This window comes from Elaeis guineensis, chromosome 2 (assembly GCF_000442705.2).
Source record: "Elaeis guineensis isolate ETL-2024a chromosome 2, EG11, whole genome shotgun sequence".
Taxonomy (NCBI): domain Eukaryota; kingdom Viridiplantae; phylum Streptophyta; class Magnoliopsida; order Arecales; family Arecaceae; genus Elaeis; species Elaeis guineensis.
This window is the reverse complement of record NC_025994.2, coordinates 127099471-127171007: the sequence shown is the minus strand read 5'-3', so window position 1 is coordinate 127171007 and position 71537 is coordinate 127099471. Positions and strand designations below refer to the sequence as shown.

Below are 71537 nucleotides of genomic sequence, written 5' to 3'. Positions count from 1 at the left end.
CCCTCCTCACTCTCCTAACTTCTAATTTGATGCCTTCATTTTTTGTATTTTTCAGAGCCCACTGTACAAGTTTATATCTGAGTTTAAGGTAAGTCAAAATTTCTGCTAATGTGTTAAAGTAACTTGTAGGGTTCTTGTTGTGATTCAAAATATTTTTAGGTTCAACGTTGTTTCAACTTTACAGATAAGCTTGTCTGGACTTGCTCGGGATCAGGTTTCAGGACAATATGCTGCTAGTACTTATGCACCAAGATCCTATGTTGGTCCTAACCTGTCCAGGTAATATCTTACCAGACAAAAGTGCTCTGATTCTAATTTACATAATGGAGATGCTAAAAATATTTATATTTCTATTGTAGGTATCAGCCTCTTAATGATAATTCTAATGTCACAGCCAATAACATTGAGCAAAGTACAGACAGTTGCAGCAAATGCAAACATCAAAATGATATTGAAAATCCAAATTTGACAGATAAAAAATCTTCCCCTCAGGGACAGACAGGCTTGCTAGATTTTTCTGTGGCGCCTTGTCCTCACAGTCATCATATGGGTAGGAATAACACATCACGTGATGTTGCCACTAGTGAAATAGGTGGAACAGAAATCTCAAATGGTCAGTCTGTTCAGTCTGGCTCTGTTGAATGTAGACCTGATGATCCCTCACAAAGTGTTAGAAGGTGTACCCAGCTAAAGGTTAACACTGTTAGTATAGGAAATTGTGGGAGTCATGACTTTACTCCAAGCATGTTAGACAAACAACTCTCTCGGTCCGATCTGGTTGTATCCAATGAAATGATTGATAATCCTCAGCTGGGTTCTTCTACTGAGAACACGGAGATCTCTCAGGGACTCATTGATTCATCGTCTCAAATGGAAAATAAAAGTACCGAACTTTTAGTTGTCTCTACATTGTATAAAGACTTCATTGGCAATGAAACTCAGAAAGAAAATACAGATGTTAGTTGGACTTCAACAACTAGCACTAAGAGTTGTTCATCAGATACAGTCAGAGAGAAGCCAGTGCTTGCTGAGGCAGTTCTTTATAATGATGCTGATACTGAAGTCTCTACTTTGGAAAGCATGCATAATTCATTGACTGCTGAAAAGGAAAAGGCTGGCCCTGTTATATCCTGTCAATCTACATGCAAGAGCAACCAGTTAGATTTATCCACTTATGGTGATCCAGAAGTGGATCTGACATTGCTTAATTTATCACTCGATAAAGTAGGGGAAAAGGGGACAGAAGATAAAAGTATCTCTGAGAATCATGACCTTAATTCATCAGGTGAAATTCCTGCATTCAATCCAAATGATGCCTTTTCATACAATACCCATATTTGTAATAAATCTGAACCAGCAGATTCTGAAGTCACTCAATCCACAATGAGTTCTACTGTTGGACCTTCTAAGGGTCAGGTGGAAGACAATACTGGTGTTGGTGGGAATAATATTTTGTTTGGTGATATATGTAGTTCAGAAGAAACTTCTGACCCTAATTTCTTCAAAGAGCTTATTGGAACAGAGAATTTCTGTAGATTTGGGGAAGTTAAAACACCAGCAGGTTCCAATGAAAATCAACCATCTTCTGGCATACGCCACTGGCAGATGGATCCATCAGCTATTGAGATTAAGGAAGATTCACTTGAGACAGTTCCTGCTGCTGCTAATCTAGAGAAGCATACGTATAATCCATATTTATGGACTCCAATGGAAATTGAGATTGCATCAGGAAATGCAGAATGCACAACTGTTGAACATAATTTGAAATTAAGGAGTGCATATGTGGATGTAGAGGTAGATGATTGCCACAATATTATTTCTGTTTCACATGGAATGATTATTACTTTAACTGCTTATAGCTCTCTTATATTTGCATAATGTGTGCATAAAAATGCATTAATATTGGCTTGCTGACTTAATTGTTTATGATTTCGGACAATTCCTATGTATTCTTGTGATTTTGATTGTTTCTGTACGTTACTCTGTACCAGAAGCAGAGTCTCATATCCAGTGTGCTATATTTTTGGAAAAATTACACATGGCTAAAACAAGGGAAAAAAGATGGTTAATAGTAGTCCTTCTTAGATTCATAAAAGAAATAGTAGTCCTCTTAGACTTATGCATGTGGCCATGCTCAAATGTGATAAAAAGAACATGGTAGGGAAAAATACAGAATAATTTCCACTATAATCTTGAGAAATTATATAAAAAGATTTCATGTAACATTGTTGGCTAGAAATTTAGGAAGGGTCAAGACAAAATTTGGTGATTGTTGTTATCTTCATGTTAACAGGATTATGCAGGGACAAAGGACTCAAGTGGAGAACCCCAAGTTACCAGTTACAACAGGCAATTTATGGGCACAGTTGACTATATATGGTTAGTAACGTGTCATCAGTTGCTGTCATACTTTTCTTATAATGTATTACATGTGTCAACACTCTCCACCGTCACCTTGTCTATTCCCCTGTAGTTTTTTCAAACTATCCATTTTTTTTTATAATTCAAATTGACTCTGGCTGCAGATAATCAGAAACAAAGTTTGTAAGCATTAGTAGGCTATCACTATGTTAATTTTCCATGGTATATATCTGTTTATATCGATGTAAATGATGTTAATGGCTAGAAATAAAGCAGTGATTTATATGCTAGTCATATGCTTCTATTTAAAATGTGACAATTTTCTCATGATGGAAATTGATATAGGTCATACTTGAATGGTTGGAGCTGAAAAGCTTTCTTGTACATGTTTCATGCACATTATGGTCAAACCTTAAAAATAAATTCAGTCAAAATCAGCAGCCTCTGACATCTTTTTGGCATTCCCTGTTTGTTTTTTTAATAGATTGCTTGTGCAAGCGAGTATCTGTATTACATTCAAACTGAAGATATGGTACTTCTGAAATCCGTCCAAGCATGGGGACAATAGTTGCTTTCAATTAAAATTCTTGAGGAGACATGCAGCTGTAGATTGAGGTGCAAGTGTTGGTGTTGATGTAATTCTTATTAGGAGGGTTTCTAAGGGCATAAAACAAAATATGTGTGATCACGGAGCACTTGCACATGGAAAGAGAGATGTTCAAGGTCCATGAATACCATCTATTACCACTAGGAAATGTATGCAGCTGTAGATTGAGGAGAAAGTTTGGCATTAATCTAATTCTTATTAGGAGGATATGTATTAGGCAACAAATAGAAAATATATATGATTACAAAGGACTCGCACACTGAAAACAAAATATGTGTGAATACTCTGTTACCACCCTTGAGATTCTTAGCAGTGGAGATTGTCTATAAAAATCATTCTTTTATTGAGGCTCAATTAGGGATTTCAACTTTGCTTTGTATTGTGCTATTTTTACAATATTTTATCATCTCACAGCTACCTGAATGAGAGCAGAGGTGTGGCTTTGCATCTGTCTACATTGATATTATGTGTGTCAACTTGTACTGGTTTCTCTTTAGCACATGCTCAGACTATTCACAATTACAACTCAGACTTGCTGAACATGAATGGATGGTTTGGATGAATCTGATTGATTAATTTCTCTCAGACCTGTTCAAACATATAGGGGGTCATTTTGCCATAGGTAGCTTCTATTTATTTATTTATCTATCTATCAAACAAATCATTTTTTTTTGGTCTTAGATTGATTTCAGTTGGTTAAAGGACATCTTTCATTGTTTAGATCTTAGCTCTTTCCACCGGGAAGCTGTTAAATTATTTGAGTTGAGTAAGTGCGAATTCTAGCATATATAAGCTTTGCAATTTCGTGTCTTTCCTCAATTTTGCTTTATCTTTTCATGCCATCACAATTTGAATTGCACCAGGCACTGGTTAATAAATATCTATCCAACATGAGAATTAAAGATATTATAATCATTTGACCAAGTTTTCAACAATAATCCACTTGGTCTTGGGGATTCAGGAAATTTTGCTAGGGTTCAATTTTCGTGCTTTCACATTTCTCATTGTGTGAAACTCTTAGTTGCTGACAACTTATCCTGACCAAGCCACATAAGATTTAATAGTATAGGTTTGTGCAGGGAGTGGGGCTGTTTTGGTACATGTATCCATTATCAAGGCCCTATGGTAATCATTTATTTATGTCATATTTATTATGACACAGAAGTTTGTACCGCGGCATATAATTCATCTAGTTCTTCTGATTATTGATAAAACCATATAATAGTTTTCATGTAGCAATGATAAAAGCAGCTTTAGTCACTTAACCCTAACTCATCTTGTTATAGTTGCTGTGGTGCTTTCAGAAATTGATGACAGTAACTCTTTGACAACTATTCTACCCTGTAAATTTCTTCTAGTATATGTCACAATGCAAGTATACTGAATTAGTGATATAGATTGCTCTTGATGAATATCCAGGTGCTCTGAAGATCTCCAGACCGTCAAAGTGCTTGATACAATCCCACAGCATGTTTTACAACAGACTCCTGGCTTCCCCACCAAGGTACAGATGGTTGATTATCCTAAGTTAAATTCTTGCATGTTGCCTCTGCTATCACATGCAGTTCAGTTCTCCAAGACATAGCCAGAAACTGCTTATAGACTTATAAATTTCTCGGCCGTGCTTTCTTTTTCTTGTTTTCCCCTGAAGATTATTATTTTACTTCCTGCTGCTACAGCTGACCAGTGTTTGTTAACTCTGCTCTGCAGAAATGGGGGAGTGACCATATTGCCTTGGCTTGCCAATTGGCATTTACAAAAGACTTAAAGACTAAATAGATTCTGCATGTGGTAATGCATATGATATTTATTTTGTCGTAGGGTTGTATGCTGTTGCCACGAATGGATAAGCTGGTATTTATATTGTTGTTTATTTTGTTTATCATATGCATCAAGTTACATGCAAGCAAGTGTATAACTCAGTCTCAAGAGAAGGCATAAGAGATTTTGTCCCTTTTTTCTTTAATGCTGCTAATTTTCTTTTAGGCAAGTGTAATTCTGTCTAAAGAGAAGACATAACAGGTTTCGTCCTTTTTTTTTTTTTTTAAAATGTCCCTAATTTTCTTTTCTTTGTTCTAAATAGTGTCTTTTTCATACAGCAGCATCAGCATTTATTTACGCCTTTGTTCTAAATAGTTGTTTTTCATTACCCATTTCAAACAGTGTCTTGCCAAGTGTTTAACTTGTTGCTACTTCAAAATCTTGTTGCGGCTTGGGGGATGTTTATTGTGTCAACCAGTGGAGAGAATCAATGTTGTAGTTGGAATCAAATAGGAGTTGAGCATTCATGTGTAGGGATGGCAATCGGGTCGGACCAGATCGGATTATAAACGAATCGAATTAGATATGGGTCAAATCAGAACATATCAAAACTAAATTCGATCCAATATGTTAAATTTTTAAATCTGAACTTGGCCTATTGAATAAACAGATTATCCGATCCGATCCGTTTAATCTATTTATTAAATAGTTAATTTGTTTAATCGATTCGATCTAATTCGTTTATCCTGTTTATCATTTAATCTATTTAGTAGATGAACAATTTATTTAATCGATCCGATCTAATCTGTCTAATTTATTTTTAAATAAGATAAATATCACAAACAGTCAGAAAAAACATTCAAGATAAAATATATCATTTCAAATTGAAAATATATTATTCTTAAAAAAGAACAAATGCTGCTATTGTTTAATAAATGATCACTTTAAATAATATAAAATATGAGGAGAAAATATGTTTAATAAAAAAAAAGATAGAACAGTAGCATATACAGAAGATTCAAATAGGATACAACATTAATTCTAAATCAAATTTTATCACCAATCATATGTTTAGAGTAAACAGGTAGTAGCAGTCTAAGAGTAGCTTTTATCAGAAAATCAGCAGTATCATCCATATCCACGTATTTATTGAACAAAACTTCAAAAAAAGCCCATCAAAAATTGCAAAAACATGAGACTTTTAAAAAACATCATATTTGCGAAAAAAAATGCAAATCCGAACGAAAATTGGAACAAGATGATCTCATCTGAAAGTAAAATAGAGAGAAAAATGCCCCTAAAGCTCTATACCTGGAGAAGGGAGAGGTGGTGAAGGAGGCCAAAAGTGCGGAGATGATACTGGCCAACACGGTCACGAACGATGAGGAGCTAGTAGTGGACAGCCATTTGCTGCTGGCGGTAGCGGTGGGAAAGACGGTGGGGGAACAGTTGGGATCCTCAGCCGAGAGGGGTGTCGAGAGCAAGATGGAAAATCCTAAAGCATCGAGAGAAGGAGGATCGAAGTGGCTTCCGCAGCGGAATCGGCAAAGACTCACCGTCCGAACCCCTAAAACCCTTAAAGAGTTAAAGGTCTCCAACTATCACGGGTTAAATGGGTTTATATTACAATCCGATCCAATTCATTTATTAAATGGGTTAAACAGATCAGCTGTCTGAAATCTAAATCCGATTTGATTATTAAACAGGTTAAACAGGTCAATCTGTTTACGGCTCGAATCTATTTAATGTAAATCCAAATCTGTTTAAAGCGGATCGAATGCGGGTCGGCTTAGTGGATTGGATCGATTTTTGCCGCTCCTATTCATGTGCGACTTTTGAATAGTTTTTGCTTATCATATTTCAGAAGTATAGACTTTTAAGCAAGGAACTGAAAATTAATTAATATCTGACTTAGGGGCTTGGAAATTATTTTTCCTTGTTTGACAATAGGCAATTGCTGCTGACTTTATGTGAAACGCTGATAATTGGAAAAATAGTTTGACGTCTCCTTCCAATATTGTAGGCTGAAGTTGGTGGAAACGATTTAGTACGTGCAACTGGTTCGTTGGGGAACAAAATAATTGAACGTGGACTAAGAAAGTTACTATGTGGTTTGCTCTTGTTGTGCTGTAGGTTATGCTGTCTCTTTGATTTCCATGTGAATACTTTTTCTTTTAGGTTGCTTTTGGTAGCTAACAATCTATCTAGATTGCTGGCAATTTAAAAGAATCCTATCGGATTGCTGTATTTGGTACATTCTTTAGATGGCAATCTGGATTGTCAAAGCAATCCAAATTACCTCCCAGAAGATAATCCAGATTATCAAAGTGAAGGGTGGTTATCCAGATGATCAAATTTTGATAATTTGACAATAAAATATTTGGACGAAACTGTCCTCATCAAGAAATAAATTAAACTCTTCTTTCTTTGCATGGAACGAAGCATGCTGCCGCCACTACCCACACTACCTCCTCCGGTGCCTTCGACGCACGCTTGCCACTGTAGATTGCCGTCAGCACCCCGATCGTGCACTCCCACCCCCTCCCCCAATCCTCTCCACCGCCCTGGCCAAAGCTGGCACCGCCAATGCGTGCCCTTGCACCTCCGCCACCCCCTTCGCCACCATGCACAGTAGCTCTAGCATCGCCAGCACTCGCTCCACAGTCGCCCTCGATGGCCCAAATGCCTTCACCGTCGTCGCTGTCGCCCTGGTCTCCACTGTCGATTCGCTTCTATTAGCAGCAGCACTAGAAGCACCTTTGTGGCTGATCGAACTGAAGCTGGATCATGCAATGACTCCACCATGTCGGCCATCACCACTAGGGGGCAAAAGACATTGGATTGGGAGGGGTTAGGGGCGAGGGAGCGCTCAAGGAGGCAGAGGGTGAGGAGACGGGCGCTGAAGGCAAAGTGGATCTCGATGGCGTGGAAGGCCTCGCCGAGGTCATCCACGGAGTCGGATCGGAGGCCGGAGGTGGTGGGATCGGAGGATAAGGATGCGGAGGGTGGCAGAGGGGGCGAAGGTGAGGGGAGGAAGGTGGTGGTGGAGGGGGCAGGGGCAGTGGGGTTGAGGGCGGCTTGGGTGCAGTTGCAAAAAATCCCACAAAAGATAGAGAGAAAAAGAAGAGCAAAGAAGAACAATGGGGAGAGATGATGCATTTTTAATATATAGATTTTTAATAAATTTAATTTAATAATATTTTAAAATTTTAATATTATATTATTAGAAATCTGATTGTCATATCAAATATGTCAATCAAGATTTTCAGTAAGTTTACTTTAATATTACCTGCGTGTATCAAATATAATAATTAATATTATTGATAATTTAATGATGATAATTTATTCTGTAGATAATTTAGATTATTTTTTAAGATTATTTAGTGATGCACCAAATGTAACCTTAAAGGCATAGCATGAAAGAATCTAATTAGAACTTTTGATTACCAAAGGATGCGGTCATTGAGGCAGATGAAGTTTTGCACTGTTAAACCGTGTAAAGTGAGGCACCAAGAAATAACAAAACATCTTCGATATGAGTATTTTTTTTTTTTTTTTTCCAGCTGCTACTGGAAACTTCCTATGTAAGAAAGTTCATGATCTTAAAGTAACCAAACAAGTATTCATGGAATACTGAGTAATTCTGGCACCACAAGTTCTGTCATAAAGTGCAGTCCGCATGAAGGGATCTCATATTAAAGCTGTTCCTAATGAAGGTAATGGAATGTCTATTTATTTGCAGAGATTGATCCAAACCCTAGTGCAACCACTTGCAACGGAGCTTGGTCCAAATAAGTGTATAAATGAGTTGTGCCAAGCCCAAATCTATCTTGGCTGGTTTTATAATTGAGCCAAGCTTGAATTAGCTTAATTAATTTTGAGCCAAGCTCGGGCCATTCACAAACAACTTATTTTTAAATTTAAGATCATCTATATATTTTATATTAATTTATAAAAATTTTAAAATCAATTATATAAATAATAAATAATTAAAAATAAATAGATTGTATGTAGATTGTTTATGTATTAGTATTTTGTGCTCGTTCGAATAAAGCCTAGTTCTGGTTTGGCTTATTGTATATCTAATTTAGTTCGTTTCTCAATGAAACTAAGTTGAAGGCAAGCCTCAAGGCGAAGTCAAGCATGTGAACGAATTGCTTGGTAGGTCGAACTCCCATATCCGAATTTTATCTCTACTGCTGGATAGAAGTCTAGATTCATTATCCATACTAGTTAAACATTTTCAACCCAACATGTCTATCGTCAGATTATGTGGAGACAAGTTTGATTGTACAAAATTCAAAAAAAAAAAAAAAAAAAATGATGAAAGTGAGAGAATGAGATGAAGGTGACTTGCAAGCAGAAGATAAATCTTAGACTTTTTTTTTCCAACCAGAGAAATGATATCCATCAAGTTTCGAAGACTGCGGTATATGAATTGAAAAATAGTAGCCAAACGGTCATAGGATTTTCAGAGCGGAGAAAATAAAATGTATCTTGAGTTTGTTTTCATCTTCCTGAATGCATGACACGCGAGCTTGCGCACTTGCTCTGCATGAAATGAATTTAAGTATTTATATTGGAAAAAATTCCACATAGCCCAACCTTGGCACCTTTTTAGAAAAAACAAACTGTACCATTGGCTTGCCATGTGAGTTCTATAGGATTAATCTTTTCACTGAAATGACTTTATTTATTTATTGTGGTGGCTGCTTTAGTGCTTTGCAAAGCGTGGGACACATGCAACCAGTCGCATCCGTCGCCACGATATTACGGCGTCTCCCAGGCAAGCCTGAAGAGGCTTTCCACAGCAGACCTGAAATTACGAATCATGAAGCCTGCCCCACCAATTTGCCCTCTCTTCTTCACACTGATTACAAGGAATTTGTTGGAAATGGTCATCTCCTTCTTTCTTTACACTTTTTTGAGAAAGTTGCCTTTTCTCTTCACTTTGTGAGGGTGGACGGTACGTGGGCTGTGGCCCTAAACTTGGCAACAAACTTGTCCATTCATCAAACCAACAAACTTCCAAAATCTCACACTTGGAACGTCCAGTGCCATAATCTGTAATGCAAATTTTACCCAGAATCATTACAAGTGTGGGATGTGGAATGAGCCAGCTCTGCACTATAGCCGGTCCGCCAATCACCGACGTCATTATCCCCCAGTTCTCCGCCAGGAAGAGTTCTTCCTCTTACGTGATTTTGCTTGGCTTCCCCGCTTCCGTGTCGGAGGAATCGGGATTAATTCGAATCCAACAATCTTCTTGTATATCTTTTTAGCAAATCGTTGCCTTTTTTTGGTAGAAATTAAAGAGAATCTTTATTTATGATGTACCGAAAGTTACGGAGCGAAAAAACAACCCAGGTTGCAAGTTTCACAAAAAAGCATCCCTGCTATGAGTATAAGCCCAGAAGAACAAAAGGAGACATACAAAACAGAGAGATACAAAACAGGTAATTGGCTAACATAGCCAGAAGAGGGCAGTAGTAAGCAAGCATGTACAAAGGTAAGATGCAAAAGATAAAGTAAGACAGCCAAAAGTAAACACGTACTTGAGGAAATAGCAGCCAGTAACATCAGTTTGCATGAGTAATGTGGATGAAATTGAGGTGCAGCACAGATATCCAAGTAAGTTTCTGAAGTAGGTAACAGCAATAGATGAGATCAAAGATGCAGCTCGCGGAAGAAATGAAGTATGATGAAATGTATATTGCAAATTTATCCTGAGTTGCAGCTGAAATGTATGTGTTGATGAAGACAACATATAGCAGTAATATCCTTGTGAGTGAAAGAAGCATGTAACAGGACTATTGAAGATGAAACCTCCAGAAGACCAATAAAGTGAGTAATATGTGCAGCAGGCAATGCTATGACAGAGAAAATTGGTCGACAAAGGCTGGAAAGAAATAAGTAGTAGAAGCAAGTAGAACTGAATAATTGAGGAAGACCATATATAGTGATTGTATGTTTGACTATTGTTGTATCCCTGTAAGCGTAGAGCCCACATATAGTTCAGCAAAACAAGATATGAAATGTTCAAAGAGCCAGCATAAACAGAGGTCCGAGTAGCAGTCGTCTCCAGAAGAGAGTATGGAATACTCATCATACACCCCAGCTGGAGCAGAGAGGAAGAAACCAATGACACAAGAGAGCATGTTAATGCTAGCCTGAGCTGTTTGGTTCCATGAGGAAACTGATAAACTTATGTCAGAGATGGAGAAACTAAGGACATGCCGTTAAAGAGAGCAGACATTGATGTAGCGTTAACAGTTGATATAACCAGCAGCAAGCAGCAAGAACACATATTAGCATAACAGATCCATGGCACATAAGACAATATTGACAAATGAACCAGATGAAGTAAACCATATGAAGATGAACTCCCCGCAAGAAACAAGAAAAGGACAAGTTAGCGTAATCATTTTTTCCTCTTTTGTTTTCCTTGTTGTTGTATTTTTTTTTCTTTTGTTTTTCATCCACTCCATGAATCTCAAATTTCTTTTTTTCTTGTGTTCTACGTTTTCTGTTTTCCTTGAAGCACTCCTTTCCAGATTTTCTTGAATCCACTGATGAACTTGTTGTTTGCCAATGTGAGAATCCATAATCTTAGCATCCTCGAAATAAAAAGAACTCATTGAGGACTTCAAAAGAGATCGCTTTGTATATAATAAATTTCAGGCTAGTAACATGTGTATGTTGCTGTGAGCGCGAACTAGGAAGGCTAAGCAGATGAGTGCAAAGTGCTGAATGGAGATACGGTGCAGAAGCATATAACGTGTGAAATAACCTCAGTGATGTAGAGAATGATAAGATGCCGACCATGCGACTGTCAACCAATTCCTGTAAGCACTGTAATTATAAAGCACAACAAGTAGGTGCAGAAACGCACTCCAGGAAGTATGACACATCAGCAACCATATGCAGCAGAAAGCAAGATTGCCAGCAGACAAGACTCAGCAGAATCCATGTGTAGGCCGAACATATTGCAATCCCAGTGGTAGAGCAATTACTAATGCCGAAGAAACTGTATCCCATACCCATTAGCTTGAAAAAATTGGTAACATCAGCAATTATTAACGACTGACACAGTATCCCACATAAAATCCCTAAGCATGCTAAGTCAGCCAAATAATCTGCCACCTGGTTACCTGCGCGATAAGTATGGGTGATAGTGAAAGATATAATGTCAATTTTTAGCCCCATAAATCTTTGATTAGAAGATCGTGCAGCCGATCATAGAAATGGAAACCAGTAAACTACTAAATTATTGTAGTAGAATCACCTTCAAGCCAAATAGGTGTGGTTCTATGCTCAAGCACAACGATCTGAACCTCCAAGCCGCCGTTAATTCAGCATAAGGAACAGAGATTAGAGATAAGAACTTACCACTAGCTTGAATAAAATTTAGCACCATGATTTCTTATGATATAAGCTATACAACAGCCTTGCCATGTTGCACAGAGGCATTAAAATTTATTTTGGGTGTGCTAATGGGTGGAAGTAGCCACGAAATCTGAAGTGGTGAAGCGAACACCTGAGGAAAAAAATAAGGGAGCACCATCCCAGTGCGTTGATGGCACGCCTAAAGGTATCTTATAGAGCGAAAGCTTAGTAGTAGAGAATATAGAAGTTCTATGAAATAGTTGAATCGAAGTGGTGAGTGTATGATTGAAAATTCTGTCACAACGAGTTTGCCACAGTAGCCATGCAATATATGCCAAAAGTACTTTCCATCCTTTTTGCACCGAGGAATTCGACAAATAGTCAATTCCAATAAAGAAAAGGAAAAGATAGACTTGGTAATACTGCATAACTATTGCCAGCACTCTTGGGCAAAAGTACAAGAAACAATGACATGATTAGTATCTTCAGTATAAGAAGAGCAGAAATCACAAATTTGTTGGTGCGATGGGATAACATTAAAACGAGCTAAGGCCTAAAGAGTTCTTTACATGGTAACCTGCCTTAGCCAGGCCGCCACCAAAAAGTCTAGACCCGAGGGGGAAGAGGTAACTTCCAAATCCAAGCACAAGTAAAATCAATTACAACACTCAGTTGGGAGGAAAAAAGGATTAGATAACTCCTTGGGTGAAACCTGTGGCAATTTTCTTGGGCCCCAAATAAGCTGATCGGGCGAAACAATGTTAACAAACGATCAACATTTCAGGTTCTACCTTCAGTAATAAGTTGATTAACGATTATATCAGCATAATACTTATTTATATTTAGATAAGCAGGTCATATAGTAATGGGAAGCATAGAAATCCATGGGTCCGTGTAAACATTGACCAATTCATCAGAACATATAAACCATTGAAATTTAAAATGTACCTCACGAGCAACATCATAATTTTTTGCCCACATAATGGAGCAATGTCTAGATTTATGATAATACAACTAAGAACCAAAAAATTGATATTTAGAATATACTAACTGAGCCCAAAGAGAGTAGTTAGAATTCAATATAATATGAGCAACTAACTTATATAAACTATAATATATACGTTCAACTAAAGATTGAAGCCTCAACCCTCCCTGATATTTAGATAGGCAAATATGATCCCTAGCTATTTGATGGAAGCCATGCCTATCAGAAGGATGACCCACAAAAAAGTCCAAAACTCTTTTTCGATTTTATAAGGGTGCGTTTGGTTACACTTTTTGATTTTTGATTTTTAAAAAATATTTTTTATTTTTTTTTATTTTTATTATTGAGTAAAAGCAAAAAAGTAAAAAGTATGTTTGATAACTACGTTGCTACCAAGCAAAAAGCAATATTTGGGGACGGCAGGTGAAGAGTTCGAGAGAGAGAAGGATTCAAGAAGGGAGGGAGAAGAGGGTGGGGAGGTGAAAAGCTCGACGAAGGAGAAGAGTTCGGGCTCTTTACTTTTTGATTTGACATTTTAGATGTGCGGAAGCAAAAAAAGTAAAAATTTAAATTTTAAAAAGTAAAAACAAATTGCTTGCATATAAAGTAATTATTTTAATTATTTTAATTTTTACTTTTTACTTTTCATGATGTTACCAAACATTGCTTTTTTATTTTTACTTTTTAAAAATCAAAAAATAAAAAAAAAAATTTTTAATGACTAACCAAATGCACCCTAAATAATAGTCAGAGGAACAGAAATAAAAATCAAAGTATGGAGAGGAATGGAGGACAACACAGCTTGCAATAAAATAGCTCAATCAGTCAAGGACAAAATTTTTTATTTCCACACTACTATTCTATTAGTAATCTTGCTAATCAAAGGTTGAAAGTCAGAGTTGGATAATTATTTGCCCACTAGTGGCAAACCTAAATACTGCCAAACAGAAAGTTTTTTCTTAATATGTAACAAATTAAGTATATTGGTTTTAACTCTAAGGGGAATAATAGGGCTGCAATTGAGATACGATTTGTCATAATTGACAAGCTAATCAGAGTGATAATAGTAAGCATCATTGAGAGCAACTAAACAAATTGCATCCCTAAGAGTTGCATGAGCAACCAATAAGCAATTATCCGTATAAATCAAATGAGAAAAGTTAGGACCCCTAGGAGGTGTATAAACTTTCAGCAAAATATTTTGAACAGCACAATGAAGTATTTTGGAGAAGACCTCAGAAGACAAAAGAAATAAATAAAGAGATAATGGGCAATCCTGTCTAAGGTCCCTGGAAACAGAAAATTAATGAGAAGGAAACCGTTTACTAGTAGAGCAAATTGAGGCGAAGTAACACAAAGTTCAATCCATTTGATAAATGTAGGATGAAATCTAAATTGGGTCAACACTAGAAGAAGGAATTGCTAGTGGACTCTATTATACACGTTCTCGATATTCAATTTTAACATCATCAAACACCTATTGTGAAGGGTCTAGGACACAGAATGCATGAGCTCTTGGGCTAACAATAAGGAAGAAGAAATGTACCTATCAGAAAGAAAAACACCCCTGCTCACAACAAATTAATGATGGCAAGACATCCTTTAAATGATTAACAAGAACCTTAGGTATGATTTTTTAAACAATATTACGAAGATTAATAGGACGAAAGTCATTGGGTGTTTGTGGACTCAATTTTTTGGGCAGCAAAATAATAAACGTACCGGTCCAAGATTGAGGGAGCTCATTAATTAAATTCAAAAAAAAGCAATAGTAGCATTCATTACCTCTTATCTGATTAAAGGCCAATAATATTAGAAAAAAAAATAGAGGGTAGTCGAGGCCAACCAAATTTCATCCTCTGAAACTTGGTGAATCAGCTTCTGATTTAGCATAGAGTCAATCTGGGGTTGAGACACAGGAGAATCAAGACGTGCAAATCGTTGCCTTTAAGCCACTTAGCCATACCTCCAAATTATTGATCGAAATTGGATGTGGCCTTTTCCTTTAGCAATAGGACTCATGATAGCTATTATGGATTGGGCAAAATTGCCGAATTTGTCTCTGCGTTAATTCTATTGGAACAATACCATTACAGAGTGCAAGGGCGATCCGACCGTCCATTTCCCTCTTGTTTCAATCTCTATCGTCATTTTTCCGACGGACACGATAATCCGGGAGACGAGCCTTCGCAAAAATAAATACGAACATTTCCACTCTATTTTCTTCACCGTTGCATTTTATAGTCAATAGTTCTCTGTCTAGGGAAAGAGGAGGGAAAGGCGGTGGTCCGATTCCGATCCATGGCGTTGTTGTCGCCTCGGTCAATCTCTCTCTTCGCCGGCGGCCGATCGAAAACCTTCTCCCCGACCGCTCGTTTCAGAGCTTCCTCGGACGTTCCCGTTCCCGATTTTCTCTCATCGGATTGGTATCACGTCTACTTCGCCCTTTCTTTCTTAAACCTGGATTCCATCCGGCATCCTTTCTTCGATTTCATCCCTTTCTTCCTTCTTTTTTTATATTTACAAGAAACCTGGATCTTTGGTTCTTGTTGATCGAATTTTGTCGGGACGGTCTATTTCCGGGCGCAGGTTCCTTGCTGGAAATTTTTGTAACAATTAAGGATTTTGTCGTGTTTATTTATTCTCTATTTTTTTATTCGAGATGCTTCTGATAATAGGAATAACGAAATATCTGCACCATGAATTTGTTTCTTGGAATTTATACACATTCAAGCACGGTTATTCTATGGTTTTCGGAATCTTTTGTTCGTAGAAAAATTCTTTTTTATTATATAATTTTTTGAATTATTTTGTCTCCTGATTGTTTCCTTTGGTACTTTCATTAAAAAAAAAAATCTATGTGGTGGCAAGTTATGTTGCAAGAAAACCTAAATTAGGGGGCATTTGGTAGCATGTAATCCTAACAGGATTACATATAATTTTACAACAGGTAATCAGATTATATTGTTTGTTTCGTTACTTTCACAGGTGACGCTGCATTACATGTAATGCAGCATTATCTCAAAAAGAGATAATCTGAATGCCTAGGAAGAGGTGGCTATGTGATTATATGTAATCTTACAATTTTACAATCTTGCAACAAGATAACTTCACGACCAAAATACCTCCATCAACATAAATCAAAATAAATTATGGGTAGTCCCGGTTGGTGAAAATAAAAAAGAAAATATAATGGGTGATGTCATGAAAAATGGTTGGTCTCAAAATTAAGTTATCCCGCTAGAAAATAGATAATGATCAATAAGCAAGGATTGAGGTACTTTGAAAAAATTAGCTTATATTCCATATAATCTAAATTGTATACTAAATACTGCAGTGTAGGATTTTCTGTAATTTTACAATAATATTGCTGCACATACCAAACACTGCAATATAGGATTTTCTGTAATTTTATCAGGTAATCACATTCCCTCTGCAATCACATTATCATAGCAACATTACCTATATAATGCACCAAACGCCACCTTAGTGTGATCAGATTTCATCTTTATCATGTTGAAGTTCAGGGTTGTTGGATGTTGCAAAAGTGATTAGGTTTCACCCGAGCCATGAGGGAAAAAATTCACGTTGTGGTTATCTTTGTATCCCTGTTAATTCTATTACATTATGCCCATGAGTTATTGAGGCTGGGATAAGTGGATTCAGATTCTTGGTTGCTTATTATAATTCACGTCTCCTCATAATCCCGCTTCGACTTTGGAATGGTTGAAATCCAATCTGGGAGGTTTCTATTCATCTGATTGCATGCATTATTGGCTAAGACTATTCTTTGTGATCATCTGATTTCATGCATTAGAGTTCATGTGTCCCCCAAATGTTTATGGGTCTTCGTATTAGCTGTATTTCCTATTCCATTTTTTTTAAACCTATACCGAAGGTATGTTATCTCGACTGAAGATAGTACTTGTGATAAAATAAGAATTTAGTATTTGGAGTGTGTAATTATCAAGAATCTAAAAAGCTGAGAATAATACTTGCACCATTCCTCTTTGAAGATTTGTAGGTTCCAATGATGTTTGCACGTGTGTGTTAGCATGATTGAAACAATCTTTCATACTTTTGTTCTCGGTGTCTTTGCTCATTTAACTTTGGAGATGCTCGGTCAATACTGCTTGCTGTTTGGTTCTCTGTCAACTCTCCTGAGAGTCATTTGAAGGGTTGGGCCAATGCTAATGTGGAACGTTCAAAATGAGGAGCTCTGGAGTATGTTAATGTGATCTCATTTTGATGGAATTTGTTGTTAGTTTAGAAGTAATGAGCTCTAGAAGGTCGTATCTCCTGTTGTGCTGTGGAGTTCTCAGAATTAGTACTATACTCATCACTAGGAACTGAGGTGGCACTGTTAAAGGGACAAAGATTCCTTTGTAGCTGCCAAGGAGTGGCTAGGAGTCATATTGTTCATTACTAGGGAGACCATCTCTTGACTTTTGGCCTGTTTTGGTTTTTTGTTCTTCATGTATGTCTGTGCATGCACGTGTCCATGAGACTGTAATTATTATGGAAGAAGATGTGGAACATGTGTATGTTTTGCTTTCTTTGTTTTTAAGGAAATTAAACCTTATCTTCTTAGTATCTTTGCTAGTGAAGGTCATACTACCGTTTGCAGTGTAAACCATTCTCTCTAAAAAAGTTCCTTCACAGTTTTTAGCGCAGTGAAAGGAATGCATTTATGATAATTCATCTTTCTATTTGTTAAAGCATTGGCACTTGGCAGCCTTAAATTAATTATTTATTGTGTATTCGTTAGCTTTTTTATTTTGAATACAACAGCAACAAAACAATATGTTGCAATCTACTAAGAGGTTCTATGATACAAAAAGTCAAAAATGAATAAGAGGAGACAATGTGCAAAAGTTATAGCCTGATGAAAAGGCAGTCTATTGAACCTGATGGTCATAAAGTTGATAGATACACAGATATATGCATTGTGCTTTTATGTGCATGGATTAGTCTAATACAATAGCTTTATTTATTCAAACATGAAAAATATGATTGCTTGCTGCTTTTTCTTTTTCCTGCACATTTCAAACTTTGGCATAACTTTGTTTCTTGGATATTACTTTGATGAGCATTTTGCACACTTTCCTTTTTCCCCCATTTTCCACCTATAAGACATTGTTCAAAATCTAAAATGCTTTCGAGCAGATTTTTTTTTTTTTTTTTTCTGAAATAGATTTTTTCCACCTTTGAGACATTGTTTGATTCATGCAGAGATATCCATCAATTTTGTAAAAATTTGAATTTTCTTCAAATTATCTGTATTGAAACTTATTATTGCTTCCTGTGATTGGCTTTTGTTTGTGCTGGTTTCTCTTTTGCAGGCTTGAATCTCGCAGGAAAAGGCCTTTTGGCCCAAGGCTGAATGTATTACTCTGACTGCAAAACTAGTAGAGATTGTTGTATTTTTCTTTCTGTAATATACATACAGTTTGATTTTATATATTAGTTTAGTGCAGAAAAAGCAGTGCAGTGCCAGCTTGAAGCACTAAAATACAATGATCAACCTCGTCAAGACTATGGGATAGAAGTCATGTACAGGGTATGTTGTTCGAATTCTTGGGTACTGGCATTTCTTGGTTTCCATTTGCATGGAACTCACGGATCCACTAAGTTTATAAATTTCTTTTTCAGTTTGCTGGGTTTGATCCATTTGAAAGGTCGACCTACTTTGGCCCATTCTTTGATTTAGGGCAGGTCAGTTAGTTATCTACTATTCGAGTTAGTGATGACTGAGTGAACATATGGAAATTTATCTTCTATCATCCTATTTATTTATCAATGCAGTTTGAGCGCTTCAGGCGAATATTTCACCATTCAACTTACAGGGTTTTGCTCGGTCACAAGGAAAGGAAGATCTTGAGCAGTTTGTGGGTTAAAGAGGTATATCACTGCTCCAAGTTCAATTTCAGTTTTTCTTGTTGCATGAAATATTATTTTAAATTTTAATAGCCTACAGTGTAAGTTTATATTAACTTCAAACCTATCTAGAAATATTTAAATTTTATTTATTTTACTTTACTGTATTCTTTCATGATATTTGAACATGCCAACAGGACCGATTCAAACAGAGAGTTTGGATACAAGGTTCTCGACCAGAGGAGGAAGAAATCTTCCAATTTACCATGGTTCAGGTTTGTTTTTGCCCCATTCCACATAGAGATTGTTGTTGGTTGGTATATCTGATTGGTCACTGCCACTTGGTGACAGAGGGTAGGTGGCTCTTGGGATGGTTATTGGTTAACAGAGAGCTTGCTTCATGATGGAGATGGATTTTCTGGTGCTGTTGCTTATTGATGCTTGAGTGTCATGCTGCATGTAACCTTCCTCTAGACTTCATTAATGTACATATATCAATCACATATTTCTGCAGAGGCATCCAAATTGCCTACATGTAGATAAGGCACATTTGTCTGCTGTAATGTGATTATGTACTTTCACAACTTTAAAGGAAGATAAGCTAAATTTCTAAAGATTGTTATTGTTGATGTATTATGCTGACTTCTCGTTTGTCTTTTCCATACTGCATTTGCATTCATACAACTTTCTACTGTGTGCTTTTATGGCAACTTGTCATAGGTGGGTGAAAGCCTTTTTCTTGTTTTTTTTATGAAAAAAGCCTTTTTCTTGTTATGCCCTTTGCCAGTGACAGGATGTGAAGTTGAACGCCATATGTGGACATTGAATTATTAGATGACATCGTACAGCTCAGCTAAGACATGTATTGCAACCAGAACTTCACGGCACAGCAACCGTTCAGTTTACTACAGTTTCCTCTTCTGTAGAAATAGCATTTTTGGTATGCTAATAGAAATATCAGCTTCTCTTCAGTATCGATAGGATTACAGGGTATCACAAATGCTACATTTTCTCATTTATGGAGATCTGTTAGATCATCTTTATGTTACTGTTTTGAATTCAATAATTTTGTTAAATAATCTCTCCGAATGTCTAGGCTGCAGGCTGCTCTGTTTACCTCTTTTTGCGATAATAAAGTTCTAGTTCTGGCTGTAGCGGACGTTCTGCTCAAATGGTTAAATCACCCAAATTAAAATACCGCTACTTTAGGAGTTTATGAAATGAGTACATGAAACCAAACATTTACAAGCTAATGCTATACGGTGTTTACTACCTTACTTGACATTAGTTCCATGAAAATAATATTTGTCTGAAAGGGATGAGAATGTTAGTTGCGTTTCTTTAGAAACGGGGGGCTTAATGTATCCCAAAAAGAAAAAAAGGAGGGCTTAAAGGTTCATCTAATAATGTTGCGAGGGCAGAAATTGAACCTAGCACTTCTGCCAACTCCGCCAGTTGGTGCACCTAGTGTTTTTTGTTACATTTTTGGGTTCCATAAATTGGTTTTGTTTGCAGCTCTCTTTTGCAAGGCAATGGTATCTAGTTGCTGGCTGTTGTCAATCATCTCCCGAGGATGGTTCGAATTCTGCTCTTACCCCATGTTTGTGAAAATTGGAAGTGCAACAAAGCATGCAAAGGCAGCGAAAATGCCATGCATTCGTTGTTTGCAAAGTTGAATATGCTGCTATGATCCACTTGTCATTATGAAGTTGTGAAAAAAGTAGGTTTGAGTTCATATGACCCTCTTTGTTTTTTGTTTTTTTGTTTTTTGTTTTGGATAAAGTAGATGAGTCATACCAATCTAGTATAAATCTAACAACAAATTTAGAAAATAAGACATGAAGGACAGATGGAACCACTGACGAATCGGTTTATAAAGCTCCATCAAAATGCATTGCTATAAAAGGAGGCCAACAATCTGCAGTCCCATTTATCTTCCAGTAGACATGCTTAGTACAAGATGAGCCATGCTTCCTCGCCAGCCTCCGAATGTCTTGCAAGAAGGGGTGTGCATCAATCTCCCTAAATTGGCTATGAATCCATTCAACCATAGTAGCTGAGTCACTCTCAACATTGATAAAGTCAACCCTTACGACCAACCTTGCATAGTTGATATGTGCTCAAGCCTTCCTCAACTCCGCTGTAGGGATTGAGATTTCAAAGTTTTGACTTTGGCTTATAGTAACATGCCTCAAATCCGGGTCTTTAATCATAAATCCAGCTCTATTTTTACTAATGGCATCGGTTATGCTATCATCGAAGTTGATCTTAAGAAAGCATAGAGGCTGAGGTTTCTAGGTGATGAACACCATCTGGATTGCTGCAAAAGTTAGAAAGAAGTCTAAAGGGTAGGTGAATGATCTTAACAGCTTGAATCAAAGCTTTTTTTCAAAATAAATCTCAATGATTGATTGCTCCCCTCGGAGATCCACCCTTAACGGGCATTTTTTTTTTTTTTTTTTTTTTTTTTTTTTTTTTTTTTTGATGGAAAGGGAATCCACCCTATTTTATTGAAAGATGAAATATATACAAGCTCTGGCACCAGTGAGCCTCCACGCATGCATAACCCTCTGGCACCAGAAAAGGACATGAGCAACAAGCTTGTCGTCTCCGTCACAAGAAAGATAGGTCGAAGGAATATTCATCCCTCGTCAATGGAGAAAAGTTACTGTATAACATAACTCGAAAGGCCATCAGCTTTGACGGAGCCAGGCCCATGATTTCAAGTTGTGATAGAGACCTAATTCAAAGACCCCAGAATCTGATCTTCACAAAAAAAAACAAAAACAAAAACAAAAACAAAAAAAAAGGGGAAAAAGGGACTCCAGGATCTGCTGTTGTAAAACGCATTAATGGGAGGTTGCATTAAAGCCTCAAGTATATATTGTTTTGATTACAGAGATGTACTGGTGAATTTTAAGTAATGCTGTATTCTCGCACGAGAAAATTCAGATATAGCGCATAAAGAAAGCTGCCAGTTCATAGACATGGATATCGGAACCAGGAGTCGGGAACATGTAACGGTGGTTAGGAACCAAGAGGATTGCAAGAATGGTGTAGCTTGTTGCGTACATACTCGATCAAGAGAGTCATGTTCACATATGATGATCCTCCTTCCTCCACAGCCTTTCTAGCCTTCTCTCCTAGTTCCGTAGCTCTTTCCCTTCTCAGTTCCCTTTCCTGATCCCCTACATCCATCAAGCTACGCACTGCCTTCTCTACATCATCCCTCCTCACAGACACTTCGTTGCTAACGGTCCCCCACATCCAGGGATCTTTGACACCAGCCATGATTCCGGTTCTCAGAACATCCACGATTAACCTCTCATTGAGAAACTGATCTCCAAAGAAGGGCCATGTTATCATCGGCACCCCTGCCGAGATGGCTTCCAGTGATGAATTCCACCCGCAGTGCGTTATGAATCCTCCAACAGCAGGGTGAGATAGGATCATCAGTTGGGGCGCCCACCCCTTTATGATAAGACCCCTCGCACTTGTCCTCCGTTCAAACGCCCCCGACATCCATCTCTCCACTTCTGGTGAGTTCTCGATCTCTTTGATCACCCAAATGAATGGATGGTTCGAAGCCTCCAGGCCGGCTCCTACATCGATGATTTGGGAAGGTGCCACATGTGTCAGGCTACCAAAACTAACATAAACGACCGACCTCGGCTTCATCGAGTCAAGCCATCTCAAGCATCGATCCTTGTCGACGGATGCCTTCTTCCCCCGATTAGCCATATCAGCTGCATCTTTGTTGCAGAGAGAGAGCGGTCCGAGGGCCCAGACTTTCTTTTCCACGACCTCTTGGTACCTCTCCAGGTACCATGGCTCCAGTTCGCTGAAACTGTTCACCACTATGCCATCGGCCGCTCGGTCTGCCGCTTTTATCCCTTCACGAATCTTCTCCCACTCGGTTCCAGGGAAAAGTTCTGGAGTTCGGGCCTTCGTAACCTCGATCTTGTGCGCCAGACCAGGCACCACAAAAGGCTCCGTCTCATCAGCGATGGCATCGTGGATACTGGAGTGAAGAATGTTGTGCATGCCTAGGAGAAAGAAGCTGCACATTGGGTAGAATGTGAATAATGGTACTCCCAGTCTGGAAGCAACCTCCCGAGTCCATGGGTTGCAAAAATCCGAAACCATGCAGCTGGGATAGGGCTGCTGCTGTTCTCGGAGATATGTTTCAAGCGGTTTTCCTAATAGACCGGTTGCTTCAAAAAAGTTCTTTGCTAGTTCTGCTGTAGGGACGACATCAACGTTCTCGCAGCCTTCTGGTAGGCCAACTTCTGCACATGGGAATCGCAGTGGGACGAAACGGATCGGCAGGCCGGCCTTCGCTGCACGATCGATGGTGTTCTTGATTCGAGAGGCGTTGAAGGGTGTTATGATCACGGTTGCAAGCACACCACGCTTGGCCAGCAGCTGGGCTACATCAATCATGGGAAGCATGTGTCCTTGGGCCAGAAAAGGAACAAAAACGAAATGAAGCTTTGGATCACCGGGACCGTTCATCGTCACTTGGTTGGTCATTTTTGATCCTTCGTGATTGATAACCAGTGGTCCGTGGAACCCGAAAAAAAAAAAACCAAAAAGGATGGCAAAATCCCAAAGGAATGCGAATGAATATGGAGGAGGATACAAAGGGGATGAGTTCCATGTTCTCACCGAAGATTACATATATATGGCAGTAATAGAAGATGATTCATTCATGTCCTTCCAAAGACTGGAACGGTACAGGATGGTTTTGTACATAGCTAGGCATCTTGGAATATATCTTTTCGGCGATGTACTTTGGTGTCTCTTTATGTTAATTTATCGTGCCTTCGGCTCTGAGTTACTGTCAACTTTGCCGTTCCAAAGAGGGGAACGCAGGATGGTCTCGTTTACATGCTTCCTGGAATCATCAAGCGATATACATGGGTGTCTCTTTTTGTTTAATTTCTTGTGCCTTCGGCTGCGAGTTACCGCCAACCATGTTCTTCCAAAGAGTGAGGCACAGGATGGTTTTGCACATGTGCTTCTTGGAATCATCAAATTAAAAGATGCACTTGGTTGTCTCTTTAACAAGCCTTTTTTTTTTTTTTTTTCCGGCCCTTTCGAAGATTCTGGCCGGCCTCAGCATTAATTCAACTGGGACCGAAACGTCCCTCGACTGCAAGAGAAGATCACCCGCCAACGAAAATCCTTTTGCGGAAAAGTCTTTCTTAGCCTTCGAGGCCCTCCAGTTTGGTTGCGTAGAATTGCTCATGACCATACTGCATATATTCCGTCCCTTGCTGTCCATCTGTAACGCAGGCTAAACCTCCTCCTCGATTGTAGCGTTGTGCTCCGGGATTTGCCCTGGTTCGCTTGCACCTGGTGCATGCAATAATTTCTCGGGTTGTTTGGAAGAATCCTTTTCTTCCGCACCTACCCCCGAGGAGAAGCTTTTTTTTTTTTTTTTTTTTTTTTCGATTCTTCTCTTAATAGGCTTGCCTAAATGGGCTTGTATCAAATTACCAGGCCTGCATATTTCAAGTTGTTACTGTAAATATGACCTATAGAAATGCAGAAGGTAAAATTATTTCAGCACTTTCTAAGTATAGCCAGAGTACTTTTCACAAGATCTTGGTTTTTTGTTGCACCACGAGATCTTGGTTCAAAAACACAATGCCCATGTGTATAAAACAAAACTTTTCCGGGTCCAACCAAGGAGAGTAAATGCACACGAAAAAATGACTAGTAGCACATTTCTAATCCACAAAAGCAACACCATATTTCTAAACCATCAATTCTTATCCAAACCAGAAATGAAAACTCTGTTGAATTATTTGAATTACTTTTCCATTTGCGAGTTGTGTTTACCGCGCTAAGATAGAGAAGCAAAAAAAGAATGCATGATAAGGTTTTAAAAAAAAAAATATTTTGAAAAATCCTAGAAACCAGAAAAGAGGAGAAGAGGCAGAGAAGGTTCAGATTGAAGAGGTTGCAAACTGTTGCTTTCACAAGAACAACAAAGGACCATCCAAAATTGCCTCACTGTTTAGAAAAGCCATGTTCCAACTCGACAATATAGCAAAATCCTCATCCAAGAATCACCAAATCCAATGAGAAAAGAGAAAAAGAAGTGAGAGAAAGAAGCATGACTTTATAGCCATTACCCAACAAGAGAAAGAATCAGCCTAATGAACTATGAGAAAAAAAACCAGCCAGAGACCTAGGGTTTGAAGGCTTGATTCGATGAGATGGAATGATCATTCCTTCTCTTCTTCTTCTCCTTCTTCAATGATCCACCCAATTAGCAATAGCTATAGGTTGGTTGCTTGCGGAATGGTAGATCTTTCTGAGTTATATTGCCTATTACTAGAAAAGAATATATGTATGACCATGAAAAGGAGAAGAAGAAGAAGAACTATAATGAATCTATGAAGCCCGGTCTACTTGGACTAAAGTAGGCAAGCTTTGTTGATATTAATTCAATTTTTTTTTTAAAAAAAAAAGCATCGAAATAGGAGAGATCACAATCCCTTGCTTGATCTTTGCCATAGGGAGATAAAACCATCAAATAGTGGTCAATGCGGATACTTTGAGCTGGTGTGAATGGCCAACGACCATTGGAGACCGCTGTAACTGACAAACGGCTAACTTTAGGCTGAAGTTATCCCTTCCATGATCCTCTTCTATTTAAATCCCCCTCCTCTTCTATGATCGATCGACCATCATCGAGCTTTCCCCTCCCTTCTTCCTCCTCTCCAATAGCTGACGAGCCACCATATCCAAGCACAACCCCCCCTCCTCTCTCTAATTCCATTGGTGCTCTGTTGTTGAATCCAATAGTGTGCCATTAAATCATCAAAATTTGTTGCTATCGACCAAGATTCAATGTCTCCACTGCTCATTGGTGAGACTCCTTTCCACACCCTCTTCCACTTCCCCTCAAACAAAGCCCAATCCCTTCAATCTTCAACCAAGTGGGTGCCAATTTCTTCATATTTTTCTCTTGGGATTTGACCATTTTTGTTTTGGCCACCACCGTTGCCAGCTACTTTGGCTGGCCGATAACTCACCCCGCTGCCATGGTTGGATGACCACCAAGCCTCCCTCTTCTCTTCTCTTCCCTTTCTTTCCTTTCCCTCCCTTCCTCTTCTTTGTCACCTTCTTTTATTTCATTTCTTTCTTCTCAATCCTTCATTAATTAATTATTTATAAAATTTCTATACTTTATGCTCATTAATTTCTATTCTTTGATCCATACCTAGATATTGCTAATATCGATGTAACAAATCTCAATTCTGATCTAATCCAGATCAATTCTCTCTCTATCAATTGATTTACTCAGGTCAAGTCTAATCTTCTTTAATTAGGTTAATTTTTTTTTTAATTTATGAATTAGATCTCACTTGGGGACTTTAATTTGATCAGATGAAAATATGAATCTGGATAGCAAGGAGGCATGATGGCAACCGAATCCTCTATATATAGGTAACCATGTACTCCATTTGAATACTTACATTAAATAATTATTAGATCTAAGGACTGGTCAAGACCCTTGGATGTTAAGATGAATTCGATGGTCTAGACTAAAACCTGCTATGAAATAAATCAAGCTATCTATTTTCTTTAGAAGTCTAATAAGATGTTTAATTATTTTAGATTTTGGTGAATATTCCAAATTGGTGAAGTTTTATGAAAATCTAGGATGAAAATTTTAAGTTATTTCTACCCCTAGTGTATTTTATCATGCACGTAGTTTGATTTAAAAATTTATCTATTGCTATGATAATTTGTTTAAATTGAGTATATGTACTTGGATATGACTTGTATTTCGTTGTATCAAAAATGTGTTTTGTTGATTCCACCGCTTTCTAGTTCGATTTGATCATATAGATTTAGGATATAGTCTTCTTCTGAAATCTCTAGTGGAGCAATCACTGACTAGTTTTTCTTTTAGATTGAGTAAGACAGGATTGATCGCTGACAAATATTGATGGAAACATATTTTTCTTTATGATATTAAAGCTAATTTTCTTCTAGATCTCTAGTGGGGTGGTCACTGGCACATGATTGATGGATAGTATATTGAAATCAAGATCTAGTCTTTTTCGGAGCTAACCACAGGCTGATCATGGCCATAGTTAAAGAAACTAGGAGAGTGAGAGTGGATAATCGACCTTTGATTGTTTGAAACATTTATTTAAATCAAATACATATTTTGATTCTACATTGCTTGATATGATATGTTTCTATACTCATTGGAATATCTTTATAAAAAATTATGCAACCTAAAGATTTAATTTTTTTATATAAAATATTTAATTGAACTAGAGGTTTTGAAAACTTATTGAGCCTATAAATTTCATTTTTTAGATCTAGAAGAGTATATGGAGTTTGGGACCATTGATTGAGATTGATATGAATCTATATAAATAAGAAAGTAGAACTTGCATATCTTATGGCATTGAATCCTAGGGATGTGCAACTGTTTGTTGCACCCCTATCTCGGGCCATTGGGTGGGGCCGTGATAGGGTCAACCATCATTATCACCTCAATTTTATACATATATAAATGAAAAAATGAGGAGAAAAAGAATGAGGGGAAAAAAAAAGAAAGAGCAATGATAGAAGAGTACAAGAGGAATCCCCACAAATACACCTCTCTATAGTGAGAAAAGGGTGAGGAGACAGAGACCAAAGGTCGAAGCTTCTTCAACAATATCCAAAAATGAAAAGTGATACAATTCAGGATCTCATTCAAAAATTTAAATTAAAAGATATTATTTAAATTTTTTGACCCAGTATAAGCACCTAAGATCTATTCAATATATAACTAATACGGAACTAAACACACGGCTACATGGGTCTTCACATATTCTCTCCGTTTAAGCTCAGACGATCTATTCAATCATAATTAATGTGGGACTAAATACAAGGCTGCATGGGTCCTTACATATTCTTTCTGTTTAAGCTCTGACATTTTTATTAGGCTAAGGATCTAAATCCATTCAAATCTAATTATAAACATCATGATCAATCCGTGATCAACCCCAACAAATCTATACTATAGTGTCTTTAGTCCACGTAGGCCTTAGGCAGATCCATTTTGTTACCACTTATTATAACTTAGGATCTCTCTCAAAAAGATTAGCTGGGAGGATTATTTTGATTTTTGGGCTCATATAAGTTTTCAAAATCCATCATCTACATATCTGATGTGGGACTAAACACATATCCCACATGTCCTTATAGGAACAGCCACTATATAGTGGCTATGTTGGTAGTTGAGGAGGGTTCAGGGCAGAGATGATGATGGGAAGAAGGCTAGTAGGTCCATGGTTCCATAGATCCCATAAGGTTGGAAGAGATGAGATGTAAATTGAGATTCGAGACTCGGCTTCATGAGGAGCAAGCAAAGACATACATACAAACATACACTCATACATCCATATATGGGATGATTTGGTTTAAATTGATTTTTTAAATTTTAACAAAAACTAAATTCATTTTTTGGTTTGAAAAATTTACAAACCAAAATCAGATCAAATATGAAAGCTCGGCTTCAACCAAATGGAAATAACTGATTTTGTGGTTTGATCTTTTTTTTTTTTGAAATATTCAGTGAGAATCTATTATTCTCGTAAATGCCAAGAGCTTTAAGTATAATTTATTCTAAGGATCCATTTGATTGGTGTATATCAAATTATAAGATAATTTGACGATTCATGGGAATCATTTATGTAGAAAAATGATTATAAAAAAAATAATTTTTACCATATTTGGTTGGTAGAAAAATTATTCGAAAAAATAACACTGAAAAAAGATTACTATGTTTGATTGGAGGTAATCCTATATAAGAATATAACAAAATTTATAAATATATCCTTCGACATAAAATAATTTTTTAATAGTAGGATGTATTATCATTTCTAATTAATTTTTATATAATGACTATAATTATAAAGTCCTTTGCATGATACCATCTCCATCTCAATTTTTTTACAAAAAAATTTTATTGAATAAACTTAAAAAAATATCAAAATAAATTTAATGATTACATATGCAATTTTATTGAAGATATCTTTATAAACTATAAATTACCATCATTTAAAAATTTATCAAATACTAGTCCTTCTATGATTTTTGTTTTATTTTTTCTCTTCAAAAAATAAATATAGGCTCATCATTTTTTTACTATCTTTATTTTTTATATCAAATATGATAATATGATATGAAATTTATTTTTTTATATCAGATTATCTCCAATCAATCAGATTCAAAATGAAAAATAAGGATGCACGTGGTCATTCTATTGGGCGATAAATAGACCAAAACAGTATAAAATTCCCGCCATACGGGTTCGCCAATGTTTAGGACTCGGGTTGAACCATCCGAAAGAATAAGTAATCTTCTTTCGCAGCATGGACCGTTGGATGATGTTTCGTACAGCTTTCAAAAAAACGCTACAGCCTCTCTCTTCCATCATCAATGATAAAGCAGGCATCGAGCCGTACAAAATACGATCCAACGGTTTCCGCTGCAGAAGGACTTCTCAAACGCGAAAGTTGCAACCCGGACCCAATTTGCGGAGGCTCCCATGTGGGGAGACACACCATGTTGCAGAATTGCGCCTCCGAGCTCTTGCTTTCTCCAAAAATCGCAGCAGACCAACCCCGTGGGTCGCCTCCGTTGATCGCCGCTGCCCGCCGAACGTTTAACCTCTTATTAAACACAATTTTTTTATACCTACGTACGCTCCGCGTGGGTGTCAGCGAGAGAAAGAAGTAGCCGGGCCCTCCGCTGGCGATGGAACAAACGTAAAAGAAGATGATGTCAAGCGGTGGCTACACCTCCATCGACAACCAGAAGGTCTCCGGATCCGTTCCGGTATGCCACCATCTCCCTCTCCTCTCTCTCTTTCTCTCTCATCTCGCTCGCTTTTAGGTCTCTTCTTACTTCCACCTTTTCTTCGTCTTCCTGCAGGCCGTCTGCTGTCCGGATCACGTCACCGTCAAATTCGCAGATTGGCGTTAGGGTTAGCATTCGGCTTTTTTAGGGTTTTCAGATCTGGTGTTGTTTTGTTTCTTGGGTGTGATCATTGATGCTTGATTCGATGCGCTATAGAGTCCAATCCCCCCGACGTTTCGACCATCCAAGGCCCAGGGCAAGATCTCCGCCGTCTTCCAACCCCCTTCCGATGTCGATGGTACCAAATCCATCCCATAAAATCATCTTCCTGGAGTTCGATTTCTTGATTCGGTACCTGTTTCATCTTCGGTTCGTCGGTTCGTGTTTTCTGTGGTTTCAAAGTTGTTCTCTGATCTGGATTTGGATTCTCGATAGATACGTTCTCGAAGCCGGCTCGGGGGATTTCCGATGAGTCGCAACCCCTTCAAAGAAAGTTTTACCGAGAAGACGGCTGAAAATCCGGACTGGTGTATTCCTCCTCTCATCCCAATGATCTACTACTTCATTATTACCCATATTATCTGGGTAGTTTCGTTCCAATGGAGCTCTTTAGGGCACGTCATGGCAACGTGTGCCTGCGCCGGTTAGGACGATAGTGGGATAAAATTTTTATAGTTGGACCGATTACGGAAGAAATTATGATCGGATCGTCATCACCTACCACATCTTCAAAGCGCACATCTCTGAAACGTTTATGCACATGCACAAGTGCGTGCGTTGAAATACTAAGAAAATAGAAATGGATAAAAAATTATGTAATATTTATCAAAACTGTTTCAATATTCTTAAGATTTATTCATTCTTATATTTTTAGTATTTTTGGAGACGTGACAGGTGATGACGATCCAATTATAATTTTTTTCATAATCGATCCGATCATAGAAATTTTATCACTGCTAGTCTCCTGATCCATTAATCTTTATATATCCCTTGATCGGTTATGGCTTACTTGCATTTTGTATGTCATCAATACATTAGTATTGCAATCCATTCTTATCCTGTTATTGGAATTGATTAGACATGTCAGAACTGATACTTGAACATCCCTAAGTATTTTTCTATCGTGACTTGGGGTGTCTTATGAAATTCCGGTAAGGACTGCAACATATTAGTAGAAATCGATAGAAGAAATACGTGATTGAGAAAATGTTGGTTTAATATTATTGGGTGCAAAGTTGTCAGATGAAAGAAAAAATTACGTGAAAGAAATATTGAGATAAATTGGCAGATGAAAAAATTCAGTTGAAAAAAAATTGAGCTTTATCTGCAGCAGTATTGTTCGGTTCAATGTGCCCTGTGTCCGTAACTATTTTTTCTCTGCAGCAATATTCTTCTTCTTCTTTGTAGTTTTTTACTCACAGAGGTTGAAGAAGATTGGCGTGGTTCAATTGAACTTTTAAATTTGGAGAATAGGGACTTGAGGTACCAAAACCTGACTAAAGGTTTTCGGTATTTGGCTGTATGATTTTGCCAGAGTCACTCACTTTTTTGTTCGCATCAAACACTTCTCTATACGAGTTTTTTTAGCCTGGAAACTAGCACAGAAGGCAGTGGACCAGCACAAGCCCCATTCGTACACTTGTTATCCAATTTTTACAGCTAAATTTGGGTCTGTGGGACAGGACCTGATCTTCCTGAAGGACAGTAGACGGTCTTTTCCTTTGTACCATGGGGATAAAAGACCATTTTCATTATGTGTAGATGAATTTCATGTCAAGGATTTATGCCTTTAGAAATGCATTTTGGAGGACTTCGTTAAGAGGTAGTGATAAAATTCAACAGGAGCCATTGAGATGACACAGCCTTCTACAAAGTTCAAGGCATTAACATCCAGAGCTAGCTAAGTTTAAATTTACAGCTGTGCCACAACTAACAGTTGCGCCAAAGCTAACGGGTGCATATCAAATGATAGCAACACTAGCTTAGTTGCCGGATGATTTCCGAGTCTATTAATTTTATAAATATAAAAATATAATTATTATAATAATAAATTTTAATATAAAATAAATTATAAATATAATAATTTAATTTATAATTTAATTAAAAAATAAGAAATAAATTAAATGTTCAAAATAATAGTTTAAATCAAAATGAATTGGAACAGTAAAATTATCTAGAAATTAATAATTTATGATGTTTGGAATGTAGTAGGTATGGTATTTAGAATGAGAAAATAGAAAGAAAATATTCCAACACAAAATTATAGGAAAAACAAAGAAAATATAAGAAAAATCAATGAAAATGAAAGAAATATGAAAAAATTAAAATAAAAAAATTAAAGAAAATACAGAAATAAAATTGATTATCAGGTCTAACTCAGTGATGGAATGTCTATCCTCGAGGTTGGATTTCTAAGATCATCCAGAGCACTGATTTTAAGCTGAAATTTGAGGACAAAAATATTTTTTAAGCTAAAATTAATAGTTATTATATTTTAATATTATGTTAATATATATATACTAATATGATATTTTTATTACTATTAATATGATATTTATATTAATATATTATATCTATATTAATAAATATATTATTATATTTTTCTCAAATCTTATTTTATAAATTTAAAATTAATTTGAACTGCCTAGATAGGTGACCCCATTATGCAAATTGGAGAGGTAATCCTCCTCTCTACCCATGTGATTAGTGCTTAACATGAATTCTTCACTGCCACTTAACATGAGGATGAAAGGAGGATTTGGAATATGCCCGCTCCAACTACTTGAAGTCTCTAGAGGAATTAGAGAAGGAATGAAATAACTCGGGAGAGATTCAAAGAATGAAAAGATCAAATTATATATATATATATATATATATTATAAAAATGATACGTGATGTTATGGAAGATTATCCTATAATCATAGATGTCAATATGAAATACCATCTTTAATACTTATCTATTACTTTACTATTATTACATAGATATAGATTATATGGATAGATATAGATGTAGATAACTTGATTTAGTCTTAAGGGGCTAGTGGGTTTGTACTTAATGGATCCCGATCAAAACCTAAAATCCAAACCCAAAACCCCATCCATCTTCTGCCTCCTTTCTTTCCCAATTACCACCCAAAAACCCTCTTGGCTAGCGATGAACCTCCCATATCTACCGCTGGCAAGGCTTGGGGCAGTCCTCAATCACCGACGGTTGGCTGGAGTTGCCATCCTGACCGCTTATAAGCTGGCGATGAGCGAAGAGTGGCTCTTCTTGATGGGAGATTGACGAAGGAGGAGTCCAAAATCGATACTCCTCCCTTCCAAATTTCGATCGACGGCTATCGAAAGAGCTTAATCGATAGGCTGCCGACGGCATCAAGGACAATAGACCCTTTAAGCCACTGTGAGGGAGAGCAAAATTGCTGGTTTTACCAAGATCCAACAGTTCTTTCCTCTCTTCCCTCTTGTTCTTCATTTTTTTTTAAATTTTTAGGGTGGTTGCTGATAGCTTGGCGTGGGTGGCACCGGCAGGTCGGAGGTTCGGCCATCCTTATCCGATGAGGCCGTCGATGTATTCATGAAACTCCAGATGGGAGAAGGAGAGGAGATGGTCGAATCTATAATCTTTCTTCTTTTTTCATTCCCAATTAGACGTCGGAGAGAACATCGATGATGTAACGATAGCCCAACTCCAAGAATTGATCGACCAATCAGGGCTCCTACTCTCCTTCTCGCACACTGATCGATCGGAGGAGCTCCATCACCACTCGTGCATCACACGGAAGCAACTTGAGAGGAAACTGAAGGAAAAAATAAATAAATAAATAAACCAAATCTAAACATGTGGCATTATGGGAGGTTACTTTATAATCTAACGTGTCACTACAAAATAACACCTTAATACCATATATTCCTTTACTATTATAATATAGATATAGATAGATTTCATGCATTAAGTTCATTGACCATTTTGTTGTTAGGTAAACTTGCATTAGGACTTCTTCTGGTGCTTCAAGTTTAGATCATATTACTCTAGGAATCTTCAACAGTCATAACTATTTCCTCATATAGACTAGAACTATTGAAAGTCAATTTATCTATCCTTAGTTTTTTGCGGCTCTTAAGTGGCACCACTCTTGCAGGTACAACAGCTGCTCTTTTTTTTTTTGGTAAAAAGAATATATTTCATAAAGGAAAAGTTTGAAGTCTTACAAATTCTAAATACAGTGGTGAGAGAAACAGCTGCTCTTTTCTCGTTTTCTGCATGATATGCCCCATCATAAGTTATTAATATAAAACAAACAGATGAAGAAATATAATTTCCAAATAAATATAGCAAGGTGCAGCATGCTATTCTTGTTTTATAAACTTTTTTTTGTATTAGCACAGTATAATCTTCCTGTTCGGTTTGTATTCAATAGGCAACACATTTAGAGAACCTTCTTACTGGAGCCAGGTGATTTCATTTAGTAAATTTCGTGGCTTGCAGAGCAGCCCATACAGGATGTCTCTTCTTGGATTCAGGCGATCCATCTCTTGAGAGTTTTGATCAGGCCAGTAAAATATGATTCGATTCATCAATCTGATCTATATTCGATCTGTCATAAATAAGTTTAGATTTAGATTAAATGAATTTGGACCATAAATAGGTCGATCCATTTAATCCGTTTAATATTTGAATTAGATTTAGATTTTAGGTATCTGACCCATTTAACTTATTTAATCCATTTAATATTCAGATTAGGTTGAGTCAGATAACCTATTTAACCTGTTTAATCTATTTCTAACCTATTTAACATGATTTGTTTAACTTGTTTAAAACCTATTTAACTTGTTTAAAACCTACTTAACCTATTTATGATCCATTTAATCCGATCTGTTTAATCCGTTTAATCCATTTAACCCATCTAACCTAATTTAACCTATTTAATAACTGGATTAAATGGGTTGAATCAAATTACCTGTTTAATAAACAGGTTCGGTTCAGATTTGAATTTTTGACTCATTTGATAAACAGGTCGGGTTTGGATTGATGATTTTCTGATCCGACCGGTATTGACCCGATCCATATATGACCCGATCCGATCCAATTGCTACCTCTAGTTCTGATACTCATTCCTGTTTAGTCCTTGAACGAGATCAGATGGAAAGAGGGCTCCATTGTAAGGGAGTGGGAAAGTGTTATCTTTTATGAATGCCCCAATGCCCCTTTTGTTTGTTTGTCGCTTACAAGGCCGGACACCATCCTAATATATATAGGGATGGCAAAATATGATTCGATCCATCAATCCAATCTATGTTCGATCTGCTATAAATAGATTTGAGTTTGGACTAAATAAATTCAGATCGTAAACAGATCGATCTATTTAACGTGTTTATTATTTAGGTTAGATTCAGATTTCACATGTCCAATCTACTCAATCCGTTTAATCCATGTAAGTTTTGGATTGGACTAAATTAGCTAGTATATGGGCCATTCAAATTAATTGAGTAATGGGCTGGCTAGTGGGCTCCTCCCATGTGGCACGCTGCATGTGCTTAGTTCACAATTCTCTTGGTACTCCCCTCTATATAATCGTGTCAAATCCCATGGTGGATAATGATTAACACGCCACGCTACCCTTTGTATTTCACCAAGTCCTGATTGGGATAGTGTTTTCTCATCCCCTCTCTTTTCTTCTTCTTCATGCCGTCGTCACCATTTCAGAGAGTTGGAGATGATGTCGAGGCCATGACAACAAGGGCTTGCTGGAGGTGAAGGAGCCTGAGATGATCGAGAGATCTGTTGGGATTTTGGCACCTTGAATTCGATCCATAAGAAAAAAAATCCAAATGTGGAGAAACCCAGCACATAGCGCACGATATGAAAAATCTGAAAATGTAGCCCGAAGGTAGGCCCGTAGGCCTAGCCTGTAGCCCAGGCCACTGCAGTGCATGTGGCCTGGACCTGCTGTGCGCTGGGCCAACGTGCGGCCCAGAATGCATGCAGGGGGGTTTTTAATCGCAATCCACACATCCACCATGGATTGCCCCCGTTCGAACATGAAAAATCATGATGCACGGGACTCGAGGGCATGCGTAGGTGATGTGGCATGCGAGGGGAGGATGGTTCACGGCCTGTGTGCGGTCCATTCACACAGTCTACATATTGTTTTGCATGATCGGGTGGCCCAGAGAGTGTGCGGAGCGATCGGACGGTCAGGGATGTTGTTGAGTCCTGATAAAAACCTGTTTTTGATCCAGACTGAGTTTCAGATCTATAAAAAGGAACCTGATGGCCCATGAAGGAGGAGTTTGGCGTGAGCAGCTGCACAAGCAGTTGAGAGTGTCTTAGAATGACCGTGCATGGGAGTAGCTGTGAGTATAGGAGCTGAGGCTGAGGCATGATGTAGTAATTGAGAGCATCATAGGAAGCGTCCAGAGACGTTGAGGATCCTAGCACGGCAAGCCTATAAGAGGATTTCTTTGAAAGATTTTGTGAGAACTTTTGTGAGGATTGTGCTTCTTGTTGAGAGAGGTTTGTATATGAGAGATAAGAGGGTATGATCTCCTCTTGTACTTATTTTTTTCTTTCATAGTAAAACTTGTATGTCCCATAGAGATAAGCCTTGAGCTAAACAATGTATTTGATTGTGTCTTTTATTTTATCTCTTCTTTTTTTCTGTTGCGGTGTCGACACAGTCACCAATATTAAGATCTTGGATGAAGGGATCCGTATTCCGCACTTGTGAGGGATCCTTCCCCCACAAGTGGTATCAGAGTTGCAACGAGATCCTAGTGGGATGGAGCCGTGGAGGATCAAGGGCGACCAAGGCACGATGAAGCCATCAAGGGTGTAGTCAGAGGCGGTCGAGGCACAATCAAGCTGTTAAGGGTGGAGCCGGAGGCTACTAAGAGCTCCGATTGGGTGGAGCTAGAAATGATGAGAGCGCAGTTAAACCATCAAGGGCGGAGTCGAAGGCAGCTGAGCGCTTTGGTTGGGCAGAGTTGGAGGTGGCGAGAGCATGGTCAAGCATTCTAGTGTGGAGTCGGAGGTGGTCAAGAGCTCTGATCGAATAGAGCTAGAGGCAGCTGAGAGCGTAGCAAGGGTGGAGGTCGGAGGCCGAAGAGGCATATCTGGTGGTCCAGAAATCAGAGTATCTGATTGATAGATGAGATCGACAGGTGGTCGTCCCCGTCGATGATGCTGCTGCTGTCAAGGCTGCCATCATGGAGTTGTTTCTCAGAGAGTTTCTTTTGGGATAAGTAGCCGTCGAAGGTGGAGAAGATCTGGAAGATGTTGTCAACCATGGTCGAGCGGAGATGCGATGAGGGTAGAGCCATAGAGATCGGAGACGACGAAGAGGAGAGTAGGTTTTTTATTTCATTATTCTTTTAAATGGGCAAGGTTTTTTTTTAATGTATTATAAATAGGTCGTAAACAAGTTGAGTCGAGTAGTCTATTTATTAAATAGGTGGATTCAAATTTTAAAATTTGATTTTTTTAATAAATAGGTAGGATCTCGATTCAAAATTTTTTAATCCGATCCATATTTGATCTGATCCATTTATATCCGATCCGACCCGATTGCCACTCCTATTATATATGACGGGGCCTTTTGGCTAAGATATCAAATGTTCTGTTACGTTTCTTATGTATTTATCATTTTTTTTTTGGTCCACAAAGGTATCCCTATGCTCCATCTTCGATTAAATCGTGCTATACATTCTTTCCCGGCGGAGATGGATAAAAGCACATAGGAAAAGGTAAAAAATTAAAAAGGCAAACAAGATCATGGCGTAGCAATCATCAACCCGGCAATCCAAATCATTTTTGTGAATTTAACATTTTACTACCTTCTTTACATTAGTTCCATGGAAATAATACTTGTCTAAAACGGATGGGAAAATTAGTTGTGTTTCTTGAGAAAAGGAGGGATAAAGTGTCCATCGAATAATGTTGTGAGGGCGGAAATTTAACCTTCGCATCAACACTAGGAGGCTCTACCAACTCGGCCAATTGGTGCCCTTACTCTTTTTTGTTGCTTGTTTTGGGTTATATAAATTGGTTTTATTTGCAGCTCCCTTTTGCAGGGCAGTAGTATCTAGTTGCTGGCTGTCGTCCATCACCTCTCAATGATGGTTCGAATTCTGCTCTTACCAAAGTGCGAAGCATGAAAAGGTAGTGAAAAAGCCATTGCATTCGTTGTTGGCAAAACTGACCATGCGAGTATGATCTGCTTGTCATTATGAAGTCGTGACAAAGTCGGATGAGAAAGAATCCAGTTTGAGTTCATAGGAAGGGAGAAGAAGTTACCGTACGTATAACATAAAAGGCCTTCAGCAGTGACGTAACCGGGCCCATGATTTCAAGTTGTGATGGTGCCCTAATTCAGAGACTCCAGAATCTGCTGGAGTTGCAGAACGGGAGAATGAGAGGTTGCATTAAAGAGACGTAGAAGTTTATTATCTCGGTACCGTTAATCTCAGGCCTCAGCAATCAGCATCTGACCCTTGTTTTGATGATATAGATGTACTATTGAATTTTAAGTGATGCCGTATTCTCGCACGAAACAATTCAGAAATAGTGCATAAATATTAAAGCCGGCAAATTCACAGACATGGATATAGGAACATGGAGCAGGGAACAACAGCGGATAGTATTACATAGCTGCAGCATGAATGGCGAAGCTCTAGCGCTGATAAGAACCAAGAGCATTGCAAGAATGGAGTAGCTTGTTGCGTACAAACTCGATCAAGAGCGTCACGTTGACATATGATGATCCTCCTTCCTCCACAGCCTTCCTAGCCTTCTCACCGAGTTCCGTCGCTCTTTCCCTTCTCCGTTCCCTTTCCTCCCCTATATCCATCAAGCTACGCACTGCCTTCTCTACATCATCTCTCTTCACATACACTCCGTCGCTAACGGTCCCCCAGTTCCAGGGATTTTTGACGCCAGCCGTGATTCCGGTTCTCAGAACATCCACGATTAATCTCTCATTGAGAAACTGATCCGCAAAGAAGGGCCATGTTATCATCGGCACTCCTGCCGAGATGGCTTCCAGTGATGAGTTCCACCCGCAGTGTGTTATGAATCCCCCAACCGCAGGGTGCGAGAGGATCATCAGTTGGGGCGCCCACCCCTTTATGATAAGACCCCTTGCACTTGTCCTCCGTTCAAACCTCCCCGATAGCCATCTTTCCACTTCTGGCGAGATCTCGATCTCTTTGATTACCCAAATGAATGGATGGTTCGAAGCCTCCAGACCTGCTCCTACCTCGATGATTTGGGAAGGTGGCACGTACGTAATGCTGCCAAAACTAACATAAACGACCGACCTCGGCTTCATCGAGTCAAGCCATCTCAAGCATCGATCTTTGTCGATGGATGCCTTCTTCCCCCGAGCAGCCATGTCAGCTGCATCTTTGTTGCAGAGAGAGAGCGGTCCAAGGGCCCAAACTTTCTTCCCCACGACCTCTCGGTACCCCTCCACGTACCATGGCTCCAGTTCGCTGAAACTGTTTACCAGTATGCCATCGGCCTCTCGGTCTGCCGCTCTTATCTCTTCGCGAATCTCCTCCCACTCGTTTCCAGGGAAAATGCCTGGAGTTTGGGCCTTCGTTACCTCGATCTTGTGCGCCAGACCAGGCACCACAAAAGGCTCCGTCTCATCAGCGATGGCATCGTGGATACTAGAGTGAAGAATGTTGTGCACGCCTAGGAGATAGAAGCAGCACACTGGATGGCATGTGAATAATGGTACGCCCAGTCTGGAAGCAACCTCCCGAGTCCATGGGTTGCAAAAATCCGAAACGATGCAGCTGGGATAGGGCTGCTGCTGTTCTCGGAGATATGTTTCGAGTGGTGGTCCTAATAGACTGGTTGCTGCAAAAAAGTTCTTTGCTAGGTTTGCCGAAGGGATGACATCGACGTTCTCGCAGCCTTCTGGTAGTCCAGCTTCCGCACATGGGAATCGTAGTGGGACGAAACGGATCGGTAGGCCGGCCTCCCCTGCACGATCAATGGTGTTCTTGATTCGTGAGGCGTTGAAGGGTGTGGTGATCACGGTTGCAAGCACACCACGCTTGGCAAGCAGGTGGGCTAGATCAATCATGGGAAGCATGTGTCCTTGGGCCAAAAAAGGAACAAAAACGAAATGAAGCTTTGGATCACCGAGACCGTTCATCGTCACTTGGTTGGTCTTTCTTGACTTGGTGACCGGTACTGACTGTTCCGTGGAACGGGGGCAAAAAAAAAAAAAAAAAAAAAAGAGAGATTGCAAAATGCAAAAGGAATGCAAATGAAAATGGAGGAGCATACAAAGGGGATGAGTTCCATGTTCTCACAGAAGATTACATATATATGATAGTGATAAAAGATGGTTCATTCATGTCCTTCCAAAAGGTGGAAGACAGAATATAGACTTCTTGGAATCTTTGGGCGTTGTACTTGGGTATCTTTTTATGTTAATTTCTTGTGCCTTTACTATCGAGTTTGTCCTACCAAACAGTGCGTGGAACACAGGATGGTATATGCTTCTTGGAATCATCTAGCGATGTACTTGGGTGTCTCTTTATGTTTCCCATGCGTCATGGCTTTGAGCTACTATATATCAACTTGAACAAGAAATTTTTGGCCTTCTAATTTGTGTCATACTTTTTCTTGCCCGCTCTTTCTTAAGCAGTCCTTATCCTAAAAGTTCTCTAGAACATTGCTTTTTTCGTTGATATGAAAGTTAATTTTCTCGCTGCTGAGAGTGGAGAGGCCAGAAGAGACGATATATGTACGTAGCTTCATAGGCTGCTAGTTGCTGTCTCTTTATCGCATAATTTATCTGATTTCGACCATCCACATGGAGGGCGCCTCCTGAAAAAACCAAGCCTCAGTGCATCATGTCTTTTGATAAATCCTTCCAACTCTAATTCCCCCTACTTGCAGGTTTGGTTTCTTATAACAAGCACGTTACAGTGGCCCAAGCCATCTCCTCCTGCTTCCCGGGTTGTCGCATTCTCCGTTGGAGCGACCCAGAGCTAGCGTAAAGCCAATTGAATGGATACGGGCAGCAAAAGAACAATCGGCAAGTGTTTTCTTTCCGCAATACGAAATTATGAGACGGAGTCAAGAAACAAGGTTTAGCCTGCCGAGGTCTGTGCCTTATTGTATGGAGTTGATTATTTTAATTAATTATCATGCTCATATAGCTATCCCTAATATGATGCCACCAGCACCTTCACATACATTTCCTGCACTGACCACCTCCATCAACTTATTCTCCTCAAATAATTAGGAACTGAGGCACCAGAGATTATATAATTTGATCTCATGTAAAAATGAAAAAATAACAGTGATGGATATGAAGGCACTTTCATTTCTTCATTACCAACATCTATTATGATTATATGCTACGTCTGACCTTATTCCTTTGCCATTTCATTTGTTGTTCCTCTTTTCAGCTGCTTCAGATGCTAATGTCGTTAGTTATTGTCTCACATATAAGATCATCCAGATTCTACGAGGGTATAATCAACTACTCAATTTACACTCTTGCTTCCATAATTGCACAACACACACACACACACAATTTATCTTTTTAAAACACTCCAGTCTCACCGATTATTTCGCAAGCGTACTCTATAAGGTTATTAAAAACCATGGAGGATGGAATGTCTACTTAATAATGTAAGAATAGCTTAGAATCAAATTTAGTTGCAGAACGTTTTATGGGACAAGTGCTTTAGAACTAAGCAAGTGAGACAAAAGGATATGAAAAACAATATGGTTAGATTGTTTGAAGGTTAGCTTGAAATCAGAAACTGTAGAATTGCACTCCCGGTGTGCTGCTGGGGTAATCGCGATATGCAATTAACATATGAGTGAATCGTAAACTTTGGTGGCAAGAACTTTATACAAGATTGTTGCAGAAACTATAACAATATAACGTTAATTGGTTTGGATGTTGTGCTGGATTTCTGCTAATTAAGAGCAATAATGTAACGTATAAAAATATCTAGAGACGGAGTAACCCTGAAGTTGCTTTCGTAGAGGCTTGAACAATTAGTAAATAAGTGTAGTCATTTTTCCTGGTAGCTTTTGAAACAGAGGCCAGAGGTAGCCCTTCATGCGGAGTATGTAAACATCTATTAAATTGGGATCATCGAGTATGCTTTTATGCTTGTTGGATGAATTATGCAATCATATATGTTTAAGCATTTTGCAGATCACATTCATTTTCAGGGCTACTACCTTGTTATAATTATGTCAGCTGGAATGTTCACAGACACGGATACGGTAATCGAGGAAGTGAGATAAAATAACTATTCTGAGCCGTTATATGGAGATGGAAATTTGGGGTCTAAATGATTGCACTGACAACATGAAGAACAGAGTAGTTACAGCAAAACTGATGAAATGAAACTTTGGTATATCAAACATGCCCAAAGGTTTAGTTCTATGTGGTTACGACTACATGATCTAGTAATCATAGATTATCAGTTAACAATAAAAATACAACAAACAACATGAAGCAAATACAAAAAGGAAACTAATAGTTTATTTTTGTTCTTCAAAGATTACAATATAATAATCTTTTTTTGTTCTTCAAAAACCACAATCTACTCAAGGTAACCAAGTGAACCCAGCACTTGAAGAGATGCTCCGCATTGGAAGCAATAAATTTCAGCATCATTCTTGGTAATGTTAACTTCTTTATATCATTGTAAACGACACTACAATAATGTTGATACTTGATTTGAGCTCCTTACAAATTTCCACATACGAACTCCATATTTTGGGGAAAGAAATTAATGCACATGAGGCTGGATATGTGTAAGATAATAGTAGAGAGTTATGTGTTATGCACATAGCTAAAGTTGAGTTGTAAAATATAGAGTTGTACATGATTGGAGTCAGGTTGGTTTAAAGTTATTTTCAAAACTGGATAGATTTAAATCAATTCTAAACTTGCAATTGTAACTAAACTGACTGTATAAAAAATGAATTCGAACCAACCTGAGAAATTTGGTTCAAATTAGCTTGAGTTATTGGGTTGAATAAGGCTAGGCTAAATGGGGTTTGGTTAAATAGACTAAGATAAATTTCTTACTAGAAAAATAATAATAATAATAATAATAATAATACTAGGCTAAATGGGCTTATATCAAATTACGAAGCCTGCACATCTTAAGTTGTTCCTGTTATATCTAAAATCAAATATGACTTAGGCCATAGTGTCAGAATTTAAAATTTTAGTACTTGCTAAGTATAGCCAAGTATTTTTCACAAGATCTTAGGTCAAAAACACAGGGCCTACGTGTATAAAAGAAAGTTTGCCCAGGTCCAACCTAGGAGGGTAAAGGCACATGAAAAAACGGTAGTAGCAAAAGCAACATCATATTTATAAATCATCCATTCTTATCCAAACAGAAAGGAAAACTTTGGTGAATTATTTGAATTGCTTTTCCATTTGCTTGTTGCGTTTACTATGCTTAGCTTGAGAAAAGAGAGAAAAAAAAAAAAGAATGCATGACAAGTTCTATTTTTTTAAACAAAACAAGTGTTGAGAAAAACTAGAAACCTGAAAAGCAGAGTACAGGAAGAGGAGGCTCAGATTGTAATGGCTGCAAAATACAGCCTCTTCATGTTAGACTGGATACCTAGAAGAAGAACAAAATCCGGTGAGAGGAAAGAAACAAAAAATGAAAGAAAGAATAACAACACAGATGAAAAGAAAACATGTATGACATGAATACATGCATGCCTATTTCTAAAAGAGAATACATCCACGGCAATGAAGAGGAGAAGAACAAGAACCCTTAACAGGACACCCATCATCCTCCCCTCAATTTTATACCAATACGGATGAAGAAGAGTGGGAGGGGAGCACAAAGACGTCGGAGAGATTGACGACTATGGCTAAAGCCACCAGACGCTTGAAACATTGAAGCTTGATTGAACTAAATCTAAATTAATTATATATGTATATACATATAGGGTGATGTTAGAATCAAGTCGATTGGATTTTGATTTAAATTCGATCAGATCAAAATTCAATCAAGTTGATTGAATTTTGACTTAAATTCGATCAGACCAAAATTCTATAATAGAGGTTTCATATCAATAGTCCAAGCCGTTGAATGTAATCTACTATATCAAAATTGCTTGCATAAAAAAAAAAATCATATGATTGGGAAACCCATAGCATATGCATCAAATAGTCAAAAATTAGACAACCTAAATAAAATTAAATTACATATATCTTTTGATTACTTGATGCATAGATTAGGAGTAATTTTTAGTGTGTAAGTAATTTTAATATAATAGATCACATCCAATGATTTGGATTATCGATGTAAAACATCCATTATCTAATTTTGATCTAACTTGATCTGAGTCCAAATCTTATCAATCTTATCCAAATTTGCTCCTATATATATATACACCCAAATTTGATCAACCTTATCCAAATATGCCCCTATATTAGAGATAGGCAATGGACCGGGCCGCCCATAGCCCGGTTCGGCCCGACACGAGATGTGCTGTGCCAGCCACAGCCCATCTGCTATAGTGCCATGCCATGCTTGACACGGCCCATAAGAGAGAGGCCGAGCTAGGCTAGAGTTTTTCGATGCAGCCTAGGCCCAGCACGGCCTATAAGGGCCTGGGCCAGCAGGACCCGTGGGTCAGGCACGATACGACCAGCATGCCAGCCTGGCCCTCTTAAAATGGGCCATGCCAAGGCACGGCACGTTTGGACTATGACAAGGCACGGCCAGTTTAGGATTTTTTAAATTTTTTTAAAAAATATGCATGAATAAATTAAAAAAAAATTGGAGACTAGGAATTAAATATAAAGCCATCTTGTTAGGTGGAGGGTTTGGCATAAATCCCTACCAGTTTATTAATAAATATCAAAATGATACAGGAAGGGAGGGGGGCTAGGCCTGACCTCCAAAGTACAATGAAGAGGGAGATAAAAGAAATAAAAGTACAGAAGTGACTCATTTCAATAATTAAAAAATTTAATATAATTAATAAAAAAAGATAAAATCATACCAACTTATCTCTGCTTTAACTGAACTTCTTCAAGACCTTCTCTCTACTTCCTGCTTTTCTGTGCTAGCTCGATAAAAATTCTATTAATTGTCGGTCTCATTTGTGTTGTCGTCATCAAAGAATGTAGTAGAATGTCCATCTTTATCTTAAAGTCTTGTCTCTGCATCTAACCAATTTTTGAAGTAGAGCAGCATCTTCACCGTCTCGCCGGTCATCCGACTTCTCTTTTCATCAAAAACACGCCAACCTACATTAAAAATAAATTTCGATGCTACTATGGATATCGGCATAGCTAAAATATCACGTACAATGACAGACAAAATAAGATATTGATTTTTAATACTTTTCTATCAAGCTAACATATCTAAATTATCTATTTGATTTTTATCATATGCAGAATGAAGATTGTTGGGTATAAAATACCCCCCCAGCCGAAGTTCGTGATAGGAATGACCCTCCGGGGATCCAACTGACTTTTGACCTCCGACAACATCTCTTCAAACCTCCGGACGGCCGAGCCTCCGCAACACTCCCAAGTTTTGCCGACGGGCAGGACCCCGCCAGCGTCGACCAGATTCCTCGCGACGTCCGGACTCTTACGGGAGCCGGACCTCACCCCCGATTCCAATTGCAGGCAGACTTTGTCCGGACTCCTACGGGAGCCGGACCTCGCCCCCGATTTCAATTGCAGGCTGACTTTGTCCGGACTCCTACGAGAGCCGGACCCCGCCCACGACTTCGCCTGTAGACTCCGCCCGGGCTCTTACGAGAGCCGTACTCCGCCCACGACTCCAGCTGCAAGTAAACCCCGTCCGGACTCTTACGGGAGCCGGACTTCATCCCTGACCTTGATTGCAGGTGGACTTCGACCGGACTCCTACGGGAAACAGATCTCGTCTCCGACTCCAGCTACAGGCAGACTTAGTCTGGGCTCCTACGGGAGCCGGACTTCGTCCCCAACCTCAACTGCGAGAAGGCTTCACCCGGACTCCTACGGGAGCCGGACTTCGTCCCCAACCTCAACTGCTGGAAGGCTTCACCCGGACTCCCATGGGAGCCAGGCTCCGTCCTCGACCTCGACTGCGGAAAGGCTTCGTCCAGACTCCTACGGGAGCCGAGCTCCGCCCACGACTTCACTTACAGGTAAACTCCGTCCGGACTCCTACGGGAGCCGGACTTCATCCCTGATCTTGATTGCAGGTGGACTTCGACCGGACTCCTACAGGAGCCAGATCTCATCTCCGACTCCAGCTACAGGCAGACTTAGTCCGAACTCCTACGGGAGCCGGACTTCGTCCCCAACCTCAACTGCTGGAAGGCTTCACCCGGACTCCCATGGGAGCCGAGCTCCATCCTCGACCTCGACTGCAGGAAGGCTTCGTCCGGATTCTTACGGGAGCCGAGCTCCGTCCACGACTCCAGCTGCAGGTAAACTCCGTCCGGACTCTTACAGGAGCCGGACTTCGTCCCTGACCTTGATTGTAGGTGGACTTCGACCGGACTCCTACGGGAGCCAGATCTCGTCTCCGACTCCAGCTACAGGCAGACTTAGTCCGGGCTCCTACGGGAGCCGGACTTCGTCCCCAACCTCAACTGCGGGAAGGCTTCACCCGGACTCCTACGAGAGCCGGACTTCGTCCCCAACCTCAACTGCTGGAAGGCTTCACCCGGACTCCCATGGGAGCCGGGCTCCATCCTCGACCTCGACTGCGGGAAGGCTTCGCCCGGACTCTTACGGGAGCCGAGCTCCGCCCATGACTTCACTTACAGGTAAACTCCGTCCGGACTCCTACGGGAGCCAGACTTCATCCCTGACCTTGATTACAAGTGGATTTCGATCGGGCTCCTACGGGAGCCGGACCTCGTCCCCGCAGCTTCAACTGCAGGCAGACTTCGACCGGGCTCCTACGGGAGCCGGACCTCATCCCCGCAGCTTCAACTGCAGGCAGACTTCGTCCGGACTCCTACGGGAGACGGACTCCACCCGCGGTCTCAATTGCAGGTAAACTTCGTCCGGACTCCTACGGGAGCTGGACTTCACCCTCAACTGCAATTGCAGGTAGACTCCGTCCGGACTCCTACGGGAGCCAAACTTTGCCCACGACCCCAATTGCAGGTAGACTCCGTCCGGACTCCTACGGGAGCCGGGTCTCGTCCCTAACTCCGGCTGCAAGAAGACTTCATCCGGACTCTTACGGGAGCCAGACTCCGAGCTCCTCTCAGACGGGCGGCTAGCCACCTCTCCCCGCCAGACACTCCAGCCGAACTTCGGCCGACAGGCCTAGGCCCCCTGGCAGGCCGCAGTGACGGCCACGACACTGCTCCACCTCCTGCAACAAATTCCACGCGGCTCCATTACTCCCTGGCAGGCCGCAGTAACGGCCACAGCACTGCCCCACTTCCTGCGACGGATTTCATGCGGCTCCATCACTCCCGGGCAGGCCACAATAACGGTCACGATCCTGCTCCACTTCCCGCGACGGATACCGCACGATTCTTCCATCCTCTGGCAAGTCGCGACAACGGACGCCGCTCCACTCCCCGCGGCAGACTCCACGTGGCACGCCCCGGTGATAGCCACAGGTCTACTCCACTACTCTTCGCAACAAACTCCGTCTGACTCTGGGCAGCCCACTACGAGACGGTTACGGATATCGCTATCAGTCTGCTGCCCCCTTTCGCCTATAAAAGGGGGCCCCAGATACGTTATTCTCGAAGCTCTATTCTCTATCCCAAAACTCTGCTAAAAGTTTCGTTCGAGCACTCCATTCTTGTTGAGACAGAGAACTGACTTGAGCGTCAGAGGGTCTTGTCGGAGCAACCCCACCTCCGGTTTAGACTTCTTTTGCAGGTCCCGACGGCGACCGCGACCCCCACAACTCCAGCTTCTCCGGCGCAGGCGGATTTTTGCACCAACAAAGATTATTTCATAAAAAAATTGTAGTTCACTACTTAAAGCAGATGACGAAGATGTAGATAAATTTGAAACATGTGTCTATCTCCTACGTACAATAAAATTAAAAATGGATGATGTACGAGAACTACTAGAAGAAGCAATAGAGCTTTGTGCTGGTAATCTAGATCTATAAATTTTTTCATCATATAACATATAAATATTATAAAAAAATTTTGTTACCTCAGCTTTAGCCGGTTCAAGATCCAATATCATGTTTTCATAATAGGCATCAAGTAAAATTAGCACACTACTTAATTTAACTCGTGGATTAAATACAACAGCTAAATTATGCATAAGACATACCTTGTTTCAATATTCATTTCATTTAGATTCTATTTATTCAATAATAGGCATTAAAACATCATCAAATCTATATTCTACAAATTTTCTACTAATATCAAATACTTATTGTAAAAATGAACATAAAGTTGGATAATAAATATCAGAAAGAACATGAGTAGCATTATAAAAAGTAACCAAAAAATTTTTCAAAATTTTATCTTTAGTCCAATCAGTTTCAATCAATACAAAGCCTAATCTGCAGTCATTAATATATGTATTTAATAAGTATCTATATAGATATGCATCATGTATCATGGTATATATTGAATTCCAACGAGTCATTATATCAAGTTTAAATTTTTTAAAATATTTACCATAATCTATACATAGTTGCTTAAATTCTTGAAGTTTTGATCTTGAAGCATGAATAAAAGAAACTGTATTTTTAATTTTTGAAATTACATCTTAGACCATACCCATGCCAGCTTGTACATAAAAATTTAAAATATGACATGCACATCTAATATACAACAACTGACCATTTAAAATGGACTGTAATAAGTCCTTCAATAATATAACAACAAAATTATTATTAGATACATTGTCAAAAATAATAAACATAATTTTATTATTAATTCTAAATGAACATGCTGTTTAGTAAATAATATTTAAAATTTATTGTCCAGAATGTGAAAAATTAAAAGTATGAAAAGTAAGAATATATTTATTTAAATTTCAATCATTATTAATATAATGAATAGTAATAGAAATAAAATAATTACTATCTACTAATGCTGATCAAATATTAGAAGTTAATGAAACTTTTAAATTTAAGGTAGAGAGAGTTTCAATTAAATTTTATTTCGTTGCTAAAAAATTTGTCATAGCTATCCTTCTAATAGTATGCCTACTAGTTCTTTTGTAAGCAAGCTGTATGATTAATTGAACATATTCTTTAAAATTAAAAGACTCGCATAAACTAAAAGGTAGTTCATCCCTAACTATCTATTTAACTAGTGCTTTTTTTTTATTTTCAAGATTATATGCAAAATTATCTACTAGAGATTTTTTTGTACATTAAGGGTACTTTAGAGATGAGAATCACTCATCTTATGGCTCTCTTAATGTCTCCTTAAATGGCCAGTTCCCCCATTATTAGCACAACTATAAAATTTAGCATATTTTTTATATTTTGCTTTCCAGACTCCGTCAATAAGAACTCTTTCAAAATCCTTCCAAATTGCACTAGTCCTCTTATGGGAAGAGATTTAACCTTGAATAGTTTTAGAAGAAGTAGGAGCAATGAGATTAGTTTTCTCTCCCTTGAAAATAAGGGGAATGCCAAAATGGCTCTCATCATAAGATGTCATTTCTAAATTTATGAATCAAAAAATAAAAACAAACTGAAGGTGGATGAATTGAGTAGAGGTGGAGGAATTGAGTAGAGTCAGCTTTGAGATTTGTGAGCTTCCTCTTGTATTCCTCGATAAGGACCTCCTCTTGTGCTCTTCGATAAGAACCTCCTCTTATGTAATACCTGAATACTTGCTAAATATAAATTAAAAATTAACTAGAATACTTGTAATATTGTTAGAAGAGAGAAATAGCAGTAGCAGAGAAGGAAGAAGAGTATATTTGGTGTGGTGAGAATGGAAAAGAACGGAGCTACTTATAGAAATCCATAAATTTTTTTCTCAAAATACTTCTCAAAATAGCCGTTTTATGATTATTGGGAGGAGTAAAAAGGTAAAAAATTAGAAAATAGCCGTTTTTGACCGTTTTTGGCTATTATGGGCAGAAACGGACCTGGACCGAGCCGAGCCGTATCAGGCCCGTCCCGATTTGTAACGGCCTCAAATAGGCCGTGCCTGGCACGAGCACAAATGGGCCATGCCAGCATGCCACAGCCGATTTGTAATTTTTTTTTAAAAAAAGGCCCACGGACCAACGGGTCGTGCTAGGTACGGCCCGCCACCCATCGGGCCAAGGCCGTGCCGGGCTGAGGCTTGGTGCTAATCGTGCCGTGCCAGGCATAATCCGTTTAGCCTCAGGTCCGATGAATCTGGATTGGGCCGTGTCAGGCACGGCCTAGTGTATTTGTCTATCCTATATATATGTCTGTGTGTTAGGGTGCGTGGATGGGCTCAATTTAAATTAGATTTTAAATCTAAAGTGAAAGCAAACTGATTTTTTGGATTGAAAAATTTTCAAACCGAAACTAGGCTGGATATAAAAACTGGACTTCAACCAAACCAAAATGACTCGTTCGGATCAATTTTGCTGTTTGGTTAGGTTTTTTGCATACTTCTAGTGTGAATGTATATTTCTGAAATATTAGGTGGAATCTATAATTTTTCCCAATGTTAAGAGGACTCGGTGTAATTTATTCGAGTGATGCACGTTGTCATTGGGCTGGGCAATAAACAGGCCGGAACAGGCCATGCGGGCCGAAAAGTAAGCCTGTTGTACCGGGAAAAAATGAAAATGTTTGAAAACAGTGTAAAATTCGGAAAATTCCGCACCTTTTCTCTTTTTCCTCTCAAATTCGCGGCGGACCAAACCCGTGGGCGGCGTCCATTCTTTTGCCACCGCCCGTTGCCTCCTATTAAATCAAAACTTCTATACCTTCCTCTGATCCGCGTGGGCGTCGGAGAAGTAGAAAGCCCCTCCACCGTCGTTGGTGGAACAAAGGTAAAAGAAGATGATGTCGAGTGGTGGATACACCTCCATCGACAACCAGAAGGTCTCCGGATCCGTCCCGGTAGGCCACCATCTCTCTCTCTCTCTCTCTCTCTCTCTCTCTCTCTCTCATCTTGCTTTAGATCTCTTCTCACTCCCACCCCTTCGTCGTCTTCTTGCAGGCCGTCTCTGGTCCGGATCACGTCACCGTCAAATTCACAGGTTGGGGTTAGGGTTAGAATTCGGCTTTTTTAGGGTTTTCAGATGAGGTATTGTTTTGTTTCTTGGGTGTGATCACTGATGCTTGATTCGATACGCTACAGATTCCAATCTCCAGACGTTTCCACCTTCCGAGGCCCAGGGCAAGATCTCCGCCGTCTTCCGCCCCCCTTCCGATGCCGACGGTATCAGATCCATCTCCATGAAATCATTTTTCTTGCTTTTTATTTCTTGATTCGGTACATGTTTCATCTTTGATTCGTGTGTCCTATGGTTTCTAAATTGTTCTCTGATGTGGATTTGGATTCTTAACAGATACGTTCTCGAAGCCGTCTCGGGGGAGCTCCGATGAGTCGCAACCGGCGGGATGGGTGCACAAGTTCACGGTGGGAGCTTACAAGCCCTACTTCGACGTTGACACGTCGGATGTTCTGGAGAGGGTCAGAGATTCTCTCTTCCCCTTCAAAGGGAGTTTTACCGAGAAGACGGCTGAAAATCCGGACTTGTATATTCCTCATCTCATTTCCCATGATCTACTACTACATTATTATCCATATTATCTGCGCAGTTTGGATCTAATGTAGCTCTCTAGAGCATGCCATGGTATTTTCTACTAGTTAGGGAAAGCTCCGGTGGTTTCCTAGTCCATTAATCTTTCTACCTTTGAACCTCTGATCTGGGCATATGATTCGTGATTGGTTATGAATTACATGCATGTGGTACGTTATCAATACATTAGTATTTCAGTCCATTCTTATCCTGTTCTGGAATTGATTAGACATGTCAGAACTGAGACCTGAACATCCCTACGTATTTTTCTCCTGTGAATTGGATAGTCTTCTGAAATTGATGTGAGGACTGCAGCATATTAATAGAAATCAATAGACAAACATAAGTGAATAACGACCAGGAAGAAATATGTGATTGAGAAAATGTTGGCTTAAATATTGGTGCGCAAAATTGGTAGATGAAGAAAATTAGGTTAAAAAAAGAGCAAAATTGGCAGATGAAAAAATTCAGGTGAAAAAGAAAATTTAGCTTTATCTGTAGTAATATTGTCCAGTTCAATGTTCATTTTCTCTGTAACTTTTTTTTTTTTTTTTTGTCTTTGTAGCAATATTCTTCTTCTTCTTTGTAGATGTTTATAAATAGAGGTTGAAGAAGATTAGTGTGATTCAATTAAACTTTTTAATTTGGAGAATAGGGACTTGAGGTACCATAGCCTGACTAAAGGTTTTCTGTAATTGGCTGTATTATTCTACCAGCGTCACACCTTTTTGTTTGTATCAAACAGTTCTACATACGAGATTTTTTAGCCTGGGAACTAGCACTGGAGGCTGTGGACCAATACAAGCTCCATTCGTAATCTATATATACGCATATTATTGGTTTCTTCTTGTTATCCAATTTTTACAGCTACATTTCAGTTTGGGGAACAGGACAAGATCTTCCTGAAGAACAGTAGATGGTCTTTTCCTTTGCACCATGGGATAAAAGATTATTTTCATTATGTGTAGACGAATTTCATATCAAGGATTTATGTGCGTAGCATGCATTTTGGAGTCCTTTCTCAAGAGGTAGTGACAAAATCTAGGAGGCAGAATCTGGTCAACAGGAGACATCGAGATGACATAGCCTTGTACAAAGATGAAGGCATTAGCAAGAATACAAGTATTACATGTGATTGATTGATTTTAATCATGCAAAACATGCCTCTTGTACAAACATGCTTTTGCTTATACAATTTCCATGTTGCAAACACGTTGTCTTTTTTAGGTGTACCGGTCTGGAGGGTTATTTATACGGTGCAGATTTCTAATTGTGATAAGCCATGACCCCGTCTAGAGCTAGCTAAGTCTAAATTCACAGTTGTGCCACAGCTAATGGTTGCATATCAAATATAGCAATATTTCATTCATAAAGTTCCTTGACCATTGTTTTGTTAGGTGAATTTGCATTAGGACAACTTCTGTTGCTTCAAGTTTAGATCATATTACTCTAGGAATCTTCAAAGGTCATAGCTATTTCATCTTATGGACTAGAACTACTAAAAGTCAAAATTTATCTGATCTTAGTTTTTTGTGGCTCAAACTATCTGGAAATTTCAATATGCGATTTTGAGTCCTAGCAATTTTTCCAGGTTCTGCTAGGTCCTAGCCCATCCTCGGATTACTTGTGGCACCAGTATCACAAGCCTTTTCTAATTTATGCTGACCCAATTTAGCCAAACTGATCTGTGTCATGACAATCTTTTTTTTTCAAGACAAGAGCCTTAACTTCATTCTAACTAAAGAAACAGTTTTTAATAACCAAAATTTGATTTACTGTCCTTAACACTAATGACACCAGATAGCTGACTAGGTCAAAGAGATCCGTGATAATCATAGTTGCTATATATTTGGACTGGTACCGCTTAACTTCTAGATCTTCTTCTTGATTGATAGCACATAGTAGGTCTTTTCTTCTGGCTTTATTGAAGTGATAAGTGTTAAGTAATGCCATCTGTTGGAAAATGTTGGTATCCTCGTCTACTAGAAAATTTCGACGTAAGGCTTTCTTCAAAGTCCCATACGTTGACTATAATTTATCTTCATATCCCACTAAGAGGGAATCACCCTTTCCTTGGCTTTGCAGAAAAACCTGGTAAGGAAGCTAAAGCTAGGTAAAAAAAAAAAAAGGGGGGGGGGTTGGAAGTTCTATTGCCTGATAATGATAAAGGATGAGCCATTGATCTGTCAAGCTTGCTCTTGTTATGCTTGTTCTCCTGCCCATTCTTTTCATTGTAGTACTTTCTCTTTTTCCCATGATGGTCTCATATACTGATGATAACATTTCCACATCGACCATAAAAGGCAACAAAAGGGCTGTAATTTTAAATTCACACACATACACACATACACATATATATAGGGATGGATTACACCCCATGAGAAGAGAGGGTGTATTTTCCTTTCAAATCCAAAAACAAAACTTGGGGTGTCCAAATTAAAGATCCATGCTATTGATTGTGATTTATACCACTAAAAATATCTTAAAATCAGAACTCACATATTTTAGTGGTGTCTAACCTATGCATCATGCGGACACAAAATTAGACAGTTTTCATTGTACTACTATGCTAAAATATATGATAAAGTATTTAGATTGAGAATCCATCTTATTGACTTTGATCTACACATATTAAAATATATATAGATTGAATGATCATTAGCAAAACATGGGCCACATCATTTTAACCATTCTTTTTTTTTTTTTACCAACTTGATGTAGATTTCATGATTTTTGGTTTCTAAGCATTTTTAGTAATATTCATTATTATCAACAATCTAGATCTTTAATTTGGCTGGTCCATTGTTGATTTTGGACTCTAGGGGAGTACATACTTTTCCTTTGGAAAGGAGCAAAGTCCATGTATATATGTTTATCCATGGTAGAGTATTAGAGAATAATTTATAAATAATTAAAAGTCAAGACGTGCACAAACATGTTTGATTTTTTGATATCTGATAATAAAGAGGGATTGTCCATGTACCTTGCTTCTGTAATGTCTTGTGCCTTTTCATTGTACATTGATTTTAATTTCTCCATTACTCCTTATCAGTGACACAAAACCGTAAATAAATGAAGGTAAGTTTATTCTCTTTATCGGAGTTACCAAAAGGATTTAGAAAACTGAAAAGGGGAAAGCAAGTAACCTTATATCAGTAATGCTTATGATTCACATAAATTTGTTACTCATATGCAAGTCTTTTTTTCCAATTCAATAGAAAAATATCTGAACTAAAATAACAATAATTCATTTTTAGGAAGCAGGAAAATAATCAAAAAAATTATAGATGATGTGTAAGTATAAACATAAATAATTCTTTTACCATTACTTTTGAGTTGGCTTTGAATCCTCCTTTGATTTGATCCTATCCAAGGGTAAGTTTTGCATGATGAAACTCTTGCATCATTTGCGACAGCACCAGTCATTATTTTGCTTCAGAAGTGAATTGTACAGATGTTTGCATCTCTCAGTTTCATATAATTGTTACATGTGCATATGCATGAACTCAGAAAGCTACTGCATCAACTTCTGTTTTGGGTCAAAATGTCTCAAATCAATCAGTAAATTGCAGCATGCAGGTTCTAGAGTTAAATGTGTGATTTATGCTTTTAGTAATATGGTAATAACAGTTTCTGTCTGAATTGCTTCATCTTTGGAACATGTTTTTTGTTGGTAAATTGGATAAATTAGTTTTTGGAACATGTTTAATTCCTTCTTTTGTTAATGAAGACTCATGCCTACATACAGAACTTGTGCATTACTTCATGCCTGATTTCTTGAATAACTAAAGATATACTTGATGAATTTCATCATATGTTTTGGGCAGATATGGTCCATTCTGGATTTGCACTACTTTGATATTCGTAGCAGCGGCTATTGGCACATTTGTTACATACTTGGCACACAAATTGGAGAAGAAAGAGTGGAACTATGACATTAACCTGGTCACATGGTCTGCTGGTTTGTTTTATGGCTATGTTACTTTTGTCCCTCTTGGACTGTACATCATTCTTAAGTACTTCTCAGCACCGTCTGGACTTGTTCAACTGTGGTGTCTATATGGATACTCCCTATTCGTGTTCATTCCTGCCCTGGTATGTTCTACAAATTTACTTACATAGCATGAGTTCATCATATAAGCAGACAAGGACGGCCTTTTTGTCTGCTTTCTCATTCTCTTGCCCACTGAACAGTTTATTTTGTAAAGCAGCATCCATAAAATATGTTTTTTAGTTTAGTGGTCCATAGGCATTGAATGGCAAGATATACATTTTGCTGAGTTTGCTGGCTTATTAAGCTAATCAATTGATCACATTTGTTTAGTCATTTATCACTGGCCTCTTGCATTTAATGCATCAAGAAAGGTTGGTCTGCCTACCAACCAACTGGCCTTTTGAGCTTTCATGAGGCAGCTTTTCCGTTGCTTAAGTGTTTCCTGGACAGGACATATGATGCAGGGTTAACAGTAGGTTCAGAACTGATTGTAAACTATTCTCAAACTTGAAGGGATCAAGGCTTTTTGTTAGTTAAATATCATGGCTGAATGCTGTAATTTGCTTGAAGCTGTCTTGAAATGGGTTCTTACATGTTTTTTTATTTCCCATTTTTGATTGAAAATGGTACTTTTGTCGTTGGCATGCTTGGCAACCTTTTTATCTTCCTTGTATTTCTATGCACTACATGGATTTCAGGGAATTGAGTTCGTTGAAATTTTCATGTGATGTTACCATGCAGATTCAGATCAAATTACAAGGCTTCTATTTGAGGGACTATTTAGGTCAATTTGGGGTCTTAGAAACTTCATTGTTTGATTTCAGCTGTTCTCTACAAATTCAGTCACAATCAAAAGAATATTTTAATCTGAAATTAGAAAAATCGGTTCTGAAATTTATTGGCAGAAATGTGTTTCGAACCCTGTTGGTTCTGAACATAGTTTAAACATCTTGACGTGGATCACTCCATCAGGCTTTGATTGCAAAGCCTTGGAACCACTTATGTTCTACTGCATGTACCAAAAAAATTGTTCTGCTAGACATTAGATTTCCCACATTACTGAATCTTTTGCCATGTTCCATGTTACCCAAGATTAGCATGAGATGATCTTATAAGATGAAATGAAGAGATAGATAAACTGAATCACGTAAGATGAAATGTAGAGACACAGTTAAATAAGATGAACATGACACACACACATATATGTAAAATTAAACAATAATAATTAGTTGTATTGCCTGTTAAGCTGGAAGCTTGTTTCATTTTTTTGTGTGTTGGTCTCTCTGATAGGACTATTTATATTTTATTTCGGTTGTACGATATCTGTTTAGTTTCATGGTTAATATCTCCATGATTTGGTTGGTTTGGTGAACCTAACTGGAACATTTTGCATTGTGACAGTGCCTCTCCATTGTACCAGTAGAGATCTTCAGATGGGTGATTGTTGGCGTTGCAGGGTTCTTGTCAGCAACTTTTGTTGCTCTTAACCTCCGAACCCACATTAAATCAGCTGGCGAGAGATGGTTTTTCATTGTGGCTGGAATATTTTTGTTGCAATTGGCTCTTGCTGTCATCCTGAAACTCTATGTTTTCACTGTAACTGTAGGAGCAGATTAGGTCTAGATTTCATGATATACGTCGTTGAAAGAGATCCAGAGAAGACATACGAGGATTTTTTTTTCAAAAAAATTACTGTGGTTGTATTTTATGTATTAGTTCAAGCACATAAACTTGCTTATGTAATCCATTTTCATTCTTTCATCTTTTGATTTTAATAACCTTGTAAGCTGGCTGGTGCCAGGATCTGCCTTTTATTATGAGTGCACCACCCTTGCAGGTAAAACAGTTACTCTTGTTATCTGTGTGATGATATGTCTCACCGTCAAAAGTCGTTAATACAGAGCAAGTAGATGAAGGAATATAATATTTCAAAATAAATAGTGCAGGGTGTAGCATGCTACTTTTGTTTTAAAAACTTTATTTTGTGCTAGTACATTATAATCTTCCCGTTGGGGTATGTATTCAGGACGCAACACAACTAGAGTATTGAGAGCCTTACTGGAGCCTGTGTGGTCTACTTTTGCTGTTTCGTTGATTCGTTCCTGGCGAGTTCATTTAGTGTTTCATGGCTTGCAGTGCAGAACGAGGTCTCTTCTTGGATCTAGGCGATCCATCTTTGGAGAATTCTGGTACTCGTTCCTGTCCGCTCCACTGAAATGAGAGGGAAAGATGGCTCTTTTTGTATCTCTCCAACGTCCGTTTTATTTGTGTCGCTTGCGGTGCACAAAGAATTTCTCTTTACGAATACTCCGACATCCATTTTATTTGTGTCGCTTGCAAGGTCGGACGCCAACGTAACACATGGCGGGGCTTTTGGCTAAGGTATGAAATGGTCTTTTACCCTTCTTATATATTTATCTTCTTTCCCTTTTTGTTTTTGTTGACAAAGACATCCCTATGCTCCATCTTCGATCAAATCGTGCTCTATACCCTTCCCCGGTGGAGATGGATAAAAAGGTGTGCTCATTGGGTTTGCCATTGGATTCTGATAGATGGCAAAAACTGTCAAAGTTCGCTCGTCAGCCCTCATCAGAGGGGAAAGGAGTCAATCCAGGATTGGGTTGAGTCACCTCAGTCGGGTCGGGATCTGGATGCCACATTCTTAATGAAGTGGATTTGGACCAGATAGCTATGGATGTAGGCTTGAATATTGGTCCAGATTCGAAGGATCATTATATGGCCGAGGTGGGTGGGTCCTCCTTGGAGCAGGCTAGGAGCCCGGCACGATCAAGTTCAATCTCTCAAAACCTAGCAGCCCATAGCCTAAACCTCAAGCCCAACCCACTTTCCTCGTTCGACTGTGTCTGAGCCAAATGATGTAGGCTCGAGTGGCAGGTTGCTGCTCCCATGCTGAGCCCTAAGTGTTTTGAAGCAAGCCCAGGGTTATTGGAATTGGGTTTCCGTGCCACCAGAGGTAAGCTTGTTGGAGACCCCTCGCTTTGTCCCCTTCTCCTGCGACCTCCTCTAGCCCATCCTCCCATCTATCGGTGATCAGAGGAGGGCTTCACCAACCCACTTCCTCCCTCTTTGTGGAGTTTGTCACCAAGGACGGCCCGTAGGAGACCCCCGATGACTCACGGCAGGGGGACAAGCATCAATCACTCATACCACCCTTATCCTCTTATGGGCCTGCCTTGACCAGCTGTGAGGGAGGAAATACGGTCGGGAAAGAGGATGAGACGGTAGTAGAAAGAAGGGCGATGGGCCACAATGTGGTTGTAGACCGACTTAATTCAACCTTGTTTGCTGGCGGGGAGCAGAACAAACTCAATCTAAACATTGTTGATCGAACTGGGACTGATGAAGCTTTGGCCATAGGATCACGAGCCCCACCCTTAACCAGTTAGTGATTAATTATGAAGGTGTTATTTTGGAACATCTAAGGGGCTGATAAGCCCCCCTTTTACTCAAGAGTATAAGAGGATCATGCAACTTTATAATCCAGACCTGTGTGTGCTGGTTGAAATAAGCCTCGGTGGTCCAAGTTTGACTCATGCATGTCATCACTTCCTAGCTAATTGGGGATCTATGCTATGGGATCTCAGAGATTGATTGGGTTATTATTCCATGGAGAACCAATGATGTAATGGTGGATGTCTTCCTCCGATGTGCTCAGCAAGTAGCTATTGTTATCTCTAAAATGAATCATTTTATTTAGCTTTTGCCTGTTGTGTACACGAGCACCAACTGTAGGGAGAGAAGGACTATGTGGCAGGAGGCATCATGCTTGATAGATCAGGATATCCCCACTATGGTGGTTGGTGATTTTAACTATATTGTTGGCCCCCATGAGAAAAGAGATGGTAGGCCTTTTGTAGATGATGCAGGATCTAAAGAATTCAGGGACTTCATTCATTTTATGGATTTAGTTAGCATTGGCTTTGTTGGCTCGAGGTTCATCTGGTGCAACAATCATCAAGGTGGAGCTAAAGTGTGGAAGATGATCGATAGGGTCCTTGTGATGGCTAGCTGGATTCAAAAATTTCTCAATCACTCTGTTCACCACTTGCCGAAGATAGCCTTGGACCATTGTTCGATCTTGCTTACTATTGATACATCATTCTCTTATTGGTGCCCATTCTAGTTTGAGAAGTTCTAACTCTCTTAATCTCGATCCTGGGATATTGTGAGGGAGGTCTAGAAGCTTTAGGTGAGAGGCCATACCAGGTACTGGATGACTCAAAGACTAAAGCTGACTAGGCAGCAGCTATGACGATGGAATAGGGTTGAAGTGGGCAATACATCAGAAGGCTGGAGGTTGTTAAGACTGTCATTTTGGTGATTCTTCCATCAGACTACTGTCATCCATAGACACCAGAATCAAATCCATACGATTAGGGGTGATGGAGGGCAGCGGTTAGTCGAGGAGAATATCAGGCAAGAGATCATGTAATTTTTTAGATCGAGATGGATCATGGAGCTGGGTGGAGAGGGCACCTTCTAGCACCCCCTCCAAGCAAGTTGGTTATGGAGTAAGAGAATAGAGACCTTAGTAGAGCTATGATTGCCGATGAGGTGTGGGGGGTGGTGTGGTCCATGATGGACAACAAAGCCTCGAGACCTAATAGCTTTCCTTCACTCTTCTTCAGACGGTATTGACTCATTATCCAGACTAAGGTGGTGGTTGTAATGTAGGAGTTCTTTGCTACAGATCTGATGCCAGCTGCCTGGAAGCAAACTTTTATTGTCCTTCTGCTGAAGAGGTAGGTGCATCGGAGCCGAACCACTTCAGACCCATTAGCTTATACACGACCTTATACAAGATTTTCACCAAGCAATGGTGGATAGAATGAAGCCTATTCTTCCTCGACTGATCTCTCCTGAACAGAGAGCATTCATTGGTAGCCATAGCATTTTTCGATAATGTTCTCATTGCTTAGGAGTTCATATATGAGCTTCATCATACTTTTATCTACCATAGTCTTATAGAGATCAAGCTGGACATGGAGCAGACTTATGATCGTATGAGTTAGTGATTTCTAGAATGGACCTTAGAGGAGTTTCGATTTCACCCTCGTTAGATTGGCTAGATCATAGCGTGCATCTGTAGTCCCAACTTTGCAATCCTGATCAATGGAACACCTTCAGAGTTTCTCTCTTCCATAGCCAGATTGCGATAAGGTTGTACTTTATCCCCGTATTTTTTCATTCTATGTGCTGATGCCCTCTCGCACGCTCTTCATGCTGCATTCCGAAGATCAACTTTGGACTCTTATCTGCCAGTCCTTCAGGCCCAACCAATCTCATATTTGCCTTTTGTAGATAACTGCCTACTATTGGACTGGGCCTCTATCTGAAATGCTGTCGGCTTCATGAGTCTTGGAGGAGTACTGCTCAGCATTGGGCCAAAGAGTAAACCTCTTCAGTTCGCCATATATTTTAGCCCAAAGATGCTGATCCAATGGTGACATATGATTAGAGGCATCATTATGGCCACGGAGCATAGGGGGCCTTTGCGTTACCTGTGGATCCCTGTATTAAAGCATAGACACCGGAGATCAAGTGCATGGAGGTGGAGCAGTCGATTCGGGGGCAACTAGAGGGATGCTAAGCCAAAGCTCTTTCTATGATGGACAGAGTCATCCTTGTAAGGTCAATTCTCAACTCCAGGCTTATTTATCTCATGCCAAACACTATCCTACCAAAGACTCTGGTGGAGAAGCTCGAGTAGTACTTTTGGAGATTCATGTGGGTATTGAGCTTTAAAGGTAGGGGTGTGCACCTGGTAGCTTGGGATGTTGTGGATCGATCGCTAATGGATGGTGATCCAGAGATTTAGATCTTGGTTGCTAGATGAGAGGTCTTGATTGCCAAGCATGTGGCTTGTTTCCTTCTTAGCCCTGACAACTGGTAGAGCAGGATGATGATTATGAGGTATGGATCCTAGGTGACTGAAGAGGAGATTTGTGTCTTGGAGCTGCTCTTTGTTGTAGAAGGAGATTTATGCACAGGCCCCGGATGTTCTTTTTCAGATAAGATGGCTTGTGGGGGATGGCCATTCCATGAATGTTCTACTAAACTTCTGGATTGCTGATCTACCAATGAGCCAATGGCCAACTTTCACCAACGTGGAGGTTAGCGACTCGATGAGGATTTGTAAGCTACTCACTCAAGGTGATAGAAGCTGAGATACAGAGACAGTTGTCCATTTGTTTGGCGAGCCCTTGGCTGAGCGAGTGCACTCACCGGCAATTCCAGCCTGCAATACATAGGATGTTAAGAGTCTGGAGATCCTCATGCTCCTTAAGAACGATGACTACCGACCTCTACCACCTATATCGAAGGGAGCCTATCAGGTGCCTGGACATCGACTGGGTCTAGAGGACTGATGTGCACCTAAGGATGAGTCTCTTTATTTGGAAAGTCGCTTGAGAGTGACTTCTAACCAGATCCCTCGTGAGGGAGAGAGGTATACATCTAGAGCCTACTTGCCCAACTTGTGGAATAGACGATGAGACTCTAAATCACGCGCTCTTTTTGTGTTCGAGAGCATCGCAAGGGTAGCATCTTGCAGGGATGTATAGCCTGACCTTCCAAACTAAAGCTCCAATGTAGGCCTTCTTGGATTTGTTGAGACGATATGCAAGGACTACTGCATCATGGATGGTCAACATCAGAGTAGCTTACATGGCCCACCAAATTTGGCTAGCCAAAAATAGCCTGATGTTTGAGGCGAAGACGTGTTCGGCAAGATTTATTCTAGAGAGAGTCCTCTCCTTGGTAGTTAAGATGACTGATGTGATTGAAATCGTCAAAAATCTGGAACTCCTATCCTGCTCATGTAGCGACCCATCAAGTTTTCATCACTTGGAAGTCCCCTTGTCTGATGCATCCTAAGGTCAATTTTGACGAAAGAGTCAGGGGCAGATACGAAGATGCTGGTTTTGTGATCCATAACCCTACATCCAAACTAGTTGTGTTCGGGGTAGTACTGCTCATCTCCTTCTTCAGGATATTGCAACCTTACTAACCGGCAATGTGAGCATCACTACTAAACATACTTTTCAGAAAGCGAATCCAGCAGTTGACTGGATGGCGGCTTTGATTGCGAAGCACTTCGATGTGGATGGATATAGATGAGAGCTTTGGTCCACTCAAGGATTTTTTGTTTTGACTCTTTTGGATGTATTCACATAAGAACAGTATGAACGATTCATTTTATCAAAAAAAAAGAGAGCAAATATGATCATGGTGTGGCATCAACCCCATCCATCTGCTATCCAAAACAATTTTATTGAATTTACAGGAAATATGTCCTTGCCGTATGAAGATTATGAATATAGCAAAACAGTCTAATTAAGATGGTGGAAAGGCTAATGAACAATGACATGTAATCTGATCATTTGAGTCGAGTCGACGGAGGATGGTCTACCTATTTCCATCGCCCACCACGGACCTGGGCTCCATTTGAGTCGAGCCAACTCAGCCACCGGCGCTGGTCCCAGCTGGCCTGCCACGTCTCGGTTGCTGAAAGGCGGCGGCGTTCTTTTCCATCGAAGAAGCCGTTGGACAACATCCCTTTCGGCAGCAGACTCCGCTTCCAGCGCATCGCATCGGAGCTTATCGTGGGGTGCCTGAGCTCTGGAGACCACCACCCAGCGGTGACAAGGCCAGCCGAAGCCGGGCACCATGGATGATGCCTCATGGATGACGTGTTGCTGGACGTGGGGACCGCACAGGAAGGCAAAGCGGGATGCAGAGCTGGGACGGGGCTGAACTGAACGCCCCGGAGGAACGATCGAAGCGGGCGACGGAGGATTTGACGAAGAGATCGGGGTTGTCAGCAGCGTGGAAGCATTGGATGGCGGCAAGCGTCGACCAAGGTGGTGGCAAGGGGAGGCGAGGACGCCGCGCTCAGGCAGGAGCAGAAGCTGAGCCATGTCCATGTCCACGTCATGCGGCCCTGCGCCATCAGTGGGGCCACAACCAATGTTCTCGTGATTGAAAAAAAAATGTAGGTATTCGGGGCAAAACAAAACAAAGCCCCAGGAAGAAAAATGTTAGCGATAATTGATCAAAATTAGAGAAAATATTATTACTCCTCTGTCCTTGAAAAAAAATCCAGGCCCCCGTACGGACCACTCAAGATTATGGCTGAAGGGAAACAAATTGATTCAGAACCCTTTGGTTTGTAATACGCATCGGGGTTCTCCTTGCTGCAAAACAGTGGGAATCAATCCTCTCCCAACAATTCGCTCCACACATTATGTTGAAACAATCCCCATGCAGATTTGATGCTCCTAAAATGCAAGAATTTTAGAATTTTGCATTAAACATAATCCCTGACAGCACTAGCATTGTCTCAGTAATTACTTCATCCCCTCTAAATCCACATTAGGAAATCGCATCCAAAAAGTGGAGTCACGGGAAAAATGCAATTCGTTTCCAGGAATGCATTTGAACACATAAACCAGAAACTTGTGTTTGAACACTACAAGTAAACAGGTAGAGTACCCGATGGACTCTTGCACCCAACTGCTCTGCAGTACAACTTAGATAACACGGGCACAACCGTCTAAGCAAGGATATGGCCAGAAACACAGCGCTCATCTATAAAGTGAACTGTGGGGCCAGAATATCTGCAAGTGTGAGGGCATAATCTCACCATTAGAGAGGAGGAAAAAATGCAGTACATATACCTTTAATGCAGAGTTGGAAAAAAAGGACAATGACTGGTTATTTTAGATCGAATTACGAAAATCACTCCTCTGAGAGAAAGGGCACTACGTTGAAAGTTGATTCTAGATTTAACTTGAAAACAAATTTAACCACACATGTAAGCCAAATGGCAGCCATTCACCTAATTGATCCTAGCATATCAAGGTCAACTTACAGGGGTTTTACATAAGACTAGACAATGTGTATTTCCCTAGCTGACATGGGGAACAACTCTCTCACATCACCCTCGCATATGGATTCTCCCTCAGATTAAAATAAACACCTTACGTTCCTCATAAGGTAAACAACTTGAAGCACTTGATGGAAAATCTCATGCCAAAATCACAGCTGCTCCCGCCCAAGTAGCAATTATTTGCCTAGAAAAAAAAAAAAAAAAAAAAACTATAATATGAGATGACACTCAGATTTTTGTAATTTACAATAAAATGTGGACCTCCTATTTGGATGACCACAATTACAGAACATTGCATATATTGTCAACCCTAACATTAACTAGCATAGTGCCAGTATGACCTAATTTTATTGCTAAAAAATGATCTTCATGGTCATTCCAAATAAAAATTATTAAACTGATTCAACTTCGAGAATCCCACCCTTGCTATCTACGAAGCTAACAATGCAAATTTTACTCAAAAAATAAGTTAATAATGCAGATAAAACATGTTATCCACAACAATTCAACTGGCGTATACGACAGCACCATTGAAGGTTTGTACTTTCGTACGTCGGAGACCAAGCACACTATAATTATCCAGAGCCAGATTCTTGGAGATACAAAAATCCAAAACCCCAACCTAGAATCTTTCATTGCTAAGCAAAGGCATGTGACCATTGGGGAAACCCTCAGTTCACCAGCACTATTGAAGATTTAACCACCTCCAATCTTGCAGTTGAGAGGATGACATAAGTGCATAAACTAATTAGGTTAGTAAAAATGCCTGGTGTTAAGCTAGATTATGCAAAAAAAAAATGCCCATATTTTTAACTAGTATCACGCTCATTATATATCAAGAAAATTGAAGGGGAATTGCAAAATTTGTACATGTAGATTTCATATTCCAATAGTCAAAGGATAAGAAACTGTTACCCCACCTAGACCCAAGATGCAGTAACAGCTTTGTGCACCTTTAAGCCATAATATGCTTTGCCCGCAAAAGCAGGAAGAAAAGAGATGAATGCTAATATAGATCTTGGATATGCCCGAACCAGTGTAATGGGTGTAAGTTTCAAATAACCAGCAAGAAGAAGAAAGTCAACCTCAAATTTCCTGTCAAAAGTAAGGGTATCATTAAGAAGGGGATAAATATATCAGAGCAAATAAAGTTTGCAAACTTAAAGGAGATATTACATAATTCAAAGCCTGTAAAAAGTCAGAATGCACCTAAAACTATTATAGGACTTAGCAAAAAAAAAGGATGTTGCCTATCCATGATATATTCTTGGTTAACCAACCCCATGTTTATGGGATTGGCATTGGCCATTGAAATGTTTGGGAACAACCAGTCACAATCATGTCATGGAGTGGGTATATTGTTATAGATTTTTCCACAAAAAGTAAACTTTGAAGTTACACATTAAGCAAAGCCTAAGAAATCTACAAAGTGAGATTGAAACCGGTGATTAACCAATAAGCAGCAATAATAAAATAAGTTAAGATACACTATTCCCCCCATAATGAAGGCATCAATAGGTTGGGCATGAGGTCACTCATGATTCATTTTTCTACTTCTCAGCAATAGCCCTTGAGCTTAGCCTTTTCAAAAATTGTATGGGCTAGGTCCAAATCTGATCAACGATGTCAAGATACAACAGAGGATATACATGGTATAAAGCAAACATAATATACATGTACAAAATAAATACAGGTTGTTCGATGGGTATCTTTAACACCTGTCATCCAACTCATGGTATATCAAAGACCAAGGATGTACCCAGGAAAAAAAAATGAAGACTAGTGGTACATGCTTTCAACTAGTCCACAAGTTGCATAGTTACTTGAAGATACAAAAGTCGAATAAAATCCAAGAAGTAACAGAGCAAACTGAAATGTGACTCTAGACCGTCTTGCGATTATTGACGATTGCATATACCTGAAAGGACACATGATGCATTTATTGTTTTATATATCCAGATGTTGGAAAGTAAAAAAGGCATTAAGAATGGGATAAGCTTACAACAACAAGCATGTTGAAGACTTGAAGTGGATTAGTGCTACCATTATAGATGGAGAGAATCAACACCTACAGTAATAGATGCGTGTGCCTATAATATAGACTGAAAGGTCAATGAAGGAGAAGGCCAAAAAATAAAGATTTGGAGAGAGGTAGCAAGAACTGATTTGAAGCACCTCCCAATTAAGTGGTCTTCACATTGGCTAGGAAGTCCATACAAAATCTCATTAAGGGATATGTCTTATAGTTTATGATCATTTTAACTGTTATGTTCCATACTTGTGATTGATCTATCAGTTCCTACACAGGAGGTTAATGCATCAGCCTTGAGACATGATTGACATTTCAACAAATGTGGAAGAAATTTCTTTAAACAGACTTGGTACTTGCAGCAGTGCCGGTCGCTAGTATGTAGAAACTTATGGGCACTTCATTCAGCAAGATCACATCTTCCCTCAGAGAAAGTTTTCAGCACTCATCGCAGAGACCTCCAACGATCTAGTTAAACAACACACCAAGGTAAGAGCACAGCACAGGAAGTAAATGGAGAGCAGTTGAAAAGGTCACAGAACATTTGTATTGCCATGCTAGTTAGAAAAGCAGATCACTGGTAACTCCTCAAAACAAGTAAACCTTCTGAACAAGATTGTAAAATAGATAGTAAGAAATGCTGGATCAGATGGCTTTATGAAGGGCATCAAGGGTCTCTGTTGTTGAAGCCCTTCAGTGTCTGTCCTGAACTTCAAACTCAGATGTGAGATCATCTGGTCTTGCAGACGAATTGAGAGTTGGTTTTTCTGTGCAAAACCTGTGGCAGCTTGAATAATATCCTAAGAAATACATAAATGACAGACAAAATTTATTACGTTGCTTTCATGCTTATGAAGATAAGATGACACTACACATTGAAAGAGCTCAGATATTTCCTAGTTGAGCTTGTCCCATGAACAACTAAATTGGTTATATTACTGATCAAACATGATGTTAGCCCATGGTCAACTTTGCATTTTGTTAACTCAGATAAGTTGCTGGTTCTTCAGAGTTTTTCTCTGAACTTTTCCTAGAATCTATAGTAGCCAAAGTTAATCAGATTGTGGGTAGGAGTGAAGAAGGTTTGTAACTGGGATTTTACTTGAAAATAATTAACCTTTTCAGTTCTTGTCATCATTTGCATATGACAACGCAAGACGTGAGAACAGGTAAGATAAATTTTGTAAAGCACGTCGTTCTAAAGATAGTAAATGTACTGAATGCTGTTCATATAACAGAATGGGGAAAGTTAACGCCTTGGTTGGGAGTTTGGGGAAGAAAGGAAAAGAAAAGAAAATACTAATAAGGAAAGAAAAGAAAAGAAAAAGGAGTATATCTCTTTCCTCTTGATTGGGAGTTTAAAAAAAATAATAATAATAATTTCTTTCATTTTTGATTGGACACAAAGAAGAAAAGAAAAGAAAGGAAATATTACAATCTTCTTATACTATTATACCTTTGAAAAAAGCATAACAAATTCAATAAAGAAATCAAAAAAAGATTTTATTTTTTTAATTTTTTTCATCTTTCTTTTTATTTTTGTTGATTTTTCCATCCATGAGAATCTCAATCGAATGGGAGGCTTAGGTGGGATGTTTGAAATAAGCCTTAGAATTGAAATGTAATATTAATTTTGTTCTTTATCATTAAAGGGGTAAGATGAAAATTATAAAAGACTCATTAACTCTCCATTCTTTTCTCTCCAATTCCGCTCAATTTGGAGGAGAAAAAGATTATGGATTTGAAAAAAATTGTATTCCCTCCGTTTCTCTCATTTTCTTTCTATTTCTTTTATAAAAAAACTCCCAACCAAGGTAAAGTAGTAACTTTCTCTCCCTTTTCTTTTTTTCTCTCTCTCTTCTGTTCTTCTCTCCCAACCAAGGCGTAAAGGACAAGCCAATAACCGAAAATGGAAACAAAAATAATTACCAACATGATGTACTTTAGGGCTGAATGCATCTATAGAAACTTCATCTTTGTAGCTCTTGAACCCATCAAATGATAACCTGATCAAGAATTCACAGAGAGCACCACAAGAAGGGGAATTCTGATTATAAACGAAGATTTCAAACAATCGTGACCAGAGGAAACAGTCTATGAAGCAAAAATTACCTTCTTAATGTACATCCTAAAACCAGATCGAAAAGCCACCATCCTGTTGCGGCCAATCCCCTCGTCGCCTGGTCGCCTGGAACGAGCGCCTGCAAAAGAAGTCCGCACTGATCGGAGGTGACTCCGGCGGGAACCCTCCGACGGTCAAGTCAGAGAGGAGACTAGACAACAGTAGAAAAGAATCAAGGAGCTCAACGGGAGAGGGTGAGAGCGAGAGCTAGAGAGGAAGGGTTCAAAGATTTCGAAAAGGACCTCCTCGGCACTGTTGCCTTCTCTGATTTATAGTAGAGCGCGGTATGGCGCCATCATTAATGGTGCGGACAATGGAAGAATTGTCAAATCACCGAGGACTGTCAGAGCCACCGTGAGGTTGTCAAATCGTCGTGGGACTGTCAAATCACTAGGGTTGACCCATGCCTTAAGTGGGATAATGACCCAAGGCGGCTGTGCCGCATACCGTTGTCAGGATTGACAGCCTCCAGCAGTCGTACGGCGTTTGAAGGAGCCGACCGACTATAGGGCGGCGGCTGGTTGAGGGGCATTGGATGGAAACTCGGGGACCCTCCGACAGTCAGTCGGGCGCGTCGTGGGAGTCGGGCATCAGGCTCCATAGTTCGTCCGATCGAGAGCGAAGAAGGTCTGTCCGACCGACGTATACTCGGTCGGTCGGTGACGGTAGCCGTCGGTCAGCAGAGTCGGGCGCTGGTCATGTAGGCCCGACGGTGAGTTGGCGTGAGGGGGACCGGTCAGTATATCCCAACAGTTGCCACCCTCCACTCCTGAGTCGGATGGTGCGCTGGCTAATGTCTTTGCGTGGGCGGCAGCATCGGGCGAAAGGAGTGGATTCCCATTGCATTAAGTCCTGATTCTGACGATCGTACCACTGGCTGATTTGGTGTCAGGCGCCTCATGAGTGCCAGGCGATTCGTCGGCGTCAGACGTTCCGAAGGTGTCAGATGTCCCATCGGTGTCAGACGTCCCATCGGCATCAGACGTCCCACCGGGAATAAAAACTGTCGCTCCCGCCATCTCTTCGGGAACGCGAATCATCATGACTTTTTCGCCGCGTGACGGGGAGCCATTGGGCCGAACCAGCCCAGGCGGATAGAAGTGACGTGGCCCAATCTAAGGGCAGGTGCTCCGAACCGTCGGGCCGGAGAAGGGCCCAGACGTCGCCACGTGCCGCGATCTGGGAGATCCTCGTTGGTCGTGCCTCTATCTCGACCGTCGGAGGGCGCTATATATACAAGGTCGCCTGCATCCGAATTTCTACTTTCTCCATTCGCTGTCGAAACTCTGCCCGTGCGGTCACCTGCCCCAGGTAATTGTCTCCGGCTTTCCCCTTCTTAGGAGTATTTCTTTCCCTTTAGGAGCCTTCACCATTGGCCGTCTCCCTCCTTGCTTCCTCACGGTTCTCTCCCCTCTTTCCCTTACTTTCTGTCTTCTGTTCTGGTTCATGGCTAGAACATCTCCAAGAGGAGGTCGGTCGGAGAACCCGACTGACGACCCTCGGTCGACTCCGGAGGTGGAGGTCTCTTCACTTTCGGGGCCGAACGTCGATCGGCTCCGGGAGCAGTATTGCATCCCGGAGCAATTTCGGCTGTTCGCCCCCGGGGCCAACGGTCGGGTCAACAACCTGCCTGAGGTCCAGGTAGCCTTTTATGTCGAGGATCTCTGGGTCGGTCTTCGCTTCTCGATCCCAAAGTTCGTCCGGAACGTCTTAGACTACTACGGGCTATGTCCGGCGCAACTTGCGCCGAACTTGGTTCGGCTAATAGTCAGTTTCGCCCTGTTGTGTCGGTTTTTGCCGACCATCCCTCGGATTTCACTCTTCCGAGCTTTTTTTATCCTCCAACCCCACCCTAAAGCTCGAGGGTAGTGGTACTTCAATCCTCGAAAGGGGCTTTCCTTCATCACCGATCTTCCATCATCGATTCATGGATGGAAGAACCAATTTTTCTTTGTCTCCTCTTCTATTCCTTGGGGGTTCCTTACCCGTTGGGGGGACCCCCGCACCCAACCGAATGAGAACAGCCGGGTGGAGGCCGGGGATCGGGAAGACTTCCACCGTCTGAAAGATATTTCGGTGTCGAAGCAGAGGGAGCTCGTCACCGAGCAGGCCCTATACGACGCCGGTCTCAGCCCGATCCCGCGCTTAGGTTCGTTCCCCTTCTCCTTCGCTCTTCCTTCTTTCCTTTCTTTTTTGGTGCTGATCATCTGTCGTTGTTTGCAGATATGCCACCGAGGGGGAGATTTACAGCGGTCGATGTCCGGCAGCATGCTGCGCGTAAAAGGCCGGAGCAAGGGGCCGGACCATCGCGGCCTCCCAAGAGGCCTCAGGTGGCTTCGCCGAGCGAGCTGGCTGCGGCGGAGGCGGAGCCCGTCATTGCACTGTCGGCGCCGACGGTGCCTATCGAAGTCCCGTCCGAGAGACCATCGATAGAGGGAGCAGCCTCGTCCGAAGGGCGGGCGGTCGAGGAATCGGTCGAGGACGTGCAACCCGCGTCTGCTGCTGCCGCGCCTTCGGGAGAGACCCGGTCAGGCTCAAGCATGCCATCCTTTTCTGAAATCAGGGCCTGGATGTCCGCCCGAGGGAATGCCCCAATGGTGTCCGGCGACGACAGGAGATCGGTCGGTGGTGGAGCATCAACCGACTCCCGACTTCCCGAAGGGGCGTCGGGCCTGGCCAACCACGACTTGGCCAGGAGGCTGTGCCAGGCGCTCCTTCTCCCGACCGACATTGAGGCCATGAAGAATCAGCGGATCTCCGACATGCTGTCTTTGTTCTACCCGACCATGATCCGGGTAAGTCTTCCTCTTCTTTGTTTTCATTATCATTTCTCATAAGTTCGGCCTTCTGACGGTCGATTTTGTCTCTCGCAGCTGATTTATAATATATCTGAGCTGGAGGCCA

The 71537-nt window shown here is 39.9% G+C and overlaps 5 protein-coding genes, 1 long non-coding RNA gene and 1 pseudogene across 13 annotated transcripts in view; 3 read left to right on the top strand and 4 right to left on the bottom strand.

The window, feature by feature from the left end:
* The window catches only part of LOC105042406 (carbon catabolite repressor protein 4 homolog 6), a 12804-nt gene extending 7870 nt beyond the window's left edge, over positions 1-4934 (top strand). The window contains exons 10-15 of the mRNA XM_010919636.4: positions 56-88; positions 185-279; positions 360-1794; positions 2294-2379; positions 4388-4472; positions 4679-4934. Of these exons, the coding sequence (XP_010917938.1) occupies positions 56-88; positions 185-279; positions 360-1794; positions 2294-2379; positions 4388-4472; positions 4679-4747 (1803 nt within the window). The 3' untranslated portion in view covers positions 4748-4934. The remainder of the gene's footprint in view (positions 1-55; positions 89-184; positions 280-359; positions 1795-2293; positions 2380-4387; positions 4473-4678) is intronic.
* A 2206-nt stretch (positions 4935-7140) lies between these two features.
* Positions 7141-7888, bottom strand: LOC105047299 (uncharacterized; annotated as a pseudogene).
* A 7425-nt stretch (positions 7889-15313) lies between these two features.
* Positions 15314-19591, top strand: LOC105042277 (uncharacterized). Of its 2 annotated transcripts, none has more exons than XM_010919526.2 (7): positions 15314-15526; positions 18443-18485; positions 18568-18660; positions 18753-18815; positions 18906-19001; positions 19190-19252; positions 19329-19591. In XM_010919526.2, the coding sequence occupies exons 1-7, from the start codon at positions 15402-15404 to the stop codon at positions 19413-19415; spliced, it is 570 nt and encodes a 189-aa protein (XP_010917828.1). In that variant the 5' UTR covers positions 15314-15401; the 3' UTR covers positions 19416-19591. The 2 variants fall into 2 exon arrangements, with proteins under 2 accessions (XP_010917828.1, XP_010917755.1); XM_010919453.2 differs by having other exon boundaries at positions 15316-15526; positions 19175-19252.
* Positions 19592-21646: 2055 nt separating this feature from the next.
* Positions 21647-23636, bottom strand: LOC105047229 (UDP-glycosyltransferase 73C5-like). Its single transcript, XM_010926090.4, has one exon. It carries the CDS (start codon positions 23508-23510, stop codon positions 22005-22007), a length of 1506 nt encoding a protein of 501 aa, XP_010924392.2. The 5' UTR covers positions 23511-23636; the 3' UTR covers positions 21647-22004.
* Positions 23637-38324: 14688 nt separating this feature from the next.
* LOC105047138 (UDP-glycosyltransferase 73C1-like) lies at positions 38325-40050 on the bottom strand. The gene has a single exon (XM_010925978.4). The coding sequence runs from the start codon at positions 40025-40027 to the stop codon at positions 38534-38536; it is 1494 nt and encodes a 497-aa protein (XP_010924280.1). The 5' UTR covers positions 40028-40050; the 3' UTR covers positions 38325-38533.
* A 10632-nt stretch (positions 40051-50682) lies between these two features.
* On the top strand, positions 50683-57332 carry LOC105042136 (uncharacterized). Its single transcript, XM_010919275.4, has 6 exons — positions 50683-50891; positions 50992-51031; positions 51133-51213; positions 51344-51533; positions 55405-55672; positions 56973-57332. Exons 1-6 carry the CDS (start codon positions 50832-50834, stop codon positions 57186-57188), a joined length of 855 nt encoding a protein of 284 aa, XP_010917577.1. The 5' UTR covers positions 50683-50831; the 3' UTR covers positions 57189-57332.
* A 5482-nt stretch (positions 57333-62814) lies between these two features.
* Positions 62815-68667, bottom strand: LOC109505823 (uncharacterized). Of its 7 annotated transcripts, none has more exons than XR_012138312.1 (7): positions 68624-68667; positions 68441-68517; positions 66861-67311; positions 65403-65577; positions 64086-64210; positions 63671-63871; positions 62815-63534 (listed from the first exon to the last, which is right to left on the bottom strand). It is a non-coding gene; the product is annotated as an uncharacterized lncRNA (long non-coding RNA). The 7 variants fall into 7 exon arrangements; XR_012138314.1 differs by having other exon boundaries at positions 66868-67311; XR_012138316.1 differs by having other exon boundaries at positions 66861-66979.
* Between the last annotated feature and the right edge of the window lie 2870 nt (positions 68668-71537).

Bases quoted from the DNA above. Each gene is read 5' to 3' on its own strand.
- LOC105042136 (XM_010919275.4), top strand. From the start codon at position 50,832: ATGATGTCGAGTGGTGGATACACCTCCATCGACAACCAGAAGGTCTCC. The intron at 51,032-51,132 runs GTTGGGGTTAGG...GATACGCTACAG, and splicing joins CGTCACCGTCAAATTCACAG to ATTCCAATCTCCAGACGTTT. The intron at 51,214-51,343 runs GTATCAGATCCA...GATTCTTAACAG, and splicing joins CCCCCCTTCCGATGCCGACG to ATACGTTCTCGAAGCCGTCT.
- LOC105042277 (XM_010919453.2), top strand. From the start codon at position 15,402: ATGGCGTTGTTGTCGCCTCGGTCAATCTCTCTCTTCGCCGGCGGCCGA. The intron at 18,661-18,752 runs GTATGTTGTTCG...TTTCTTTTTCAG, and splicing joins GGATAGAAGTCATGTACAGG to TTTGCTGGGTTTGATCCATT. The intron at 19,002-19,174 runs GTATATCACTGC...ACATGCCAACAG, and splicing joins GCAGTTTGTGGGTTAAAGAG to GACCGATTCAAACAGAGAGT.
- LOC105047229 (XM_010926090.4), bottom strand. From the start codon at position 23,510: ATGACCAACCAAGTGACGATGAACGGTCCCGGTGATCCAAAGCTTCAT.
- LOC105047138 (XM_010925978.4), bottom strand. From the start codon at position 40,027: ATGAACGGTCTCGGTGATCCAAAGCTTCATTTCGTTTTTGTTCCTTTT.